Raw genomic sequence first — 72089 nt, 5'->3', positions numbered from 1 at the left:
GAAATGAGAAAAATGGCGATCTGATCCAGTTTTGACGTTATCCGATCAGCGTGACTTGACTTTTCAAAAAAGTTGGCAACACTGCTCCCAAGAGACAATGTTGTCCAGCAATTCCGCACAACACGTCGATTCCTCAAATCCGCTCGGTACGCTCAGAACCATTCCGGATAATCCGGGAAACAGGTTTGACCAGCTCGCTCGCGGTAACCCCCCTGCTACGAACTCGACTTTGTTCTACAAACCCGGAACCGTGCACAGACTTCGTCGTCGTCGTGCCCCCATCATCCGAGTTTGATCTGCGGGCAAACCCCCGTCGGCTCAGGTGGCTGGCAGGCAAAAAAAATCTAGATATTTAATTCATGAGGTGGGCATTAGTTTCGATTTTTTATCGCCGACGCGAATCGCCATTAATCGGACACAATAAAATAAAACATATCTATATAGATCCTCGCGCGCGCGCCCCTCTCGATCTCGCACCGTTGTTGATCGATCGAAGGAGTCTGCGGTCATCTTCTTCCTGATCGCGGGAACCTGCTTGGACTGACACGGAGGGAAATTAGTTACCAAGATCGTTAAAAACATCATGTATCATGAAATTTTAACAGATTGTTCGAGATTCCCATTTTCATGAATGCTTGTTCACGATTTTCTGAACATTCTTTCCTCCGTGGACAACAACAACAGTCAGCAAAGTTCGGTTCGATTCCTGAGTTATTAAATTCGCGTTTTTTGTTCTTGATGCTGTAAATATTATAGTCCGATAGCAGGATCCGCGTCTGGCGAATCCGGCAGTGCTTTTTTAGACATACACGTGCCTCCTTTTTTCTTGGAGTTGTCTAGACATGAAACAGCAGATAACGAACTTTCTGTCTACAAAGAGTACTTTTGCATTTCTTAGTTCCATTTAAAAATCAGTAAAAACGGCAACAATGCCATTTCTGAAAACTAAATGACGGTTGTATTGTCATTCGCTGATTAGAATCGTTTGCCATTTTTGCATTTTCTGCAAATTTGTCAGCATTGTGGTCCCAAAGCGTGACGTTTGATGTCAGAGCTTCTGTCAAAGTTTTTTATGATGTAGAAAAGTTTAATTAACGGAATAAGATAAGGGTGTAAGATGTCACTAATACAAGCTTATTTGCGACGCAACGTTGTTGACAAAACAAGCACAGTAAAACCCTGCTAATTCGACAGTGGTCAATTTCTTAGGTTTCTCAGGCCGAGTCCAATCATTAGTTCTAAAAAAAGTTGATGTAATTTCCAATCCCATTAGTTCGACTTCTGTTGTCTTTACAAACACTCAGAGAAAAAACGGCTTCTGGAGCCTCTGACTTGCCAATTTTGCGACTGCTTCAGACTCCCGCCCGCCGCGGAGAGCAATTTTCTTCGCAGACAAACACAGTTTACCGGAAAACTCTATCCACCCAAAACCATTATTATATAGGCCATAATAACGAAGGCGAAACTCGGCGCGCCAGCAATTGAAACGAAATCGAAATTTTGTAAACGCATTGGTGGAAGAGCCTCATGGAACACCGAGAAATGATGAAAAAACAAGAATCCCGAACCAACAAAGAGAAATCTGCCCGATCATCGTTTTTAGTTCTGGTGGTTCTTGAGATGCTTTTTGCCCGGCAGATATACACCCCAAATAACCTTCAAATCCGCCTAATCCCACCCGCTGATTGATACTCATTTAGCGATAACCACTTTTGTGGCGAAAAAATTCCAAACTTGGATGTAAAGAGGGAAGGCACAGCAAAAAAACTATCTTTTTTAATCAAATTTAAGTGAATTTCACAGTAAATAAGCTTGAAAGTTAGATTTAGCATAAGCTTAAGCATTAGCTTTAGCATTAGCTTTAGCATTAGCTTTAGCATTAGCTTTAGCATTAGCTTTAGCATTAGCTTTAGTATTAGCTTTAGCATTAGCATTAGCTTTAGCATTAGCTTTAGCATTAGCTTTAGCATTAGCTTTAGCATTAGCTTTAGCATTAGCTTTAGCATTAGCTTTAGCATTAGCTTTAGCATTAGCTTTAGCATTAGCTTTAGCATTAGCTTTAGCATTAGCTTTAGCATTAGCTTTAGCATTAGCTTTAGCATTAGCTTTAGCATTAGCTTTAGCATTAGCTTTAGCATTAGCTTTAGCATTAGCTTTAGCATTAGCTTTAGCATTAGCTTTAGCATTAGCTTTAGCATTAGCTTTAGCATTAGCTTTAGCATTAGCTTTAGCATTAGCTTTAGCATTAGCTTTAGCATTAGCTTTAGCATTAGCTTTAGCATTAGCTTTAGCATTAGCTTTAGCATTAGCTTTAGCATTAGCTTTAGCATTAGCTTTAGCATTAGCTTTAGCATTAGCTTTAGCATTAATGCATTGATTCTAACACAATTTCTTAGAAAAAAAAAATGCTTAAAAACTCATAATCTTTTTCGTGAAAAAAACAAAAATTAAATTTTTACTTAAAAAAACATTAATTTATCTCAAATTGTTTTGTGTGTAGTAAAACCTTTTAAACAAAAAAAAACTGAAGATGATGATTCCGGCAAGGCTTTGGTTTGGGGAGGGGGCTGGGATTCCACCTTGGAGCAAAAACAGCGCGAGGTTCCACTCCGAGATCAGATGAGATCGGCCAAATCGATGCGATTCACTTTTTAGAATAGCGGGTTTGGGCGAGGGAAAGAAGGAGGGGGATTGAGATTGAATCTTTGACGAATGAAAACAAAAAGATGAAGGGACGTTCATGAACTACATGTTTTTTTTATCAAATTAATTTGAAGTTAGTTTTTTTCTGTCATTCTCATTTACAAGCTATTTTTTAAGACCAACGATTAAATAGCTGGCTGAAATTTTTGACCAAAGGTAAGTTTTGTATAATTTGTTCGCCCTAACAAATCTTTATAACATTTTTATTTTCGCTTCGCTTGGAGACGGTGATTTTAGCGGACTGGATTTCGCCATGTATATTATATAAATGATGATTTTCCAGAGTAGTTTGGCTAGCAATTGATAATTGGGCTTTTGAAAGATGGGAAGTGTTAATGTTCCACTTTTTTAAGAGGGCAATGGATAATCTCCACGGTATCCCAAAATAAAATCTCCTGGAGTTGGATGAAGATGAAGACAGTGTAAGGTTAAGGATTAATGTTATTTTAAAAATTCACTTTCGTAATTCATGGTCATCCCCCAATCACCAAGAAAAGTGAAGCCCCAGCCTCTCAAAGACCCTCTCCAAACCAACGAAAAAGAATCGTTCTTCCCCTGATTGCAATTCACCTTACTCACCTTCCCAAATTGAGCGGAATTCTCTCCATTTGGCCTCGCTCGTCCCGAGAGTGGCCATCATCTTCTCGCCAGGGCCTCCATTCCTGGAAACTGCGTACTTTGGCAGCAACAAAAAAAAAGCTTTGACCTTCAAAAAGGCAACACTGCCCCATTCGATAAAGTGACGCAGCAGCAGCAGCCTCCCGAAAGCATCATCATTATCATCGTCTTACCGAATATTTATGACTATCATTTCGCGAGATCATTAAGATATTGTTTGAAATTGAAGGTGTTTTTGGGGAAGGGGATGGCAGCACTGCTTTCAAGAAGCTTTCCGTTAGAATTCTTTTCTTACATTTTGGTAGTGTTGCCAGTATTTGTGATAGGTTTATTTTGTAATTAAAACGATTATTAAAATTTCTAGTTTAGAAATGTTTCTTCAATTTTATTCAAATGAATTTTACTAAATTTGTCGAAATAACAAAATACACAACTAAGCATTACTTTACACCAAAAACACATGGCCTAATTCTACAAAAGAGAAAAAAAAACACTTTTGAGAAAAATACGATTTCTGCGTTCTGTCACCGCGCCTTTTGGGCAAAATTTTAAGGGAAGAGAATGTTGCAAAAGATGGTTTGTGGTTCTTCGAGCATCGTCATGTGTCCGGATGGTGATGCATACATAAATTAACGATAATGAACCTTAAATAGCACTTGGGACGGGGACTTTGCTGGGTCACACTTGTTTTTGCTTGGGTTTGCAGGGTGATGATGGTGGCATTTTTTCTGTTGCTTCTGGCAATGTTTGTTCATCCTTTTCTCGGGAAAGAAAATATGTCATTTAGAGATGGTGGCAAGTAGGGGAACTATACCCTTTCTCAGCCTATTTCTATTATCGGCCTATCAACACATTGATCATGAATTACAGCTTTCATAAAGTGTTTTCGACTGTTCCAAAGTTATAAATAGCTCAAATAAAAGTGAGCAAGCAACTCTCCATTGATGAAACATCTGAAAATGTTGATTTAATAGCGAAAAACGACAAAAGTGATGAGAATTGGTCGAACGGCTTAGAGTGATTAAAATGGGTATATTTCCCCTAGTTTGGAAAAATTGAACTTCCTCTCGCAACGGAATGTGGTTTAATGAATGAAAGGTTCAAACACATTTTGCAGAATTTGATGACAAAAATCCAAAATTAGACAGCAATCAGTTTTAAGTCGCCAACTTTAAAATATTGAATTCCCTAAAAGAACACCCAGTTAGCAAAATCTAAAAGTAGAAATATGTATCCTCCCTGCAAAGGCTTATGAATTGATCTCAGTTGAAAGGTTCTCAAATCTCTGAATTGGAAATGTAATATCCTGGAGCAGAACTGTTAAATTCTAATAAAAACACAATTGAATTGAATTGAAAATATTGAACTTTAAATCAGAATACAGCAAAAATATAAATAAAAAATTAAAAACACTACAGTGTTTGTAACTTTTAACTTTTTATTATTACAGTTTTTAAACAAATAAGACACTTTTAAGCACTTTTTTTTTAACATAATTAAAATATTTAATAAATATGTTATTTAAAATTTAGTTAAATTTTTTAACTGCTTATGCTTATTGCAAATGTGCAGAATGCGCTCATTTTTTCAACATGTATTTTTCAAGACGTTAATATTTGAAAAAAATATACAAAAATGATAGAAATTAATCTTAACATTTCCGTTTTTTAAACATTAAGTAAAAAAACTAACTTAATCCACCTATGTGGTTGGTGCCTTCCTCACTCTTTTCCAACAATGGGTGATATGTTGGGTTTGGACACAATTTTCGTCTGATTTCGTTAAGTTCCGGAACACAAAAAACACACATATCACTCAAGGGCTCATAAGTCGCATCTTAAGTGGTCATAGCTTGAGACAGGGTTGCTGGATCTTCAATGTTTTAGACACGTTGGAAAGGTCTTTCGATTACCTTACCAACGATGGGTCGGATGATGGATCCGGACGTTGTTTACATACATTTAAGTGAGATCCGGCTACGAAAAAGTACATTAATATCACTTAAGTGGTCAGAACTCGAGACAGGGTTGCCAGATATTCAATGTTTTAGACTCATTGGAAAGGTATTTCGATTACCTTACCAACGATGGGTCGGATGATGGATCCGGACGTTGTTTACATACATTTAAGTGAGATCCGGCTACGAAAAAGTACATTAATATCACTTAAGTGGTCAGAACTCGAGACAGGGTTGCCAGATATTCAATGTTTTAGACTCATTGGAAAGGTATTTCGATTACCTTACTAACGATGGGTCGGATGATGGATCCGGACATTGTTTACATACATTTAAGTGAGATCCGGCTACAAAAAAGTACATAAATATCACTTAAGTGGTTAAAACTCGAGTCAGGGTTGCCAGATCTTCAATGTTTTAGACTCGTTGGAAAGGTCTTTTGATTACCTAACTAACGATGGGTCGGATGATGGATCCGGACGTTGTTTACATACATTTAAGTGAGATCCGGCTACAAAAAAGTACATAAATATCACTTAAGTGGTTAAAACTCGAGTCAGGGTTGCCAGATCTTCAATGTTTTAGACTCGTTGGAAAGGTCTTTTGATTACCTAACTAACGATGGGTCGGATGATGGATCCGGACGTTGTTTACATACATTTAAGTGAGATCCGGCTACAAAAAAAGTACATAAATATCACTTAAGTGGTTATAACTCGAGTCAGGGTTGCCAGATCTTCAATGTTTTAGACTCATTGGAAAGGTCTTTCGATTACCTTACCAACGATGGGTCGGATGATGGATCCGGACGTTGTTTACATACATTTAAGTGAGATCCGGCTACGAAAAAGTACATTAATATCACTTAAGTGGTCAGAACTCGAGACAGGGTTGCCAGATATTCAATGTTTTAGACTCATTGGAAAGGTATTTCGATTACCTTACTAACGATGGGTCGGATGATGGATCCGGACATTGTTTACATACATTTAAGTGAGATCCGGCTACAAAAAAGTAAATAAATGACACTTGAGTGGTCATAGCTTGAGACAGGTGTGATATCTTCGAGTTCATTATTATCGTAAAACAATACTTATTTGCACTTATTGAACGGGAGACGAGCTCCATCTTTATTGTTCGGCTACCTCGCCTAGACTGACTCCCAATCCACGCTCACTTTCCACTCACACATACAAAGCTCTACACGCTTATCGCTGACTGCCTAATTTAGGATAATGTTCAGCATGCCACATCCTCCCCTTGCCAAATTGAAAGTTATAATAAGTACACTAACAAAACAATAAAGTTAATGTTTATCTAGAATCCTTTCTGCTGCTTCTCATCTCAAGTTTTGCAACGCCTTGTGAAGTGTCCGTTCCATAACGTGAAGGCTACCGGCTTAGGCTGCCGCTATCAACGTTGCCAGTCGTCGTGTTGATCGTCCAATCATCCTGTCTTCCTCTGGGACAACTAAAGTAACGAAAAAATGAAGAGAAAAAACAAAAAAATCAGCAGTATATCAAGCTCTGAAACGTAAAATATAAAGTAAACACCACGTATATCATGCATAAGAAATCATAAATCTCTTTGTAACATATTTAACCGTATCATCATTTTGAATGAAAACTGTATAAGGCTTTCTCTCCTAACTAAAATTATTGTTTTCATTGACAGACCTGAGCCATGTGGTTAATGTATAATCTTCAGTGAACTTCAATCAATTATTTAAAACTGTGATATAAGAAATACTCCTTTCATCGAACTATTCCCTTCTATTGGCTATTCGCATGTTTCTTTTTCCTGCGATTGATTTACGCGATATCGGTCCTCAACTTTGAATTTATTAACTGTTGAAGATAGTCTATATCACAGCTAAGAATAGTTATTGTACACAAATAATGCTAAAACAACGCAATAAATTGAATGAAAATTATTTCCGCAAGGCTTGAATGACATTAATTAATAGCAACATGAATTTCAGAACAATACTTCTACATATGTTAGTTGGTTCAGAACTCGTTCCTATTTCCATCCACTGATTTAAAAAATTATATTCTACTTATATTCGAATCATATTATATACATCCTTTACATAACCTTGATTGCTCTTCGCCTATTGAGCTTTTTATCACTTGGTTTCAGAATGAAATCTAAGATCGCTGGAATCTTTCAATTGGGTTATATATTTATTTATTTATATTTATAAATTGATTAGAGAGCATAGTGTGATGAGAACTCTTTTTCTGAGAGAGTGATTCACGGCTTTACCTTATTAAGAACTATTTCACGAAGAACTACACTCAACTATGTCGTGGTCGTTATACTATAGTATATATATAGTATATAGTTAGAAAATAACAATTCATACCGCGGTTGGCTTTTTGTATTTATTCCGTATATACAAGATTCCTCGATTTAGAGGTGAACATACTTTGCTATGTCAACTGGCGTGCGTAAGTAATGGTATTTATATTCAATTTGTTTGATAACAATTTTAATTTCCGTGACCTGCTATCTCTAATTTCGTATCTTGTACATTCTCTCCTTATATTTTTATATGTGTGTTTAACTGTAGTAATATATTATACTTGTTCTTTTTTTTTATGAATTCGTCAAACATACGTTGACTACATAGATCCCTGCTTAAAATCTAAATACAATTGAACTTTGTTTGGATAATATATTTGGTTGAAGGGCCGTTTTTCCTATTGTGGAACTTATCATTGTATAATTCATTGTTGCCATAATTGTTATGAGCTTCCATTATTCTTTTGGTGAGTTATGTACAGGCAATAGTGCTCCATCCTTCCTTCACTGTAAATTCTGTGAAATGTGAACTGTTCAGAGAATCTTTTCTGTGGTAAACATTACGCAGTAAGCTGGCCATTTACATTTTTGCTGTATCCATTAATCATGACTGACTATATTCGAGCATTTTCCTAAAACTTATCAGCAACTATCCTTGGACAGAACGCGTCTATTTTTAATTTGCATTGTCAAATATTCAAGTATTTTATTGTATTCTTTTTTAAAAAATATCTTTCTTTACAGTAGTTATGTCCTTCTCATTTAAAATAACTCAACTCGATTCCTTCGGTAACTGCAACTAGCTTCGGACCAAATTCGACTCTAATTCTCAGCAACTCTTTTTGCAGCAGTTGGTCTTAGGCTAACTTCGATTCAATTTTTCAGGAACTGTTATGCTGCACTTGGCCTTGGGCTAAACCCGACACAACTTTTTAGGGCGATTGGCCTTGGGCTAAACCCGACTCAATCTTTTGCAGCAGTTGGCCTTGGGCTAAACCCGACTCAACTTCTCAGTAACTGTTTTGCTGCAGTTGGCCTTGGGCTAAACCCGACTCAACTTTTAGGGCGATTGGCCTTGGGCTAAACCCGACTCAATCTTTTGCAGCAGTTGGCCTTGGGCTAAACCCGACTCAACTTCTCAGTAACTGTTTTGCTGCAGTTGGCCTTGGGCTAAACCCGACTCAACTTTTAGGGCGATTGGCCTTGGGCTAAACCCGACTCAATCTTTTGCAGCAGTTGGCCTTGGGCTAAACCCGACTCAACTTCTCAGTAACTGTTTTGCTGCAGTTGGCCTTGGGCTAAACCCGACTCAACTTTTAGGGCGATTGGCCTTGGGCTAAACCCGACTCAATCTTTGCAGCAGTTGGCCTTGGGCTAAACCCGACTCAACTTTTCAGGAACTCTTTTGCAGCAGTTGGCCTTGGGCTAAACCCGACTCAACTTTTCAGGAACTCTTTTGCTGCAGTTGGCCTTGGGCTGAACCCGACTCAACTTTTCAGGAACTCTTTTGCTGCAGTTGGCCTTGGGCTGAACCCGACTCAACTTTTCAGGAACTCTTTTGCTGCAGTTGGCCTTGGGCTAAACCCGACTCAACTTTCAGGAACTGTTCGTGCTTGACGTTGGGCTGAACTTGACTTAATCTTTTCGTGGTAATAAATATACGGTCCTTGCACTAAACCAACGCAATCAATTTTTGGGTGACCTGACGCCTATTACAACAACACAACACTTTGCCTGATAGTCGTCCTCAGACTAAAATACTCTTTTTACAAAAACGCTCGCAATTTATTTTTTTTTAAATTTCATTGTAAACTTTGCACTTTCCATCTCTTTTCTCTTTATTTTTTTTTTAATATCTAGTATTTTACAGTCCCACAGTATTCTTTACCGTGTCTTTATAATTAATTCCTCAAAGTGATGTTTAATAATTGGCTTCCTTAATATAACTTAGGAATTTTCCTAACGCAATTGCACTTATTAAAAGGTACGAACAGTTTATTTCATTTTGAAAATTTGTATCTCGATTAACGAACAATTGTTTATCAACTGCTAAACATTATATATAACAAGCCTTACCCGAAAAACTTCGTTCTGCCTTTTTTTTTTTTTTCGTTTGCTGACGTTTTCAATTTTTTTTTTGCTTATTCAGCCTCTTGTGATCAAAATTTGATTTTACGTAACTTTTCTCATACAATCTGCAGACTTTCCGGAATCGGTTCCAGAGTGGCCAAAGTTGTAACTTTTGGCGTAAGAACCTTCCTTGGACTTATACGAACCTCGATCCGACGTTCCGTGTTGAATTGATTCGCGTTCGAACAAAACCGTCGAATTTTTTATATGTATATAGATTTTGGCATCTTCGTGCATATATCCCTTTCTATTGTGTAAGTAGATTCAATCCGAATCAATAAAAACTACGCGAATTATAATTATTTGCTCTAATATTCGATGTTCTCGATCGAAGTTTTGGACAGAAGACGCAATCATCTCGTTTTTTTTTAGATACTTATAGTAATTAAACAATCAATAAGCACGATATCTTCCAAGTCCAAGAAATTTACATTTTTTTTGACTTACCATTACCATTCCTTAACTTAAAACTTGTATACATGTTTAAACTTGTTATATGTATATTATCCTCCCCATCTCCTGAGCTAACGATGAAATGGACTGAGTATTTCACTCATAAACAATGTAATCTCTACGGTGTACTAAACAAAAGTGAATACTGTATTTTGTCACTGCTTATGAAAAATGCATCAAAAACAGTTAATCAATTCTAATGCATTCACAAAAATCATAACTTTTGTACAACAACCCAGAAAACCCAATAATAATATGTGTAAATGTATAACAACAACTCATTTATCTACCTTATCGCGTGCAATTTATTAATTTCATTCGATCAAATTATCGAAATAGAAAATCATAATAATTTGATTGTTGTTTTTAAAATAGTATTTGATACAATTATTAAGCAATTATTCAAATTCTTAAATCGTTACCTAATATTCAACAACTTTTAATGACCGTTTAGAATGTTAGTGTCGAATTTCCAACGATTCTTATTCTGCCGAAAATCAAAATCGACGAGCAAGAAAAGAAAACAAATTCCCAGTCACGGCGTTTTAGCACAATTCTATCAGAGTTCCAACAGAAGTAGATATTCTAACCGTTTTCTATCAGAAATCCTGAACGCTTCCAGCAGCTCAGCTAAAATATTTCGTGACTGGGTTCCTGGGCAATGGAAAGAGTGAGACAACTCGTGCACCTGTTGCCTTTGGTCGTGTGATGGCTGCGCAACGCGAAGTAAAATAGAGAGAAAGAGTGAAATCGATGATTGCTGCGATCATTGCATGACGTGACGAATGCAGGGGATGGACGCGGATTGGACGCAAGATGCTGAGCGGGGGAGATGGAAGAGGAGAACCCCGTCGTTTCAGCGCCCCTACTTTGGCCAAGTTTTTTTTTTTTTTGTAGAGGGAAGAAGACGCACCCCAGTCCCCCCAGAGCCAAATCGAGCAGCTAACTCTCAACCTCCAGCAGGCCGTTCATGCAGTCATCACGCATAACACTCACACACGCACAAGCGCCCTCTGCTCCGCTCGCTTCCCACAAACAAAAATAAAATAATCGGAACATGCTCACCGAACTTCAGCATCTCGGCCACCAGGCCCGCTGTCACATTATGGCAATTCCAGCTCTGCTGCCCACTGCCATCGTCGCTACGATGCTGTCCTGCTGCGCGGAAAATGCCACCGCATATTTTAAATACATATTTTTCCACACACAAGAACTCAAGTTTTTCCATCTTCTAACTTCCAGATTTTCACAAAATCACAATTTATCAACATGGCAGGATCGCCAATGTGATATCTTCGAGTTCATTATTATCGTAAAACAATACTTATTTGCACTTATTGAACGGGAGACGAGCTCCATCTTTATTGTTCGGCTACCTCGCCTAGACTGACTCCCAATCCACGCTCACTTTCCACTCACACATACAAAGCTCTACACGCTTATCGCTGACTGCCTAATTTAGGATAATGTTCAGCATGCCACAACAGGGTTGCCAGATCGTCAATGTTTTAGATTCGTTGGAAAGGTATTTCGATTACCTTACCAACGATGGGTCGGATGATGGATCCGGACGTTGTTTACATACATTTAAGTGAGATCCGGCTACAAAAAAGTACATAAATATCACTTAAGTGGTTATAACTCGAGTCAGGGTTGCCAGATCATCAATGTTTTAGACTCATTGGAAAGGTATTTCGATTACCTTACTAACGATGGGTCAGATGATGGATCCGGACATTGTTTACATACAATTAAGTGAGATCCGGCTACAAAAAAGTACATAAATATCACTTAAGTGGTTAAAACTCGAGTCAGGGTTGCCAGATCATCAATGTTTTAGACTCATTGGAAAGGTCTTTCGATTACCTTACCAACGATGGGTCGGATGATGGATCCGGACGTTGTTTACATACATTTAAGTGAGATCCGGCTACGAAAAAGTACATTAATATCACTTAAGTGGTCAGAACTCGAGACAGGGTTGCCAGATATTCAATGTTTTAGACTCATTGGAAAGGTATTTCGATTACCTTACTAACGATGGGTCGGATGATGGATCCGGACATTGTTTACATACATTTAAGTGAGATCCGGCTACAAAAAAGTAAATAAATGACACTTGAGTGGTCATAGCTTGAGACAGGGTTGCCAGATCGTCAATGTTTTAGATTCGTTGGAAAGGTATTTCGATTACCTTACCAACGATGGGTCGGATGATGGATCCGGACGTTGTTTACATACATTTAAGTGAGATCCGGCTACAAAAAAGTACATAAATATCACTTAAGTGGTTATAACTCGAGTCAGGGTTGCCAGATCATCAATGTTTTAGACTCATTGGAAAGGTATTTCAATTACCTTACTAACGATGGGTCGGATGATGGATCCGGACATTGTTTACATACATTTAAGTGAGATCCGGCTACAAAAAAGTACATAAATATCACTTAAGTGGTTATAACTCGAGTCAGGGTTGCCAGATCATCAATGTTTTAGACTCATTGGAAAGGTCTTTCGATTACCTTACCAACGATGGGTCGGATGATGGATCCGGACGTTGTTTACATACATTTAAGTGAGATCCGGCTACAAAAAAGTACATAAATATCACTTAAGTGGTTATAACTCGAGTCAGGGTTGCCAGATCATCAATGTTTTAGACTCATTGGAAAGGTATTTCAATTACCTTACTAACGATGGGTCGGATGATGGATCCGGACATTGTTTACATACATTTAAGTGAGATCCGGCTACAAAAAAGTAAATAAATGACACTTGAGTGGTCATAGCTTGAGACAGGGTTGCCAGATCGTCAATGTTTTAGATTCGTTGGAAAGGTATTTCGATTACCTTACCAACGATGGGTCGGATGATGGATCCGGACGTTGTTTACATACATTTAAGTGAGATCCGGCTACAAAAAAGTACATTAATATCACTTAAGTGGTCAGAACTCGAGACAGGGTTGCCAGATATTCAATGTTTTAGACTCATTGGAAAGGTATTTCAATTACCTTACTAACGATGGGTCGGATGATGGATCCGGACATTGTTTACATACATTTAAGTGAGATCCGGCTACAAAAAAGTACATAAATATCACTTAAGTGGTTATAACTCGAGTCAGGGTTGCCAGATCATCAATGTTTTAGACTCATTGGAAAGGTCTTTCGATTACCTTACCAACGATGGGTCGGATGATGGATCCGGACGTTGTTTACATACATTTAAGTGAGATCCGGCTACGAAAAAGTACACGCAGAAAAATCTGATTGTGAACTTGGCAAAATGTTGGGTACAGCTGCTAAACACGATTGTCACCTCGAGGCCGGCAAACATGTTTGCCAAATTCAACCTAACATGTTTGTGGTTTCAACAAACATGTTTATCATTGCCATGGCCTGACATGTTTGTAAATATAATAATCATTTGGGATGATATAACAAACATGATTGTTGATTCAAAGATCAGTTTTATGACAATGACAAAATCTGGATAGGTTTTTCTTCTTCTTTTTTTATCTTAATAAACAAATGTTAGGTTTTTTGTAATGATTTATTCCACTATTTTTCACTAATAATTGCAACACATAATGGATCATTCCGGTCACGCTTATTTCACAATCATTTTCCCTGGACGCCGACAAGAAACATCAGCTGCTGGAGACATGGTGAAAGTTACCTAAAAAAGGAACTTCTGAAAAAATCAAACCCCTTGGAAAGACAAAATTACATGGCTTTTACCTCATTATACCCGGACATAGTTTCCTCCAGCCTAGATGTATGACACGAACAATGACTGGAACAGAACAATATAAGGTTCATTCATTAATTAAATACCTGATACAATACACACTTACCTATTTCGTAAACATCCCCAAATTTCCACATTTTTCACTTCGGCCATCTTGTTGGATTGAAAACATACACTGTTAATTTTACTAACACGTTAAAATGAGATTAGCTTCAAACAACAAACGTGTTTATCAAAACGGCAAAATGTTGGTCGAACCGAAAAACGATGATTATCGAAATGATAAAATGTGTGTGACACCTAAAAACCGTGATAGTTGTTTTTGATAAACTGTTTTGTTCATTCAAACTTACACAATTTTTGTGCGTGTACATTAATATCACTTAAGTGGTCAGAACTCGAGACAGGGTTGCCAGATATTCAATGTTTTAGACTCATTGGAAAGGTATTTCGATTACCTTACTAACGATGGGTCGGATGATGGATCCGGACATTGTTTACATACATTTAAGTGAGTTCCGGCTACAAAAAAGTACATAAATATCACTTAAGTGGTTAAAACTCGAGTCAGGGTTGCCAGATATTCAATGTTTTAGACTCATTGGAAAGGTCTTTCGATTACCTTACCAACGATGGGTCGGATGATGGATCCGGACGTTGTTTACATACATTTAAGTGAGATCCGGCTACGAAAAAGTACATTAATATCACTTAAGTGGTCAGAACTCGAGACAGGGTTGCCAGATATTCAATGTTTTAGACTCATTGGAAAGGTATTTCAATTACCTTACTAACGATGGGTCGGATGATGGATCCGGACATTGTTTACATACAATTAAGTGAGATCCGGCTACAAAAAAGTACATAAATATCACTTAAGTGGTTAAAACTCGAGTCAGGGTTGCCAGATCTTCAATGTTTTAGACTCGTTGGAAAGGTCTTTTGATTACCTAACTAACGATGGGTCGGATGATGGATCCGGACATTGTTTACATGCATTTAAGTGAGATCCGGCTACAAAAAAGTACATAAATATCACTTAAGTGGTTATAACTCGAGTCAGGGTTGCCAGATCATCAATGTTTTAGACTCATTGGAAAGGTATTTCGATTACCTTACTAACGATGGGTCGGATGATGGATCCGGACATTGTTTACATACATTTAAGTGAGATCCGGCTACGAAAAAGTAAATAAATGACACTTGAGTGGTCATAGCTTGAGACAGGGTTGCCAGATCGTCAATGTTTTAGATTCGTTGGAAAGGTATTTCGATTACCTTACCAAAGATGGGTCGGATGATGGATCCGGACGTTGTTTACATACATTTAAATGAGATCCGGCTACAAAAAAGTACATAAATATCACTTAAGTGGTTATAACTCGAGTCAGGGTTGCCAGATCATCAATGTTTTAGACTCATTTGAAAGGTATTTCGATTACCTTACTAACGATGGGTCAGATGATGGATCCGGACATTGTTTACATACAATTAAGTGAGATCCGGCTACAAAAAAGTACATAAATATCACTTAAGTGGTTGCCTCGAGTCAGGGTTGCCAGATCTTCAATGTTTTAGACTCATTGGAAAGGTCTTTCGATTACCTTACCAACGATGGGTCGGATGATGGATCCGGACGTTGTTTACATACATTTAAGTGAGATCCGGCTACGAAAAAGTACATTAATATCACTTAAGTGGTCAGAACTCGAGACAGGGTTGCCAGATATTCAATGTTTTAGACTCATTGGAACGGTATTTCGATTACCTTACTAACGATGGGTCGGATGATGGATCCGGACATTGTTTACATACAATTAAGTGAGATCCGGCTACAAAAAAGTACATAAATATCACTTAAGTGGTTATAACTCGAGTCAGGGTTGCCAGATCATCAATGTTTTAGACTCATTGGAAAGGTATTTCGATTACCTTACCAACGATGGGTCAGATGATGGATCCGGACATTGTTTACATACAATTAAGTGAGATCCGGCTACAAAAAAGTACATAAATATCACTTAAGTGGTTATAACTCGAGTCAGGGTTGCCAGATCATCAATGTTTTAGACTCATTGGAAAGGTATTTCGATTACCTTACCAACGATGGGTCGTGTGATGGATCCGGACGTTGTTTACATACATTTAAGTGAGATCCGGCTACAAAAAAGTACATAAATATCACTTAAGTGGTTATAACTCGAGTCAGGGTTGCCAGATCATCAATGTTTTAGACTCGTTGGAAAGGTCTTTTGATTACCTAACTAACGATGGGTCGAATGATGGATCCGGACATTGTTTACATGCATTTAAGTGAGATCCGGCTACAAAAAAGAACATAAATATCACTTAAGTGGTTATAACTCGAGAGAGGGTTGCCAGATATTCAATGTTTTAGACTCGTTGGAAAGGTCTTTTGATTACCTAACTAACGATGGGACGGATGATGGATCCGGACATTGTTTACATGCATTTAAGTGAGTTCCGGCTACAAAAAAGTACATAAATATCACTTAAGTGGTTATAACTCGAGACAGGGTTGCCAGATCTTCAATGTTTTAGACTCGTTGGAAAGGTCTTTCGATTACCTAACTAACGATGGGTCGGATGATGGATCCGGACATTGTTTACATGCATTTAAGTGAGATCTGGCTACAAAAAAGTACATAAATATCACTTAAGTGGGTATAACTCGAGACAGGGTTGCCAGATTACCAATGTTTTGTACTCGTTGGAAAGGTCTTTCAATTACCTAACTAACGATGTATAACATGATGATGTTTGGTTCAGTTTACTGCCATTTATTCAACTTCCGAAAATATGCGAAAACACATTTTTATACATAACTTTTGAACTACTTATCGAAACTTCAAACAATTCAATAGCACCGTATGGGACCCTAAACCAAGTCGAATGCGACTGGTTTGGTCAAAATCGGTTCAGCCAGTGCTGAGAAAACTGCGTGACATTATTGGTCACATACACACACACATACACACACACATACACACACACATACACACACACATACACACAGACATTTGTTCAGTTTTCGATTCTGAGTCGATATGTATACATCAAGGTGGGTTTTCGGGCTTTAAATAAAAAGTTCAATTTTAGAGCAGGATTATAGCCTTACCTCAGTGAGGAAGGCAAAATGACATGATTGAAAGAACGTGAAAAAAATATTTAAATAATGATTTTGTTTTGTGAGAAAAAGTTCGGAAACTCCCAGGATATATTCAAAATATTCTTTTAAAAATAAATATAATTATTATTTATGTTTGCAAGAATGCAAAAAATAAACAAACAGAAATCAATGTATGAAAACCATGTTATTGTTTGAAGAACTTTATTGATTTAGAAGATTTTTAAGTATGTAATGATAATAACTTTTTTCGTATTGTTTAATACTTATCATCATATTTTCTCCTTTTGTCAGAACTGCAAAAACATCAACAAAAACTTTTTGGGAACTGTTTATATTTGGAAGCTTGCAAAAACTCTTAGAAATTATGATTCAAGAATCAATAATTTCAACAATTATAACAAAATTAATCCTAAAAAATGCATTTATTAGAAATTGTTTCAGAAGAACTGTTAGGAAAAAATTAAAGAAAACTGCCTTAAACATATTTCAAAAGCCATCTTTTAAAGGCAACACTTGATTTTTTTAAAATCAAATTAGGTTGTTGAAAATATTTTTCAGTTTTTGTAAAAAACGGTTCAAAAAATCAAGGGATGTTCTTTTTTTCTAAATAAACCTTCAAAATTTCTATTAAATTTCAAGTGCAATCAGTTCAAAACTATTTAAAATGCATTCCCTTTGAGTTTGAGTTAATTGAAAGATATTTTGAGTTTGAGTGAATTTTTGATGTTTTTCTCTGCAAAAAAAAAATATGTTCGTTGATGCTTATATTTTTTTTAAACTAATGATTGCAAACCAAATGTATTGCTGTATGATGCATTTTCCATAGCTTTTTGCATTGAAATGTTGAAATTCTGATGACAAATGACAAACATATCTAGGTTCAGCGATTTTTGCGATTTTGCGTAACGCTGGAAACCCTTGAAATTGAGTACTTCCCCTTGAAACGTGCGATTTTTTACAGTTTTCTGTATCTACGTTTTTGACATAACAAAAATAACAAATTTATTCAAAATGTCTAATTGTTAGCCTGATTTGCAAAATAATAATTTCAAAAAATGCTGAAACAATCATTACTGTTGTGTTTCTGCAAATGTCATTTTTCATCATTTTCTTGTTTTACAATTTTTAAATTTCTCATAATTACGAAACATTGCAAAACACACTTAAATCAGTGAATAAGCGATCGTTGGAGTTTTGTCATATAAGACCATTGCTAATTTTATTTACTTTTAACATGCGATTTTCTAGGTTATTTTAATATTCCCATGTCCGTGAAATTTTCATGTAATTGGGTATTTTTGAATTATTGTCATTGTCATATTTATCTAATTTTTGAGCGAAGCAATAATATTGATAAGAAATCTTAAGCCGATTTATAGATAATTTTTTTCTGTTGAAATTATGTTTAATTTTTGAAATTTAAATGTCTTGTCAAAAGAAAGTCATTGTCATTGCAATAAAATAAAATTTTTGTTTTGAATTTAAAAGAAATGTTTTTTTTGTCATCGACCCTACAATTATGCTTCCTCGAAAAGAAAAACCCCCCTCGAAGAAAATTAAACCATTACCGACTCGGCTGAATGGCTCTGTTTTGCGGTTGTCATTCCTATCCCGAACACGTCACTTGTCACTTGTGGTGCGTTTGTACCGCATAAACATGTTACTCCAGATGACAGCACTCTTAGTGGAGAGAAGTGGTTTTGAAATGAATTGAACGTGTAAAAAAGGGGCGCGAGAAATGTGGTCGTCGAGGTGGTCTTTCTGGAATAGTTGGGTTATTTATGTAAGTTCCATAATTGAGTGGGTCATTTTACAAAAAAAAAGTCTTTAATGGTGATCGATGAATTAATCTGTGTTTAATTGCTAAATGATCAAACAAGTCTGAGCTTTCTGACAAACTTCATTGCCTTCTTTGTCAAATACCTTTTTTCAACAAATTTAATTCATGTATGAATTTATAATGAATGTTGGTGTAAATCTTGATAATCTAGAATTAATTTAGTCAAAAATGGAACGATCTGTAATTCATCGTCTTTTAAGGAAAGCGTTTAGTATCCGTGATAGTTCTAATTGATTTTGTAGAACTGCTAAAGGCGCCAACCGATTAGTACTTGCAAACATGCATTCCAGGAAACTCAATCCCATTAATCAAACGGCATGTAAATACTCGAACTTCTACAACACTGCAACACACACTTGTGTGTTAACAATGTCGCCTAGCCGTACGCCACTCCGCAGCGCGGAAAATGTTGATTTTGCTGACGTAAATGCAAAACACTGCGCTAAGCGTTAAGATTAGTTAGAGTTAGTTAGCAGCTCACGAGTGACTTGGACTAACATTTCAAGCTTCAAGTTAATCGCTTTGCCGCATGAGCGCTGCTTTGCTTAATTTTCCCCCCTAATCGGGTTTTATTTTAAGTTTGTGCAACACCCTGGTGCAGATTAAATTTATTTATAAACTTCACAGCCTACTTACCTGATCAGCAGCAGCAACAGCAACATTTTACCCCCCTGAAACGATAACTGAACTGAACAGGAAAGCGTTGCATAAGTTGAGTTGCTCAGCTGGAAAGGATCAGGTTAACCCTGTGCGTTTAAGTCAAAATGCAAAATAGTTATAAAATAAAAACAAATGAAGTCAGATGAGGGTTAAGTGACCCATGCAAGGAATTTCATTAAAAACGACATTTCATTTAATCAGCAAATAAAACAGTTTGAGCAAAAAACTTAAAAGTTTCAGCAAACAAAGCAAAACCATACACACAACCACCAGTTTTGCAGCAGCAACTAGAATTTCTGGTTTGTTGCATATGTGATTGGAATAATTGGCGTCGAAGTCGTTGAAGTCGTCGTGGCGTTCAATATCTGGCGCAAGCTTAAACGAGAAGCGGGGCCGGGCAGTGTGTCAGGATGCATGTTTTCCTGGCCTGGTAATTATCCCGAGTGATTTAAGTGATAGAAAATGAAAGTTGTATTTAAAACAGCACCAATTAGCAGTAGGGAGTTTGGGAAGGAAATTGTATTGATTAGATTGTTATGACTAACAAACACCTTATGATTATTTATTTTTCTATGTTTAATGTTTTTAATTAAGATGCTTGTAGAAATGCCTTCTGAGAGAGATTGCATCTTAACTTGGTTTGCTAAAAAATTGCTTACTATCATAATAATCATATGAAACTCTTTTTTTAATACTGTTGAAATTTTTCATAATAACATAATACGTATATTCACCGTTAATAAAATATTAAATGTCTAAACAATTAGGTTTCTTATCGAATTCAATGAACTTTACTCAACATTTTACTGAAGACATCGTCATATAAAATTTACCGCCCCGGGCAAGACGGTAATAACAAAATTTGTGCCATTATCATAACAAAATTTGACATTGGTCTGATATTGGTTGACTGAAAAAACAACTTTTGAACAACATTTTTTGTTATGGAAGAATACCTCCAACTGTTATTGGGATGATCGGATTTGTTGTTAAAATAACAAAAAAATAATAACAAAGATTTGTTAGAAGAATAACTAAAAATGTTATTATTCTGTTATAATAACAATCCAATAACAAAAAAAAAAATCATAACGACGAATAACAAATCTTGTTATAAATTACATAAAAAGTTATTGGTTAGTATTTTCAAATATCAAAAATTGTTATTCCCAAGTTATTTCCGTCTGATCGGGGATCTCAGTTTTATTGAATCAAAATTCAGGCAGAAAAAAATCATTACAGTTCATTTTGGAACCGATTAAAAACTGTTAAAATAACAGAAAGTATTATGGAATCTTCTTGAAAAATCCATTTTTGCATAAGATTTTAATAACAGTTTTGTTATTATAACAAAATTTGTTATTGGTCTGATTTTGGTTGAAAGTCAAAACAACTCAGGAATAACATTTTGGGTTATGGAAGAATACCGCCAACTGTTATTGGGATGATCAAAATAGTTGTTAAAATAACAAAAAATAATAACAAAGATTTGTTCGAAGAAAACCTAAAAATCTCATTAGTCTGTTATTACAATAACAATCCAATAACACAAAAATCATAACGACGAATAACAAAACTTGTTATTCTTATTATAAAATGTTATAGGCCTAGTATTTTCAAATATCAAAAAATGTTATTTCCACGTTATTTTTGTCTGCTCGGGTTTGGAAAACTTGTGATTTTTTTCATGTTAACTGTTGAACATTAAAATTAACATGATTAAAAAAAAAATACAAAAATTGCGACTTTTTTCATGTTTACTGTTGTACATTAAAATAAACATGATTTAAAAAAAAATGAGCATTTCTGTGACATTTCAGCCATCCGTGTGTTTTTTTGCATTTTCCAGTCTGACTGAAACTATTTGGATACTCAAAGAGGCCATTCAACATAATCATTTTGCCCATATATTTTTCCATACAAATTTGGCATTTGTCCATAAAAAAATGTATGTGAAAATTAAAAAATCTGTATCTTTTGAAGTTGTTTTTTTTAACGATCAGGTGTATATTTGGGCAAAGTTGTAGGTGTACATTGTACACAGAAATTTTTAAAATAATTTTTGTCAATAAAAAAAAATTTCCTCAGAAACACTTATCTTATTTTTTTAAATTTTTTTTATGTTTTAGGGAGCATAAAATGTCATCTTTTCAGAAAATTCCTGAAAGAGCAAAAAATCTTTGACAAAGTAATGATTCATTGAAAAAAAATAAATAAAAATAAAACACAAAACTTAAGTTTTGATTAAATGCAACGATTTCAAATTATAGCAATTTTGAAGTTATTTTATTGATAAATATTGTCTTGTTTTTCGCCTCCGTTTTTTTGATCACCGCTATCTCGGAAAAAAATTTCAATGTCAAAAAAAAAAACAATTTTGTGAAATTCAGTGCTTTTTCAATAACAAATATTTTGTAATTTTAGATTGCAAATTTGATTTCACATTTAAAAAAATTACATATATTTTTTTAGATTGTTTTTCAGAGAATTATAACTTGGTCATAGATTTTTGCCCTATCTGGAATTTTCTGAAAAGATGGCACATGATGTTCCCTTAAACATCATAATGTTTCAAGTGTGAACAAAAAAAGTTTTTATATTAAAAATTAAATTAAATTAAAAATAAATCTGTGTTTTTTTCCGGTTTAGTCTTCATTTATCCCTACAATTTTGCCTAAGACACAACTAATTTAAAATCAATGTTTTAACGATGAACTTTATAATGAAAGCAATACACATATTTTTCCGATTTTAAGATGAAAAAAACTTGAAATCTTTCAAAAACGTATTTTATTCATTTAAAAAACTTTTAGAAAGATACTCATTAGAAATATGTCAAATGATTAAATTATCTCCAAACACAGGAAAACTTAGTTTTTTTAACACTTATTTTACAAAAAAATGTTTACAATAATTGATGTCGTTAAGAAGAAATCATTAAATGCAATGATTTTCTAAAACAAATATCTTTATAATGAATAATAAACTAGGAACATAAGCCTTAAATTGATTGCAAAACTTTTTGAAAATACTTTGATCAGAGAAAAATAGTGTACCAAGCTTGAAATCAATAAATTTCTTTTTATTTCAGAACCTGAGAAACTTCATTTTGTGTTTCTTATGTGAATTTCTTATTTAGTTTCCTTCATTAACGTTTATTTTCAATGCTGTGCTTCCTTCTTTCAAGTATGTTTTATTGCACTTCTCATAATAACCTCGGGCTGGCGCTAACACACATTTTAGTTTTTGCTCAACCAGACTTCTCAAGCGTGAATTTTGCTTTCATTTCGCTTTCCACGCTGTCACTTTTGGCAATGATTCGCATCGACTCTATTATCTCATAACAAGACAAAGTCAGTGGCAGCAACAGCAAAAAAAAAGAGTCGACCACCATACAAAAGCAGTCCACTGTGAACTGGTGGGCAAAAAAAAAAATAAGAAAAAAGAACTAGGACCAGTTATAAAAATGCACGCACCAAAGCATGTCATGCTTGTGAACACCTTTTTTTTATTTCTTTCTTTCTCTATCTCTGCACGTGTCTACCCGCCTGCTTGGATGCGTTTTTTCGTGGTTTGTTTTGGCTCCACAGCAATAACAACAAAAAAAATACCCCCAAACGCGGCCACCAAGCCAGGGGCGGCACACAGCTAAAAAAGTAGTAATCCAGCTGCGTGTAAAAGGCCTGGGTGTAAAATAAATATTGCATTATTTTATGCAATTTTATGTGATTTTACAACCTAAAATATGTAGCCCATCAGTATGAGAAACCTACATGACCGAAATGTCAAGCTCATATATGCGTTTATCCTTACAGCTTTTCATCGGTCTGATGGCCGAGTGGGCTAAGGCGCCAGTCCTTACTGTTGGTGCTGGGTTTGAATCCCGTCGGTTGCAACTTTTTTTTGTGTTTGCAAAAATTGTACATGCAGTGTGTAATTTTAAATGTTTATTTTGACGAAGGTGATGTGCATGCTTTTGCATGCGATTTTACCATCGGATTTTTTGCTGTGCACTTTCATGGCCCCAATGAGGTAATATCGATTTCAAACTCGACCGTAAAAAAGAGGTCAAACTTTTATTTCGACCTCCTGGCGCGCTCAAATGACACACTGTTTGCGCTTTCGTTACACGTTTTTCACTCGTTGAAGTCATTTTAAATGCACTTTTTCGGGGTGCGGCCTTTTTGAAAAAGTTGCATCCGCAAATAAAAAAAAACCACGCGCACGTGATTCGGCGCAAACTGATTATGCTCTCACTCTCTTTGGCGGGGTGGGGAAATTTGAATGCCACGCGGGCGGCGACGTCCGATGGCCAAATGCTGTCAAGGCCAACGGATTGGGCACAACAGGATGGCCGCGGCGGCGGCGGTTGGATCGCGCGTCGTCTTCAAGGTGAGGCGTGAGCTGTTTAATGACGTGTGTCGCCATTATCGATGCATGCATTTTTTTTAGGATTTTAGAGGTCAACTTGGTTGTAGCTATCACGGTGCGACTCACGATGGAATTTGAATGAAAATGCAGACTTAATTAGTTTAGTTTATTGGCCTTCTAGTCAAAATTCGACTAGTTTAGGGTATGTGATCCAATGACAATGCAAAAATATAGGATAGTCTTGGAAATTTTGATTTTTGGGTCATTATGACATCAGACATGAAAAGGTAAACATATTTTTGAAGCAAGAAAAAAATGTTCTGAAAGATTGGAAAACTTGCAGAAACATTACAGTACATGTAATTAATTTTATTTTAAATGGCTTTAAAAAACATGCTTAAACTTAACATGTTTGAAAAAATAATTATTATTTTTTATAAAATAATTATGAAACTAGAATTAAATGAATTGAAATAATGAACTTACAAAACAAGCCAAAACTTTAAAATAAGTTCAATTGAGACATTTTTTCATAAATGCTGTTAAAAAGAACTTCAAAGAATTGTTTGAGAAAATGGAATAACCCACAAAAATATTATTGAAACAAGAATAAAATTATCCGAAAACAATAATAAAATATACTGAAATAATATAAAATACTTTGAATCCAGAATATTTTTTTCGTATTTTTTTTAAATAGATCAAAAGTGTATGTTTGTAAGAATGTTAGAATCCACAGAAATATTACAGAAAAAATAATAAATATTTTGATAAAATTGAATACTTAAAGAAATAATACATAAACAAGAAAAAAACATATTTTGCAAGAGTATACAGTTGTTTAAAATAAGTTAGTTAGATATTTTTTCTCATAAAGGTTTGTAAAGTACTGTTATTTTTGAAGTCACAAATATGTCACAGTTATTGATGAAAAGTAATAGATCGATGCTTGAAAATTAAATTTCCGTACATTATTTTGTTCAATTATTTCTCGAAGAAAAAAAAATGTATGTATTCTGAAACTTAGGGTACGTGAGTATATTTAAATCTACCTTGGTAGATATCATTCTGCAGATTTTTTGGGAGCAAGAATCATAAAAATAAAAAAATTGACAGAGATTCAACATTTTCATCAAATTTTATTTATCAATCTAAAACATGCTAATTTTAAGTAAAATCACAAAATGTCAGTGTTTTGTTCTAGAAAACTCGATAATACCTAACATTTTCAAACAATTGTACTCGTGACATTGCGATTTCCTGAGTTTGTTGTTTTCTAATATGAGTCATTTATGCAAACAAAAGCAGTGTAGATGTTTGAAAATGTCGTTTTTTTAAACATTGGCAGGGCCACATGGAATTTTTACAGCAACAAAGTGATCATATTCTAAATAGTAAAAGTTCATCTTTCCATTGCCAAACATTAACAGTGGGTTAATAAAAATAGATTGAAGAGAGTCAACTTAAGGATATTGATTTGCAAAAAATTAAACAACTATCACCAAACTGTTTGAAACCCACATGTAAACAGCAACAATTTCTAAATCCTGTTCAATTACATCAACCGACCACAGTGGCCACTAAAAATTCCCCAGCACTCAATTACGACACTCTTCTAGCCGCAGCAGTCATCGCCAGCTAGCTAGCTAGAAACCCACGTAAAATTACGACAGCAAGTGTAGAGTAATCGCTCGGGCGCGCGCTGCTTGCCTTTCCACCCTGGCTCAACCCCGTCAGCTCAAAGTCGTTGAAGTTGGCCAAAAATGACTTTGGCTGAGCAGCGCGCATAACTCCTCAGCAGCAGCAGCAGCGTTATACAATTTTTAGTTCATGTGCTTACCAGCCAGCCGAGCGATCTAAGCTGGCCAGATAGCTTAAACTCCCACTTCGACCGCGCGACTTAACGCGACTTAGTCTGGAGGTCTGACCATAAAGAAGGTAACTAAACTAAGTAAATCGAAAGAGAAGGAGAGAACGAAAAAAAAAAACAGAAAAATTAGCGTTGATGTAATTGAAATCATTTCTGGTATAGAAGCACAGAAAACGAGTTTTCCTCACTGCCTTGCTCGATTTTCCAGTTTTCACTCGCAAACGAAAACACGCGAGAGAGCCTCACCGAGTAGGCTGCCCTACCTCTCTCGCGCCTAACCTAAAGGTGCATGCAAAGCCTACTTCTGGTTTGCGTGACTCGCTCGAAACTTGATTCGCTCACCGTTGAAAGCGAAATTTTCACTCACTCACTCTCGCCGCTGATTTTTCCTCCGCCACGGCCTGGTTTCTATTTCGCGTGTGCAATTTCTTCCTACTTTTTGGCGCACAGTGGATTACACACACACACACACACTCACTCACCACAGACAGTTATGCAGTTTGCGCGGCAAGGTGATCGAAAGCGAAAGTGAGAGGAGGTTTGTTTTCGATGTTTTTTTTTGTTGCAATTTAAGGTGGATACATTTGATGAGGTTTTTATTGATTTCAAGGATGTTTGTGGATTGATGGATGATGATTTTTAATTAATATTTAATATTTAAATGCTAAATAATAATAAAAAAAAAATAGGTAATTTGTTACAGATTCTAGGAAATGTAATCTTTTCACAGAATCTTCTCAGCGATGGTCACAACGAGGTAGGGCTGGCCGCTATAATTTTTTGTGATACGTTATCGGGTGTTCGTGTGCTTGGGTGATTTATATAATTTTCATTTTTTGTTAGAAGAACGGAAATTACATCTTTTACGAATGGTGCAAAATTTGGTACCCGAGCTTTGGAAATTATTGAAGATACGGTGAAATAGTTATACATTTGTATTATGATGGTAAAACGATTTTTTTCATGATTAAATATTTCGAAAAATACTGATTTATTAAAAACTTTTGATTAGACAACTGTTTTTTTGTGATACATGATTAATTTGAGGAGAAATAAGTATATATCCTCTGATTACCTCTAATTTTTCATAAACGTTTTGTGATTTTATTCTTATTCATTGTAATTTTTTTATTTGTTCTTATTCGAAGCCTGATATTACCCTATAATTATTAAATATTATTGTTGTTTGTTAGTTTATTAAAGGCAATTTTAACTGTTTTAGTCTCAAAAAAAAAAAAATGTTTTTTATTAAATTTATACAATTTTGAATAAAATTATAATGTGTTTAATCCATTCTTTATTGATCTTGATACGTTGAACGAAAATTTAAAAATATGTACTAGAAATATTAATTGTTTAATAACTTTTACAGTCCTGTCTCGATTATTGGAAGTCTTGATTATTCTGGCTTCAGATAATTGAATTATGAACCATTTTTTGTATTTTTCTATTTTCTTGCTGAGTAGTTCTTACAATCTTGAGAAGGGATTTGGTGTCTTAGGCAAAGTTTTATGTTACGATTAGGACTTTTGAGAAAAATAAGGTACACGGAAAATATTTTTCCCATTTTTTATTTAACTTTTTATGACTTATTTTTGATTTTTTTTATATGTTTTAAGGGACTGAAAATCCAGAGTTTTTTTTGAAAAGGACCAATAAACCATTGTCTTTCATATGTTTATAGGACCTAATCAAAAAAAAACTCTAGAAATCATCTTTGAGCCATAGTGAGTGATGTTTTTTTAAATATTAATGTTTTTTTGTCGGAAATATCAAAAATCGAGACAAACAAAATATTGAAAATCATTTTTAAAAGCAAAAATTATTTCGAAATCGAAAAATAACTCATTTTTTTGACAAAACTTACCAATTCAAAGGAATTGCTAATTTTAGTTATACATGTTGATTCAGGTTTTAAGTTTTTTGAGTATAAAAAAATAATAGTTGAAGGAAAAGCTATCCTATTTTTTTTTCAAGCTCAAAAAACCTAAAATAAATCGATAATTCAAACCGAAAAGTAGCTATAACTTCAAAACGGTACATTTTCCAAAAACAAAAAACTGTGAAATGCTTTCCGATAGCAGTTTTTTTTATATGTTTTTTTTTGTTAATGTTTTCGATATTTTCTATCACAAACTTAAAACATGATGTTTTAGTCCCCTAAAACATATAAAACAAAAATCGTAAATTAAAAAAAAACACCACACAAAGTTTAACAAAAAAAATATTTTTTAAGTTGCTTATTTTTTTCTGAACCTTGGACGGTTCAATTTTAAATGACAATCAAAATCCATTATCAAGATACAGAATTTCATGAAATAGGAGAGAACCACGCTGCTTTTGACATCAAATTTGAGCTCTTTGATCCAATTTTAGTCAAATTTGATAGGTTGATTGCCTATTAAATTACCAAATGCATTTTTTCAATATTTCATCTCCGCCATATTAGCCACCATCTTGGATTTAAACATTCTTAATAATGTATCTAAAACAACTAATAATTATCTGAAATATTTATGTCTGCAATTATTGATTTAAAAAAAATAGCCTGGGACATGAAATGCATTTCAATCGTTTATATTTTAAAAATTGAAATGTTTTTCGAATCTACAAAAACCTCACACGATGCCAAGCACCGCAAAAAACCACATCACTTTCCATAAATTACGTCACACCCCAGAGAAGAAGATGTCTCGACCCAACCAACCGACGACCCACACCGCGAGGTTGGCCGCAAATGCAACGAATGCAGCAACCTCGTTGTTTGGGGCTCGTTTTTCGTGCGCTTTGGCCCCCCATCAGTTGTTGTTTGGGGTTGCAGAAGTGCTGTAACAGTTGTAATGGCACGTGCTCGCACGGTTTGCTGGTGTTGTGTGCCACTGCGCTAGTTTTTCCAAAATGTGGGCAAATGGGGTGAAAAATTCGAGCAATGTTGACAGGTGTTGTTGGCCGGCGGCCATGTTTTCCGCCATTTTTGTGCGAATATTTTTGTTTCATTTTTTTTTCCTCAAGTGAGTGCGTGCATCATATAACCAAGTAGGCTTGGGGCCAACATAGTTGAGCAGTGCCTGCTTAGAGTAGGTACTTGTTCCATTAGTACACAACGAGTTTACAAAAGAAGGAAAGCAAAAGTGTATGCTGCCGCTCGTATACGTAGTAGGCCCTGCCAAGTGCTGTTGTTGTTGATGTACGCTTCTCTGATTACTATGATGATGGGATTCGCTGCGCAGATATAATAGAAAGGGCAAAGTAGGTTAGGCGTTTATGTCATTTTGCGATGGTGTTTTTGTTGTTGTTGTTGTTGTTGCTGCGGTTGAAGTGGCAGTTGTTGATGGCGTAATGCAGATAACAACAAAAGGTACCATGTGCTGATTACATCTGCCTTTGATGGTGCGATTATGTGCGACCTATTCAGGAAGTATTCCGCCAATTGCTTTATTTGCCAAGACAACTTGATTTCGCTTTATTTATGTTCATTCTTTCTGCAAACGTCATCCAGAATAACGTTAATTCAGACGTTGCTCGTGTTTTGCATTTAATTAAACCAGCTAACAAGGAACCAACTCCCGACTACATGAATAATTATGATTAATCTGTTTCAAACACTTTATGCTTCCAGTTCGCCAACAGTAAGCACGACTTGAAAGAACCTTTTTGTAACAACCAGAGTTGGTGTTTTTGTTGTTTGGTGGTAACAAGTTTGTTGTGTTGTTATTATTACCCTTCTGGACGCTGGGCCGCGCCGAGGAGTCGCCACGATCCGCTCAATTGACGAATTAATCAAGCGAATTAAAGCAAACGAATCTTGGCAATAACTGGGAGGCTGACGAACGGCTGGATCAATTAATCGAAGCAGGCCGGCGTGGTAATCCTGGAAACACAGCCTACTACGTGGATTTGTTCACTCAACCCCGTTAAGCTTGCTGCATTTGACAAGTGCGACCGGAGTGAGTGAGTTCTCGGGAGGATATATATTTTTAAATTAGCTTCAAATTCAGAGACGTTTATTTATTTGCTTCTTTCGTCAATTTAAACTAATTTAACGATATGAAATAATGCTGCTGATGTGGAAGTCGAGAGGGAGTGCATCGTGTGTGAAACAGGGATGGTTAAAAGAATTTTGATCATTTAATTTTCTATTGGAAAATTCATTTTATTTTTTTTCAGGTCTGGTAAAAAAATTACCCATGAAAAAAATAATTAAACATTTAATAATTGAAATAACAAGCCATAGTCTCAACATTTGAATGCAAAAAGTGTTTTCAAATGCATTTTGCACTAGTTCAGTTGTTTTGCAAACATTAGTTTTTTAAAAAATGTAAGTTTTGACGAAAACAAAAGAACAATTCTCTCAGATTTTGCTCTGAAATTTCGTTCATTCGATTTTTTTGTATTGTTTAATCAGGCTGAAACTTTTTTGGTGCCTTTGGTATGCCCAAAGAAGCCATTTTGCATCATTAACTATCCATATAATTTTCCATACAAATTTGGCAGCTGTCCATACAAAAATGATGTATGAAAATTCAAAAATCTGTATCTTTTGAAGGAATTTTTTGATCGATTTTGTGTCTTCGGCAAAGTTGTAGCTATGGATAAGGACTACATTGAAAAATTTGATACAAGGTAAAATTTTTTTGGTGATTTTTAATTTCACTTTTTGTCACTAAAACTTGATTTGCAAAAAACACTATTTTTAATTTTTAAATCAAAAAATATGTTTTAGGGGACAAAAAATGCCAACTTTTCAGAAATTTTCAGATTGTGCAAAAAATCTTTGACCGAGTTATGAATTTTTGAATTAATACTAGTTTTTTCAAAAAATCCAAATATTGGTCGCTAAAATTTTTCAAATTCAATCAAAAAGTACTTTAGTGAAATTTGGATAAAGTGCAAGTTAAAGTTAAAGTCATTTTTAGTTAACTTTTTTGAAAACAGTAGCAGTTTTTATTTTTTTAAATTAGTGCTCATGTTTTCCCATTTTTGAGAAAAATATTTTGGAAAAGCTGAGAAAATTCTCTATATTTTGCTTTTTTGAGGTTTGTTGATACAACCCTTAGTTGCTGAGATATTGCCATTCAAAGGTTTAAATACAGGAAAATTACCCAAATATAAAAAAAACTAAATCTTTTAATAAAATTTAAAATTAAATTTTATTTTTATTTTAAAACTTTTTCAATGTTTTAGTAAATGTTAACTTTGATAAACCTATCTTTTGACTATTTTGCAGTGTTGCCGATCTTTTATCTATATATATAAAAAATTTCGACGGTTTTGTTCGAACGCGAATCAATTCAAAACGGAACGTCGGATCGAGGTGCTCTTTGTTGCGTTGGGTTCGTAAAAGTCTAAGGAAGGTTCTTACGCCTAAAAGTAACAACTTTGGCCACTCTGGAACCGATTCCGGAAAATCTACAGATTGTATGGGAAAAGCTGCGTAAAATCAAATTTTGGAGGCTGAATTAGTAAACAAGCAAGAAATGTCAGGAAACCAAAAAAGGGCAGAACGAAGTTTGCCGGGAAGAGCTTGTTTTAAATAGAATATGAAATAACTTTATGACGAATAATGATAATGATGATTTTCACAGCAAAATCAATCGACAAAAGTTTCAATAAATATTGAAATATGAATTTTACGCTGACAAAAATAATGTTTAATCAAATTTTATTACTGAATATTGTCTTTAAAATTTTGTATTTTTTGCTTTTCAATAATATTTTTTTAAATATTTTTTTAATGTTTAGATGGCAAAAAAACTGATGTTTTTTTCATGTCAATAACTTTAAAAAGATTTACTTTATCAACAAATTTGTAAAGTCATTATCAATTTCATATTTTATTTTAAATTTAAACTACTTCAAATTTGATTGACTATATTTTAGATCACAAACATCTTATTTTTCAAATCTCTGGTTCCTAATTTTATACCATCCTAATTTCTTTTGGAACTGATGCCTCTTTATGTCCTTTAAATTATTTTTTTTAAATAATGATTAAAAATTAGTTTTTTGGGGAGTTCAATTTTTAGTGAAAAATTATAGAAAATCTGGTTTTTTTTCCCGTGAACCAGTTTTTCCTTAAAAGTTCTAATCACAGCCTACAACTTTGCCGAAGACTTTGAATCAATCAAAAAATCTCATCTTAAAAAATAGATTTTCGAATATACTCAGACTTGTTTTGTATAACTGAGCCTCAAAATTGTATCGAACACCGCTCATAAGGCGAAAAAGTTATGACCATAAAAAATCATTGTTTTTTGTGATTTAAATATTAAAATTCAAAAATTAATTTCATCGTTTTCCTACAAGGTTGAACACCATAACAATCCTAAACCGAAGGATTATACTTAGTTTACGGGTCCTTCAAGAATCGAGTAAATCTACTGAAGGAAGTTACAAAATAACCTTCGAAATGAAATCAAATTTGAGCCTCAAAATAAATAGTATGGAAAAAATCGAAACCTTTATAAAAAGAAAGAATACCTGAACAGATCAAGTCTAAACTCTCTTACACCATACAGTAAAAAAATCGACTCATAGATTTTGCTTTGATTGATACATTTTCTAACAAAACATCAGAAAATTTCGTTCACTCGTTGATCTACTTTTGAGATTTCAGACTTCTTTAGTGAAAATATTTGCCAGTGAAATGTGTTTTTGATCTACGAATTCAATGTTATCTTTCAATCTTGTTTTCCCAAAAGTATAATATTTTGAAATTGTATTTTTTGAAATTTATGAACTTTATATAATCATTTCTTATTCTGCTTATTCAAAGTCAAAAATTACAGCAGTTGAAGCTTTCCTTATGAATGGAACGCATCCTTCAAATTTAATTAACGATCATCTTTCACTCTGCCTTTAGAACCATCAACATTTTCTTAACTTCTCCCACTCCTAATCCGCCGCTAATGAATCAATCCTCCGGAGCACGGTTTAACGCTTGACTGATGCCCGTGCCATAGAGGCGGAACCGTTGAAAATTTAAACTTTTTCTTGTCCGACAGCTTTCAAAAGTCAGCCGGGGGAGGACCGACCCTAAATCCTGGATACAAGTGCGATATTCTAGAAAACTGTCTAATTCTTTTCTAAAAAAAATGAAAAGAAACGGACGAAACAGGATAACCCGAAGAGGGCAAGTAAATAAATTAGAAAATATTCCCTTCTCGCTCTGACTTGTGTCTCGATCAGGGTAATAGGAGATGCCCCGAAGGCCGCAAAAGGAAACCAGAAGAAACACTTGATGGACGAGGATCGTCTGTCCCCGGAGGGGTAGGGTGGTTCTTGACGATCAGTTGGAATGTTTGAACGTGGTTAAATTTTGGCTTTTGGAACCACCCTAGCTGAACAAATCACACAAGTGTAAGGATATTTACTCTTCAAATACGAATAAATTAAGGGAGAAACCGGTCAAAAGGAGGGAAAAGTGAGTGAGATTCATAAAAAAATACAGGCTGTGAAACTGAATAGGGGTCCGTGCAAGGAGATCCCCAGGGGCCTTAACCGATCTGCCCTTTTGCTTCACGCAACGAAGCACACTTGGATCAGATAAGAAATTGTGGGTAGTCAGGATATCTTTATGGCTTGGAAGCGGACTAGATTTTGGAACGACTCGATTTTATTTGAAAATTTGGAATAAATTTCAATTTATGATAGAAGTTATGGCCTTCTAATCAAAGATGGCGCTGACAGCGTCAGTCATCCCATGGCCATCCTAGATGGCATTCAAAGCTAATCAAAACTTCCAAGAATAATTGAGCCAAACAAAAACCCAGCATCTCAATTAATATTGATGATTTTTTCACTGCAGTTCCCGCATCACGAAGCAGAAATCAAATGTCTCAAAATTTGCGCGGACTTTGGAGGGGTGCAATTGTCTCGCGCCAGTTGTCTGGTCCGCCAGTTAAATCTTTAATGGGTACGATTCCGGGGTCCAACTCCCAGGGCGTTCTCGCTCTTGGTTGGGTTCTATTGTTGCAATCATTAGCCAGCATCGTGATGCTTTTTACAGATGATCGAATAAATGGCTTGACTATCTCAAATTTGAAATTCTTGGGACATTCATGCGGTTAAAACCCAAAGTCTGACGGTTGATTCCCGCGCGCGGACCACTATGCCAATAACAGTAATAATACTACACAAATCGTATAAATGTTCTACATTTTGAAGTGGGCTTTAGCGCAGTTGGTTCTGACAGAGAGCGAGATATGGTGGTGTGACTGCTAGCAGCAGTGTTGATCTCATCATAAAAATTGCCATCATTTTCCGTCACGCGAAGACATCTTCCAGAGAGAGAGAGAGGAGGGTGCTTTGGGATTTACAGTGAGGGTCGGACTTGTTTGGATATGTCAGATGTTGAATTTTTTTCAAAAGTTTGTAATTTTTAAATCTGCCCGATTTGTAAGGAGCCTTGTAAGACGAAACTAATTAAAAAAGCAAAGCAATCCACTTTAACGACCCCCGGGTCTTTAGTGGGCTCTGTTGCAAGTTTCTGCTCATTTCTAGGCGTCCGAAGGTTATGTGTGGTGAGTCACTCAAAAACTTTTTTACGCTAATGGACCGACGTTTTACTTCCCCATCCGATAGAAGGCGTGATCAGGCAAATCTCGTTTCGAAAAATGCCACCGGGTCCGTCTGGGATTGAATCCAGGCCATACTGGGGTGAGAAGCTACCACGCTAACCACTGCGCCACCGGACCCGGCAACACCGCAACACCGGACACGAAACTAATTATTTTTTGTAAAATATTCAAAATTTAACATAACACCATTTCTTTCGAAACTGTTTTTTCATAATTTGCAATATGGGTATCTAACGAAAGAAATTTTGAGTATGCATTTTTACTTTTTTCGAGTTTTTTTTAAATATTAAATCTTTCACTGTGTTTTTTGGAAATACTCGAATTTTCAAAATCTGCAACATGGGGATTAAACGCAGCAAAATTTTGTAAGCATTTTCATAGTATTGGAGTCTTTATCTGTGAAATTTTTTTTACGAAATATCATATTTTATTAAAATACAAAAAAATATAATTCACAGTATAAGTATCAAACAAAGCGAAATTTTTGTTTGCATTTGCACTTTATTAGAGTTGATTTTGTGATATATAGTTAAAAAACGTTACTTAATCCACCCTTAGGTGGTTGGTGCCTTCCTCACATTTAGAGAGTAATGCTATCCAAAATAGATACAAAAGGACGGACCTTTCAGTGTTCTAACAACTTGATTCATACCATCAGATTGGGTAGTAAGATCATCATAATTCAGGGCTTTTATGTGCCTATAACTTTTGATAGGGTTGTCAGATCTGCAATCTATTGAACTCGTTGGAAAGGTCTTTCGATTACCTATCCAACGATCAGTCGCATGATAGATCCGGACAACGTTTTCATCAAAATATATGAGATCCGGCCTCCAAAGGGTTCATAAATAACACTTAAATGCTTATAACTTTTGATAGGGTTGTCAGATCTTCAATGTCTTGAACGCGTTGGAAAGGTCTTTTGATTACCTATCCAACGATAGGTCGAATGAGAGATCCGGACAACGTTTTTATCAAAATATCTGAGATCCGGCGTCCAAAAAGTGCATAAATAACACTTAAGTGCTTATAACTTTTGATAGGGTTGTCAGATCTCAGATGTTTTTGACGCGTTGGAAAGGTCTCTTTATTACCTTTCTAAAAATGTATAGCATGGCGGGTTTTCTTACAAAAACCACCCTTTTTACAATCTTCCGGACTTTTGTCAAAATCGTTTTTTTAGCATAACTTTTGAAGTACTTAACTAAATTTTATAATTTTCAATAGCGACTTATGGGACCCCAAGACGGATCGAATGAGACCAAAACGGTCCAAATCGGTTCAGCCAGCGCCGAGATAATCGAGTGCATATTTTTTGGTGCACAGACCCACATCCCTACACACACACACACACACACACACACACACACACACACACACACACACACACACACACACACACACACACACACACACACACACACACACACACAATTTGATTCTGAGTCGATATGTATACGTGAAGGTGGGTCTAGGAGGTCAAATTAAGAAGTTCGTTTTTCGAGTGATTTTATAGCCTTTCCTCAGTAAAGTGAGGAAGGCAAAAACGTATTTTTTGCGAAAACACTCATTTTTTTTCATTTCGATACAAGTTTTTCGTAAAACAAAAGCTGTTGAAAATTTACAACATATCGATTTTCGACAAGCAATTTTGTATGGAAAGCCCCCGAATTTGTATGGAGTCTTGTAAGACGAATCCAATAATGCAACATGGCTTATTTATAAGTGTGGAATCAATGGGCCAAGGTTCCTAATCGATAAAATTATCGTCGATAATATTAGCCTCTAACAATAACAATAATGGTTATCGTTATTGTCAGAACGATAACGATAATTATTTTTTGTAAAATACTCACATTTTCACAAGACACTGTTTTTATCGGAACTGATTTTTTTTTCATTATTTGCAATATATGTATCAAACGAAGCAAAATTTTGAATGTTTTTCACTTTGTTAGAGTCTTTTTTTATTGTAAAATACTATTTATTTAGCAAAATATCGTATTTTTTCGGAAATTTGTTAGATCGACAACGATTATATTTTTTTTGTAAATTACTGAAATTTTCACAAAATGCCGTTTTTTCGAAATTGATTTTCTTCCAAGATTTGCCAAATATTTTTCTAGAGTTTTTTAATATAAAAATTTACTAAAAACACTGTGTTTTTTAAAATACTGATTTTTTTTATAAAATTTTGAAGATTTACAAATTTTTGTAATATAAGTTTTAAACGAACCAAAATTTTAAATGATTTTTACAGAAAAGAATGATAGTAATATGCATCAGGAAATGGTGACAGATTTTGTGTTGAAAAAATGGGTCATATTACATCAAGAATTGGTGAATATTCATAAGATTTTGATGAATATTCAGCAGGTTCACATTTTTACACATTTTTATGTAATATTACTAAAAAAGAGGTAATATTCAACCTACCAAATTTTCATCCTTCCAAAATTCAACTTTTTTTTTCAGTGTTGCACTTTGAAAAAGTTTTTTGTTTTTGTGTAAAATACTTTTTTTATACATAATACGGTATTTTTTTAGAAAATATGTCAGAGCGATAAGAATAATTATTTTTCTTGTAAAAATCTAAATTTTTCACAAAATACCGTATTTTTCGGAATTTTTTTATTTTTATTTAATTAAAAATAAGAAGGTTACAAAATTTAAATTACATGCCACGGTGTAAACATTTGAATAAAAAAGTGTTTAAAAATGCATTATACACCTGTCCAGATGTTTTGCAATCATCAATTTCCAAAATTTCCTAAAAGTATTGAGAAAAAAGGTTTTTACGGTACTCAAGAAATCAAACCATCCGACCGACATAAACTTTAAAATATATTTGCAACGGCCTTAATGTTTTTGAAAAAACGATAATTTGTGAAAATTAGGGTGTTTTACAAAATTCAAATGAATCGAAAATGCATTCTAAATTTTGCATTGTTTGATACTCATGTCATGTTGGTTATGATTTTTTTTGTAGTTTCTAAAACATACGGTTTTTTGTGAAAATTTTATTTACTGTACACAGAAAAAAAATGATGGTAATATTCATCAGGAAATGGTGACAGATTTTGTGGCAAAATAAATGATAAATTTTACCCCAGAAAATGATGAATTTTCATCAGTTTTTGATGAATATTCATCAGGTTCACATTTTTACACATTTTTTATGTAATATTACACAAATAAAGAGGTAATATTCAACCTACCAAATTTTCAACATTCCAAAATTCAACTTTTTTTTCTGTGTAGACTGTAGTAAAGTGAAAATGCATACAAAATTTCGCTATTTTCAATACCCATATTGCAAGTTATAATATTTTTTGCATTTTCAAAAAATACGATATTTTGTGAAAATTTTAACATTTTACAAAAAAATATTTGATAATGTTAAAATTTATGCAAAATTTTGCTTCGTTTAATACCTATACTGCGTATTATGGAAATTTTAGTACATTCGAAATATGGATTTTTGTGAAAATTTCAGTGTTTAAAAAAAACTCTTATAAAGTAAAATACCTGCGCAATTTTATTCCATTTGATACCCTTGTTGCAAATTAGTTAAATTTCAGTTGTTTCCTACAATTTGTTATTTTGTGAAAATTTAAGTATTGAAAATAAGTTATCGTCCGGTATCGTCGATAAGATTAGATTAGATAGAATTATTGAAATAACAACAGCAATAACGTTAGATTACACTACTCGACAAAACAAAACTTGTGTCAAGGGATTGACGATATCTCATCGGTTCCTCAGAGAAAAGGCATCCCCGAATCCGATGCAATCGACAGAATTTGATTTTATGTCCACGCGGACTGACGAGAAGCTGGTAAATTTGTTAACATAAAAATCGAACAATTTAAAAAAACTTGCGTCTCCTCCCAACTATATGAGCCATCTACAAAAATATGGAGGCGCCTGGTGCATAGCCATTTCCTTTAAGCACAACGGAAACAACCAATACAAATGTATAAAAAGTTGTCAAGTTCGGGGGTCCACAGCTAGCATTTTTGTACGATTATAAAAATAAATATTAAAAGTTTAAAATTAAAATATTTGAAAAACATTTTTTTTAAATATATTTGTTTACTAAAATTTTATGTTTCTCAAAGGTCTATGGGTACTTCGGGATGTCCATGGTAATCCAAGGACTCCCTAGAGTTAAGATCTATGAGTCTACCGCCGTAACAAGCAAGAGGTCGTCGGATTTTGACCCCGGATTATGTGCGTATAGCATCAGTGGATATGGTAGACTACTATATGAATGTAATGGGATGTACATGGTCATCCAAGGACTCCTGGAGTTAAGATCTACGAGTCTACCGCCGTAACAAGCAAGAGGTCGTCGGATTTTGACCCCGGATTATGTGCGTATAGCATCAGTGGATATGGTAGACTACTATATGAATGTAATGGGATGTCCATGGTCATCCAAGGACTCCCTGGAGTTAAGATCTACGAGTCTACCGCCGTAACAAGCAAGAGGTCGTCGGATTTTGACCCCGGATCATGTGCGTATAGCACCAGTGGATATGGTAGACTACTATATGAATGTAATGGGATGTCCATGGTCATCCAAGGACTCCTGGAGTTAAGATCTACGAGTCTACCGCCGTAACAAGCAAGAGGTCGTCGGATTTTGACCCCGGATCATGTGAGTATAGCATCAGTGGATATGGTAGACTACTATATGAATGTAATGGGATGTATATGGTCATCCAAGGACTCCCTGGAGTTAAGATCTACGAGTCTACCGCCGTAACAAGCAAGAGGTCGTCGGATTTTGACCCCGGATCATGTGAGTATAGCATCAGTGGATATGGTAGACTACTATATGAATGTAATGGGATGTATATGGTCATCCAAGGACTCCCTGGAGTTAAGATCTACGAGTCTACCGCCGTAACAAAAAAGAGGTCGCCGTTTGGCTAAAGTGGTAAACAAGGACTTTTGTTCATCGTTCAAACTTAAATATTTCGATAACTTTACATCGATTGTAGATCTTAACTCCAGAGAGTCCTTGGATGACCATGTACATCCCATTACATTCATATAGTAGTCTACCATATCCACTGATGCTATACTCACATGATCCGGGGTCAAAATCCGACGACCTCTTGCTTGTTACGGCGGTAGACTCATAGATCTTAACTCTAGGGAGTCCTTGGATTACCATGGACATCCCGAAGTACCCATAGACCTTTGAGAAACATAAAATTTTAGTAAACAAATATATTTAAAAAAAATTTTTTTCAAATATTTTAATTTTAAACTTTTAATATTTATTTTTATAATCGTACAAAAAATGCTAGCTGTGGACCCCGAACTTGACAACTTTTTTATACATTTGTATTGGTTGTTTCCGTTGTGCTTAAAGGAAATGGCTATGCACCAGGCGCCTCCATATTTTTGTAGATGGCTCATATAGTTGGGAGGAGACGCAAGTTTTTTTTTAAATTGTTCGATTTTTTTATGTTAAAAAATTTACCAGCTTCTCGTCAGTCCGCGTGGACATAAAATCAAATTCTGTCGATTGCATCGGATTCGGGGATGCCTTTTCTCTGAGGAACCGATGAGATATCGTCAATCCCTTGACACAAGTTTTGTTTTGTCGAGTAGTGTTATCGTTATCGAACCTCGATAAAGTCTCGTAAACAACCTTGCAATGGACAAAGTTTACCATATTTTTACTGTGAAAACTAACACCGTTGAAATAAAATTTGAAATAATAGTTGTATCAAGTGCTATCGACCTTCGACCATGAACACCATACCGAGTGTTCTCCCATCTTATTAAGAAAACAGCTCTTGAGGGCTCACATCTAGCGTCAATAGTTTTATTTTCCAACGAAACTATAAAAGTATCGATTTTCAAGTGCAGCCCAGAACCCTTTTCAGTCGAAGGGTTAAGTACCAAGTTGAATATGTTTCTCGAATATTTAGATGATTTCAAAGAAGTCGAAGTTGAAAATATTCCACTAATAATATTTATGAGAATTTATAGAAGTTAGCATTCAAAAAATTGGTAAACGATACCCCATTTTCAAACACTCTCCTTGAAATCCACACTCATTATGATTCGACGTGGCATCCACCGCCGCACTCGTTGACGACTTTAAACATTATTCAAACAGTCGCTGTTTATGCTCCACCAAAGACCCAAGTGCGACGCGTCGAGAGATCTTCAGCTCAGCTGACCGCGTTGAAGGCCACTGATTAGCATAACATTACACTCTACACACCACATATGCTCGCGCTCCGTAACACGTGGTGAGCAATTGAAAAATTTGTTTTAGTTTTTAGATTAAGAGTGCCTACTTTTAGGCGTTACGAAATTCCGCCACTAGATGGCGGTAATCGAGGTGGCTAAGAAATTCAAGAGAATTACGTCGATCTTTACGGAAGAAGCGTCTCGAGATACGACTCGCGCTGTGCCAACAGCGTCGAGGGGTCAATATTTGCTTAGGTGTTTTTTTTTCGTTTTGTAACGTCCAGGTCTTCGGCATATCGGGGGAAAAAGGGATGATGGCAAGAATCGGTTTGTTTGTCCCCGTCTGAGCGCTTTTTTGAGCGAGCTCTTCGAGCTGCTATCAAAATAGTAAATATTGCTTACTCATTTACATGCGAGAGTCCGTGGTGAAGAAAGGTTCTGTACGCCCTGAACCTGAAACCAGATATCGGAAAGCCAGGTAGTAATTTAGCTGGAAGGGAGGGATCGAAGGGGTCTGTGTTTGCACAATTGGTACTTCGGGGAGAGGGATATTGATTTAGTCGGTTTATCTACGAGAGTAAATTTGTTCGTTCGGACTTTCAGCAAATACTGGTGAGGGAATAATAAAAAAAAACGTTTGATTGATTACAACAAGAGTTCTATTTTAAGGTTTGTGGGGACGGTTTCTTGGCGTCAGTTGTACAGTTCTTTATTGGTGCCATAAAGGGCGTCAACGCGAGCAAATGCGGCTCGAGACTTTCTCAGAGTTAGTTTTGCGGTTTCTGGAAGGAATACATGCAGTAGAATAGCGATCACCATCAGGGGAATCCCGCAAAAAAGCAGAATTGCGCCGTAGATGTCGGGGTTGGCAAAGTTCCACGTGAAGGTCACGGACACGATGGCGATGTGCGCTGCGTGTTCAGCCAACTGGATAACAGCTATCGAAAGGGCTTTCTTCTTGGTTGAGAAGGCTTCCGAGAGATGAACGTCCGGAACTAGGTGGACACCGGTTGATGCTACCAGCTCGTATACCAGGAAGACCCCGGAAGCTACGGGGATGCTGACACAGCTCAGCTGCATGTAGATACCGCCCATGGTGGTCAACATGAAGCCACTGAAGAAAGCGGACAAGGTTTGGGTAGGTTTCCGACCGCAGCGATCAATGGTGAACAGAAACGCAACTCCGAGCACTACCCTTATGGAGATGATCACGACTCCGGAAACGCTGAACGTATCCAGCCCAAGCAACTCGTCAACCACAACCATCCGAACCTGATTGACCGCGGCGTTAAACGACAGTACAGCAGCGATCTTCCCCAAACTGATCAACACCAGTGGTCTCCAATTACCATCACTGAAGATCGACCACGAGCTCACCTCATCTTCCTCGACCATCCTCCGCAGGTCGATGTACTCCTGCTGGACCGTCATCGTCTCCGACGACTTCAGTCGCAGCTTGATCAGCGATCGCACTGCTTCCGCGTCACGACCCTTCCTGATCAAAAACACCGGCGACTCGTAACTCATAAACTGCCCAATCAGGGCCGCCATCAGCGAGAACATGATTCCGGCGATGCCGAGTATTCGGCTTGGCTCCCCGGTGTAGTCCGATATGGCGACCGGACTGACGGCCGCGTGCACCAGGATTCCCAAGAATACGACGTAGTTGACGAACGCAATCGTCGTGCCGCGCAGCTCTTTGACGACCACTTCTCCGCCGTGAATGAGCACCACGAGGTAGGCTAACCCGTACGCAAACCCAGCGATGATCCGCGAAAACATGATCCCATACATGCTGGTCGGCACGATCACCTTCAGGATGCTGGCGACGCCCATCAGGAATAGGTAGATTCGCTGAAAGATCGCGATCATTAGACACTTCAAAACCGTATAGTTCAACAGCCTACCGAAAGTATCAGCTTCTCGATGCGTTCCACCAGGATGACCCCCAAGAACGACCCCAGCACGGCAGCCACGTGAAACAAGCAGATCACGGTCAACACCATCGAGCTGGAGTAGTTCAGCGTCCACGTCTGGTTGCACAGGTGGATGTTGAAGATGCTCGATCCGACGAAGGTTCCACCCAGCAGGAGTGTCATGATATCTCCCAGCAGCGTGTTGGTCTGCATCTTGTTCTTCTGACTCATCTCGCACCACGTCCTGCACCCGGCCATGGCTCCAAACGACCTGGTCTGCGACGCACTTGCTTCCAGACTAAACTATTCCGACCGTGTGAACCCGACCTGACTTGCCAAATTATTTCCTAATTGTTTGCGTGTCCCCGCCGGTGTCGTTATCGAACGCTGATAAAATTTGATCCAAACCCCCCCGATATTAGCTTTGAGATGCGCTGATTTATTACGTGCTTCCGCGTGGTAGTGATATACATGGTAAGGGAGACACTTTGACCTTTTTGCGTGCGTAAAAAAACCCAGACTTTATTGAGCGTTAGTCATTGAGGAAGTTCTGCGGTCGCTTCGTTCCGCCGAAAACGATTTCGCCCCGCTTGGAGAACTCTGTTCGGGCCTGCCGGATGGTCATCTTGGTCGTTTCCGGTAGGTACTTGTAGAAGATTGCCGCCATGGCGAGCAGGGGAACTCCGCAGCATAGCATGATCCCGCCGTAGTACGCGTCGTCGGTGAAGTCCCAGTTGAACACGATGGCTGTGATCCCGATCTGGAGCACGTTCTCGACGATTTGCGTGGTAGCGATCGAGAAGGCCTTCTTCTTGGTGGAGAACGCTTCGGAACAGTAGGCGTCCGGGACCATGGTGACTCCGGCGGAGGCGACCACCTCGTAGGTGAGCATGATCGCGATCAGAACGTCGCGGGTTACGTGATCGGCAACCATGAAGATCATTCCCAGCACGGTGAGGATGAAGCCGCTGGTGAAGGTCGACAGGGTCATCGGCGCTCGACGGCCGAACTTGTCGATGACGAAGAGGAACACGGTTCCGACGAGCAGGCGGATGGTGAGGACTACGATCGCGGAGAAGCTGTAGTTGTCGACTCCGAACAGCTTGTCCAGGATGTTCAACCGGACGAGGTTGATGGCGAAGTTGAAGGATACTACGGAAGCAATGCGGCATAAGATGAGTAGGAGTAAAGGTCGGGTGTTTCCGTCTTGTAGGATTGACGGAGACGTTTCCTCGTCCTCTTGTAGCATAGTTTTGAACTCGGTGTAATCGTTACGGATTTCCCAAGATTCCGTGGACTCGTTGCGTAGCTTTATCATAGACTGGATTGCTTCAGCGTCTCGACCTCGTTGAATCAGGTAAACAGGGGACTCATACGTTAGAAACATGGCCAATCCACCACCGAATACCACGTAGACTAATCCAAGAATCCCGACCAATCGATTCGTTCCAATATCCTGTCCGTACGTCGAGGTAGGACTGATTGACCCGTGAGTCATCACACCGATCATGATACACAAGTTAACAGCGGCCATGTTCAGCCCGCGAAGTTCCTTGATACAGACTTCACCACCGTGAATCAGTACGACAAGGTAGGCCATGCCGTGCGCCAGCCCAAGCAGGATCCGGGCAAACGCAACGCTTGCTATGTGATCGGGGAGGGCGATCAGCAGCACGCTTGCTACGATTGACAGTACGAGGTACACTTTTGAGATCGGTTTCTTTTCGTAGCGTTCCACCAGGAAGTATCCGGCTAGGGAGCCGACGATGGCGGCCATATAGAACGAGATGGAAACTAGCAGCACTTCCGTGCTGGAGTGTTCAAACGTCCAGGGTTGGTGCTGGAGGTCCATGTTGAAGATCGTTGACCCAACGATCATTCCGGTTAGAAGAAGCGTCATGATGCCTAAAATTTCGTCATTGTTATGAGGTTTCTTATCAAGATAAGACCTTAACTAACCTGCAGCAAGCGTATTTGACTGCGGCTTGTTCTTCTGGTTCATCTCCAGCCATGCTCCACAGCTCATTATGTCTGCTTTTCTTATACTAAACTCTCAAAATCTAAACAAAACCCGTCAACAAACTACCCTTCGCGTGCAATTTCCCGTGACCAACTGAGCGGAAATGATAAAAATTGAGCGCTCTTTATTTTAGTCACCTGCAATTGAATCGTTATCGCGCGCGTTTGGACGGCTTTTGTCGAGGTGGGTCATGGCGGGAGACGCTCCAACGCTGATATGATTGTGGAAAAAACAATCGCGCGAACGCGATATCAGTCTCCGATTGGTCAATTGGAGCAGTATCGCTTGCAGGAGATTCGCACACCTAATATTTTGAAGCAACTTCACCAATCAAAGCAACCCGTCTAATCAATCCCGAGGTTCCGGTGAGTCAGCCGTCAAAATCCATGACGTATCGGCGACGACATCGTCGCTGATAAGTGCCGTGGCGTCACGGCAATCTAGATCGTTGGGCCTACTGCGACGACATCGGGAAAGGGGGGAGGGTACACCACTTAAGTACCACCAATCACAGAAGAAGGGGCGCGGGCTCTTAACCGGCCCGGCAAATATTGACCGTTTCAATCGAAAGGGAGCAAAATAGAACTTATGAGGTAGCATGAGGTTTTGATGTAACAAGCAACTCACGATTTGAAGCTCGAGGTAGAATTTGAGCAGTGATTCAATTCTGGAGGTCTAATTGGTTCGGTATACAGAACGGGATGTTTGCGGCCCCGTGGAACGGTATTAATTGGTTCGATGGGTGCTGTTACACACAGAAGGTTGCTAAAATCGTGTACTGGAATTTTCCTAAGCATTTCAAATATACCTAGTTTACCAAGAGTCATTCCACGATAAGCATGACTCTTACAAAATAACGTTCATAACTCATAAAACCCGCCGCGAAACAGGAAGAGATTATGAATAAAACTATATTTATGGCTGTAGACAGCAACTTTGCCACAGAGGAGGTTCATTCATACCCGCTCTCAAAATGGCCATTGTTCGGAACAATTATGGTCGGTTCTCTGCCCTCCCTCAGCCGCCGCGGACACAATTGCCAAATTAGCAGTCAAATCAGCCCCTCTCCGGCTGTGTGATGACCACACGGTGGAGATCCGCGCGCTGCCCAAGAGTCTCAGGAATTGAGCATTCCGGTCGGTCGGTGGATGGGCTAGGAATCTGCAGAACAATATGTTAAACAACATTATTTATCGACTCATAGAGTTCTAGCCAACCGGGATGACATAACTGGCTTAAATCACGTCTCAAATTATCTTTTAGGACAGTTATGCGATCACGATCGATGTTAAGCCGTCTGGCTAATGGATTGACCAACACGCACGATTTGGCCAAACGGACGTTCGGCGAGTAGTGAGATTCTAATGTGTTCTGATGTCTGTTGGAGTTCTGGGCTGAGCCACGAGCTTTGCATACCTCATCACCGTGGTCAACATGGTGCTTGAATAATGATGAGCGGGTTCAGACGCAGCATAAGTTGAAGAAAGAATTACATTCTTGGAATCGCAGTATCGCTGATGAATGATTCAATTTAATTTTATTCCTAAAATAAATATCTAAACAATTTTATTTAACTTTATTTGTTTGAAAAACTTATTTTTTTCAATTCCGCCGTGAAACTACTAACTTTTCCTGACACGACGACGACGAAACGACGAAACACCCTACTTTTTTCTACCAAAAACAGCAGAGTACAGCAAAAAGAAACACCTTTCAAAATAAATGCTGAAAATTTCTACTTTTCAGCACTAAAATGGATGCTGAAAAGTTTAACTTTTCAGCACATGTTTGGAAAAGTAATACTTTTCAACATTGTTTTGATTTAAACGGTGGATTGACTAAATACGTGGACATTTGATTTACAATTTCATTCAAATGTTGTTTTTCGGATTTGCAAAAAATGTTGTATGGAACATGTTGAAAAACTTGATTTTTTCAGCACTCGTCGTATTGATCCAACTCGGTGAACCTCGTTGGATAAATGCATAAATTACTATTTTATCATAAATTTTTCAGAGGTTTATAATTTTCGTACTCTAACTGCTACCAGCTTACTTTGATCGATCGGTTCACCCCACCCCATTCACGATCTTCGTTTTCTGAGACAAGGTATAAATCCGAAGGAACAAGTTTTTCTTTCATCAAAAATTGCGTAGGCTTTTCGACCTGAAAACAGGGGGAAAATCAAAATTAAAAGGAAGCCCTCCGGGACCCAATTTATATTGGTGGTGGTGGTGTTGGTGGTGTTGGTGGTTCAATAAAAAGAATACTTCGTTTTGTTGTATAATGAAAAGAAGGACGAGAGGATAATAGATTTTCCCTTGATTCTTTTTTCCTGTATGAACGGTTTAAAATATAAATCAATCTTTTTCACTTTGGTTTGGGGGAGATATATTGGTGAGGTACAGTTGTCCCATTATTATGGTGGCTTGTTCAATCAGTTCGAGTTTAGTATTTTTGGTTCGACAAAATCAACAAATTACAAATGATTCTAGTTAAGAACAAGGGGTTTCCAGCATCGTGTCAGGATGGTCACTAATCCGGAATTACTTTTAGTTTTTAGAAGTTATTCAGTAATTCTATGATTCTTTTTTTGAGAAATCACAAAAATAATAAATGATAAAATTTAAAAAAAATCAAAAACTATTCAAAATAATTATCTCGATAGCCTTTTTTATAAATCCATATTTTGTTTATTTATTTTTTGTAAGAAGTTTTCAGCACTGTGCCAGAATAGTAATCTAGGATCGCTCGAATTGTTAGCAAAGAATTCAATAATTCCGGAATAACTCAGTAATTCTATAGTGATGTGTGTAATTCTAGAAATACTCAGTATTTTCGCAGTAATTCAAATAATTCCCTGAAATTCTAGTAATTATTTATAATTCTTTGTGAGCATCATATGAATTAAAAAAAAGAAAAGGAAAAAAACAAACTAAGAAAATGGAATACTAGGCAATGAAAAAAGGATGAAATAAGTTAACATTCATGCATTTTAAGGCTGTAACATGTATCATTTACTGGTCGGCCATTTTTGTTTTGAGGTAATTCCATGTAATTCTGAGAAATTTTAGTAATTCGTGGCATATTTCCAGAAAAACTGGTATTTCCATCACGGACGAACGGACATGACACCAGGAACAAATTTTCTTCAAATTTTTGAAGCAAACTATCATTTGCGCCATCTACTCTCAAGTTGTCAAATTAGCATCGCGCGATTACGCATGATTTCTCAAAATGTCTTATGCAATAATTAATTAAAAAATTTAGCTTTAGTATGGTGCTAGAAACAGTTTGAGACTCTATGTAATTTATCATGGATACTAAAATTGCCGAAAAATTGATAGAAATGGTATATAAATTCATACGACCATTTCAAAAAGTGCCCATGAATTTGCATCATCAGCTGGCTTTGTTTACGTTTTAAACCACGTGGCGCGAAGATTTTGACATAAGCGATCTCGCTTGCGCAGGTTTTCGCCAAGAAGAAGTGAAAGAAACCTTACTTCACTTTTTGAAGCCTCCGTTCGTCCGTGGTTTCATTTAGACTGGTCAGTAATCCTTGATGCTGGAATCCCCTTGGTTGAGAATTTGATAATTTAGTACATTTAAACATAAATAATCAGATTTGACAACCTTTTGATGAGTTATCTCTACTAAAGCTGATTTATCATCTTATATTTGAATATAACTTTCTTGGTCGTAGAATCGAAACTAGTTATTGAAAAATGCTAAATTTAAACATTTCTTTACACCACAAATATCCAACGATTCTAAATCCCAGGATCACTGTAATGCACTGCATAACCAGAGCCCAAAAAGGAGATGACGAAGGGATGCGATGATGACGATCCTTGTCTGAACACCTGCAGGAATAACCTGAGCCGTTGCGGAGTTCAGGTGAGCCCATTCAAATCAAATATACCGGAGGGGAGGACAGTGTGAGTGAAGGAATTGTCAAAAGATTTTTAAAAGGGGGTTGAAAGGTTGCCCGTAACTTTTTATTTTTGGATAGATCAGATATTGAACCAATTCCGGGGTTTTTGGTCGAGTTCGATTATTATAATTTTGCTGTTCCTTGAAGCTTGTAGAATCAAAATCAGAGCTATAATTTAATTGTGAACGTGTACGAAACCGTCAGCATGTTGCAACTCGATCTGGTATGGACGTTGAGGCATGCAGTTTTTTTCCCTTTCCTCTACCCAGGTGGCTATTTCTAGAGCTGTATCAGCAAATGTCCATTAGTACGCCGAACTATGGACAAGTCGCAGTTATGCTGGTCTGGTCAGTGGTGGCGGCAGTCGGCACACATTAATTTATTGAAATGCTCAATTACATAGTTAATGATTTCACAAGGGAATTCTATTTATCATTGTAGCCGCAGCCACACTGGGAGAACAAAATGTACAGGAAAAAAACCAGTTGAAGTCAGTTCAACTCTACAATGCGTGCGGGGTTTCAGCTATAATTTTAGAACCATTTCCTGGCCAGACCAGTCAGCACGTGTCCAATTTATAAGAGTTGAGCTGGAACTGGTGGTGAGGCCGCCATCGGAAAATTACCACACCTTTCGCAAGCCGATCGACTTTGAGCGAGCTCGCGGAGATCAATATTTGACCGAACAACCTGGCGGACTTGAGCTTATTTTAAGATCAACCAATTGTACAATCGTTAGCACCTCTGATTTAAGGAGCCTGTGTTAGAGAGCAGACACTTGATGACTGCGATTCAAAAGAACCTTAAATTTATATCAACGTAGTTAAAACGCAGTTTTAATATTGAATAAAGATTATAATTTTCATTTATTTAAATAAAAACTTTTTGAAGATTCTTAATTTCTCGAGTATTTTTTAAAGGTCTTACAAACATATGATACACAATAGCTTGAAGGACCATTTCAAAACAAAAATTCTAGATTTCTATGATCTTTTATCAATGTTTTGCTTACAAATTTCATCATTTGTATTTTTTAAACTTTACACTGAACTGAGGCCTCCGAGGGGGTGTCTGACAAAGATGGTCCCCACTCTGCACTGGTCGCTAAATCATCGCCAACGAAAGGCCATCCAACTGTTTGCTGGACAATGGGACGACACTGACACTTTACAATAAGACGATTTAACTGTTCAGATGAGGTAAATAAAACTAAAAATAATAAAATTAGTTTTTCTTAGAATTTCAAAGTTAAAATTAATTAAAACATTTTTTCATCTAACGACAAATTTTTAAATAATAATTCAAGTAAAACCTTCAAGCTTCAGCAACTTCCAACCATCCCCCACGTTACAGTACCACGTGTGTACTCCTCCGAGTGATGTCCGTTAATATTTATTTCGTTGTCAAACAGGGCCCGTTCGTTGTTGACCACGGCATCGTGCGTCGTTGGCCATTCAAATTTGCATAATTCAATTAACACCCCAGTGACGAGACGGGCGTGTGATGAACTTGCCTTGGGGAGCATTTTCGGGATTTTGGTGGGGGAAGCAACTGTGCGAAATTTTGTGATATATTTTGAAAAATGTTCAAAATTTAATTTTCTTTTTTTTTTAAATCAAAAAATCTGTGATTGACTTTCTTGTTAAATTTACATCAAATTTATTACTAATTATTATTTAAATCAGCCAACAGTGCACGGTAGTTGTTTGATAAGTTTTACTTGCGTAAACTCAGATCTAGTTATCCGGGCCGGGGGGAGGTCACACCTTATTGCATGAGCTACATCCAAGTAGTCATCGAGGCTGATGCGTATTTCAGGTGGGTTCAATGTGACTCGTTTAACTTTTTTTTTGTGAAATATCTGCCACTGCTGCGAATTTGCACGATCTCGTGATTTGGTGCTAATTGTTTATTTGGTGCGAATTTGAATATATTAATAGGAATGATTCCAAATCGTATGCCGAATAGTGGTGACAGCAGATGAATCGAATGCCTCCAAGGTCAAACGTGTTCAAAACGGATGTGGCAAAAATGTGAACAAAAAACATATTTTTTTTCATCAAAATATCCTAAAATATTGATCGAAATAACACTTGCTCTGATCTTTTTTTATACAAAAACAAACGGTTCCTTTTTGCTTACATTTTCAGTGTTTTTTTTAACCCAAAAAAAGTAGAAGGTCGAAGGTTTCCAACGGAGAAAAAAGCAACAAAAACATACAATTAACTCAGAGTACTCCCCCTCTTGTGTCCTGCAGCCATCATCTCGCACACATGGGCCACCAAAACAGGATCTGCTCGAAAAGTTGTCCTGCTTTCCGAGGGATGCACTTAAACGTCCATGGAGGCATGAACTATTCAAGAATTTTCTTGGAAATACATCTATCGTAATGTTTAAGTTATTATATATTTTGTAATATTATATTTTTTCGATGTTAAATTAAAAATCTTTTTTATTCCAAAAAGTCTGAGTACAAAAACTGAAAATAAATAGAGCATTTGCAAAAATCTTAATTTTGGGACCATAGATCTTAGCTTAAAAGGTGTACAACGTTAGTTATTTGAGATGTTTTAGTAATAATAGTATTAATACTGCCCATAAATGCAAAGTTGACCCATGGGACTTTTTTTAGTTTCTTAAATCGTAAATCTTTGAACCCGATGATAAATGACCACTTTTCAGTTAAAGTCACCTTAATTCAATAAAAAGACAAACAAACTTCTTTGAACACCTTTTCATTCTTAATCGATCACGCTAAAATTATTATGATTTATGGTTTTTCAGTTACAGTGTCAACGTGGTTTATGGATGGCCCATACATAAATAAGCACTATACAATGTTTTCGGAATAGTTTACAATCGATTTTTTTTTGGTTTGTTTCAATAAAAAAAATCAGCGGCCTAAATTGTTAACTTCAAAAATTCAAAAATAAAATAATATAACAAAATTAAAAGCTTTTCGAATACCATTAAGAAACAATCATAACCAATTTAAAATAGCTATTTCATTACAGTCCAGACTCGATTATAAAATACTTTGAATAATCGAATCACGAACAAATAACATGTTTTTGTATAATTCTGCACGCAAAAAAATGATTTCGCGTAAACGTGAACAGAGTTCATGCCAATGGGAATCAGGAAAAAAACTGTTCAACTGCAAAATTCAAAATTGCACCATGAAAGTTGAACAGTTTTCTTCCTGGTTCTCGTTGGCATGAACTTTGTTCACGTTTACGCGGACTCATTTTTTGAGTGTGCTTTAAACATCAAATTGGAGTTATGCGACCTTATTTTAGTCAAATTTGAATGGTTGCTTGCCTATTAAAAAAATGCATTCTCCAATATTTCAACACCGCCATCTTGGATTTGAAAATTCTAATAGTAGTTTATGCAACAAGTTGCAAAAAGAGGATTTTTTCAGCACGAGTCGTACATTTATCCAACGAGGTTCACCGAGTTGGATAAATACGACGAGTGCTGAAAAAATCAAGTTTTGCAACGAGTTCCATACAACATTTTTTGCAATTTCGAAAAACACCCATTTAGTGAAATTTTAAGTCGAATTTTCATGTATTTTGTCAATAAATCGTTTAAATCAAAAAAATGTTGAAAAGTGTTACTTTTCGAAACAAGTGCTGAAGAGTTCTACTTTTCAGCACCCATTTCAGTGCTGAAAAGTGTTACTTTTCAGCATTTATTTTGAAAAGTGTTGCTATTCGATTCTGTTATTTTTGGTACAGAAAAGTAGGCTATTTCGTCGTTCAAGAATGACAGGAAAAGTAAGTAGTTTCAGGACGGAATTGCAAAAATAATTTTAGAGTAGTTTATAGTTCATTCTTAAGCTTAACAATCAAAAATCGGACAACGAAAAAAAAATTCTTGATTCGATTATCGAAACTGAAATTTTTCCGGGGCCTTCGGATAATCGAGTCTGAACAGTATCACATCAAAAATTATTCAAATAATCAGGTTTGGACGGGACCGAATGACCCATACGGTTAAAGTTCCCCTAATAAAATCAACAACAACAACAATCAGGTTTGAATTATGATCCTTCAAATTAAAAATGTTAAATGAAAAAATAAACACGCGAACAAACGTTTGATTAATTCAAAACATCTTCTAAATCTTATAGAACACTTTTTATGGATTTTGAAGGGCTTTTAGAATCACAAATTTGAAATTATATTAAAACTTCAGAGAGAAAAATATACCCAAGAAATCTTAAAGAATGCCTTTCCCACTTTGTGATACTTTTTGCTTCAATATGAGAGTTGAACTTTTTATTTCTTGTTTTTATGTCAAAATTAAATGCGATATTATAAAAAAAACACGCACATACATAAACAAATCAGTGTTTTCAAACTATTATGTTGTTTAAAATGCACTCAAAATTTCACATGTATTTTGGAAACATGGCATTCCTAGCATTTTTTTTTATATTAGAAATATAAAAAAACTAGGAATAAACATTTCAATGAAAAATTCAATTGAATTCAATAAAAATACGTTCTAATAACCAATTGAATAAGTATATTATATTTCAGGCAAAAATTTATGTTCCGGAAAAAGATATTTTTTTTTTATTTCGAGGGATTATTTTATTTTATCAATTGTGCAAATTTCTATTTTTTGTTTTGATAAACATTGTGTAATTTCCACAACAAAAATAATTCAGTCAGGACGTTCAAGTGCCCAAACATCATTCCAGGGCACTCACACACAAACACACACACAGAGATCCTCCACAGATCGCATCTTTTCGCGCCCTGGTTCCTCCCGTGGCAAGATCCTGGCCGGGGCCATTCTTTCGGGGCCAAACAACTGGTTTTTCTTCCTCTCTTCGGTGTTCGTGCCTCATTTTTCCTCCTCCTGCTCCTCATCTTTTTTTGTTCAGCTGCGTGGTGTTTTTCCAAAAACGACCAGAAAAAGCTGCTGCTGCCGGTGGCAAAAAGCGATCCCAAAGCGAGAGAGAGATGCGTGGGAAATTGAACATGTGCAAGATATTACGGTTTCAGAATTTCTCGACGACACAGGAGAGGCAAAAAAAAAAAGCTGAAAAAGAGTGTGCATTCATTTTGGGCCTGAATTGGGCCGAAAAGAATAGTAATTTTCTGAAAGCACCAGCAGCACTTCCTTCACGATGATGACGAGGAGTTGTGCCCTTTGTGCTCGGCACTTTTTTTTTCGGGGTCTTGGGATGATGATTCTTCCCTAATTTAGTTTTTCGAAAAACACATTTGGCTTCTCGTTTTGCCATTCTCGTTTTTTTGTTGTTGTTTTGCTTGTGATTCGATGCCCTAGTCTCTTGCAATTAATTCAGGAGCGTCACACTTGTTTGGAATGAGATCCTCTTATTTTATCGTCTTCTGGGAAGGTATTTTTGTTATTTTAATGAGTTGTTTTCGCATAACTTTTGCTTTTTTCACAATGCGGTATTTTGAGAGATGTTTAGCTCAAGAACGTCTTATCTCAAGAAGCTCATAAATTCCTTCTCCAAAAAAATGACACCAAAAACATAACCTCGTTCCCACCGCACACACATGTGCGCCAACCTAATCCCACGATCGTCACTTAACGCACTCCGGCTTAAACGCGATTACTAATTAACTTGTGCAACTCTCGGTCGGTCGGTTGCTCAACCAATCGCTCTTCATGTTTTATTTTTTCGCCCTCACCCTCACGTAACGATCGACCTGCTGGCAGTTACTCATCTTCCCATGACCGATATCTCCGGCCGGGGTTAAAACTTCGAGAGGGGAAAATTCGAGTAAAGACATGCAACGGATTTTCTTCTTGTTTCAGGTCCTTGGTCTGATGAGCTGCTGCTGCCGCCACCGCATCTTCTACTCGTGCTCCGCGCACGACTTAGAGAACTCGAAGGAGGTAATTGAGGCAAGCATGCGATTAGGGTGGGTGGAGGTAGCTTTGATCTTTTGAAAACTAACATCATTTAACTTCAAAAATATTCCATTTTCATGGTTTTAGAAAGTCAGACAACTTACACAAAATTAAAAATTGCATTTTTTGCAATTTTGTTGAAAAACTACTTACAATATTGGCAATGGAAAATGAATCGCAGCAACCAGAGGTCCAATCTTCGATGTTCCTTGGACAAGTTTATAAGAAATTTTCTGAACCTTTCGACAAAAATATTTTCAGAAATAGATACTTATGGACACTATTTGTGTCAAAATCAAACTTTATGTGGCTATATCTCGAATTACATTTCGATTGCAAATTTGATATCACATTATCTGGAGTAAAAAAATTAGTAAAAATTATTTTTATTGAGTAAAAACACATTTTTTGATAACTTTATTATAAAAGTTACTTTTTTGAAAAAAACAAATTTGTTTTAAAAGTTACTTAAGAGCGAGTTTTTCACCGATGTGAAACAGGTCGTATCGAGGTGCTCCGATTTGGATGAAACTTTCAGGGTTTGTTTGTCTATACATGAGATGCACTCATGCCAAACATGAGCCCTCTACGACAAAGGGAAGTGGGTTAAAACGAGCTTTGAAGTTTGAGGTCCAAAAAACATTAAAAATCTTAAAATTGCTCGCATTTCCGTAAAACTTCATCAATTCCAACTCTCTTAGATGCATTCGAATGGTCTTTTGAAGCCCTTCAAAGTGTGCTATAGACATCCAGGATTGGTTTGACTTTTCTCATAGCATGAGCATGAGCATGAGCATGAGCATGAGCATGAGCATGAGCATGAGAGGATTGGTTTGACTTTTCTCATAGCTTTTGCAAATTACTGTTAAAAATGGATTTTTTTAAAACCTTAATAACTTTTGTCAACAGCCTCCAACACCCATATTCCCATAGGTCAAAAGTTAGGGAATTTCTTGGACTGTAAGCCTACGGTATTAACTTTTTGGCCAATCGCAGTTTTTCTCATAGTTTTACGATTTTTCTAGAACAAACATTTTACAACGTTAGTTTTTGCCCTGTAGGCCAAGAAGACGGCATTTTTTGGTCTCAATTTTGTCATATTCGGAATCCTCAGAAAATTTTACATTAGATTGAGGTGTTGGAATTTTGAATTTGATTGGAAAAAATGCCATTTAGAATTAATTAAAATATTATTTAGAATTTTGTCGGATTAGGGGTAAAACAAGTTTTCGCCTACTTGATACAGCATTTGACGTATTGATCATAGGGTAAATAAGATCTATTTCTTTTTTCAAAAATGTTTTATTTAATTATTTTTTAAATCAAAATTACAACTCCAATACTTCTAACTTACGTGAAATTGTCCAAGGATTCCGAATATGACAAAATTGAGACCAAAAGTGCCGTCTCTTGGCCTACAGGGCAAAAACTAAGGTTGTAAAATGTTTGTTCTAGAAAAATCGTAAAACTATGAGAAAAACTGCGATTGGCCAAAAAGTTATTACCGTAGGCTTATAGTCCATGAAATTCCCTAACTTTTGACCTATGGGAGTATGGGTGTTGGAGGCTGTTGACAAAAGTTATTAAGGTTTTAAAAAAATCCATTTTTAACAGTAATTTGCAAAAGGGTAATTCTCTACCAACTCACACAAAATCGGGAAAAGTTGCCCCGACCCCTCTTCGATTTGCGTGAAACTTTGTCCTAAGGGGTAACTTTTGTCCCTGATCACGAATCCGAGGTCCGTTTTTTGATATCTCGTGACGGAGGGGCGGTACGACCCCTTCCAATTTTGAACATGCGAAAAAAGAGGTGTTTTTCAATAATTTGCAGTATGAAACGGTGATGAGATAGAAATTTGGTGTCAAAGAGACTTTTATGTAAAATTAGACGCCCGATTTGATGGCGTACTCAGAATTCCGAAAAAAACGTATTTTTCATCGAAAAAAAACACTGAAAAAGTTTTAAAAATTCTCCCATTTTCCGTTACTCGACTGTAAATTTTTTTGGAACATGTCATTTTATGGGAAATTTAATGTTCTTTTCGAATCTATATTGTCCCAGAAGGGTCATTTTTTCATTTAGAACAAAATTTTTCATTTTAAAATTTCGTGTTTTTTCTAACTTTGCAGGGTTATTTTTTAGAGTGTAACAATGTTCTACAAAGTTGTAGAGCAGACAATTACAAAAATTGTAATATATAGACATAAGGGGTTTGCTTAAAAACATCACAAGTTATCGCGATTTTACGAAAAAAAGTTTTGAAAAAGTTACTTTTTGCGTTTCTCTTTGTTTCGTCGTCCGTGTCTGTCGCGGGTAACCATGAACGGCCATGATCGATGTCGACCAACTTTTTCAAAACTTTTTTTTCGTAAAATCGCGATAACTCGTGATGCTTATAATATTTGGTCCAGACACCGTCAAAACGGCATTATATAGTTACATACGGCCTTTTCATATGTTAGGCTATATTTTTGAAACTTTTTGCTATTTATCTTTGAAAGGCCAACTTATCACCTTTCTTTTGCGTATAAGATAGGTAAACTCGGTTGAAATGGCGGGGAGTTATGATTTTTTTTTAAAGTGGTTTTTGCACCCTAATGGCCAAACAAAAAAATACGGAACCCCTAGACGAATTTTGAGCTCTACACAGAAAAAAATCAATTCTCGAAACCGTGAAGTCAGTTCACGATTATGAGAACCACGAAGGAATATATTCACGTTTATGGTGCAAATGCACCATACTCATGAATAAATTCCTTCGTGGATCTCACATTCGTGAACTTAATTCACGATTACGGGAATTGATTTTTTTCTGTGTATCCGAGCACTTTTGTTTTTTTCAATGCTGTTTTCGTGGGGAATTGCTGTATGTAGATATGATTATATAGTGTTTTTTGCATTAAACATTTGATAGAAAAAACTTCAATCGAAAAATAATTCATAAATCTTTCTTTTTCATGAATTCTTTTCATGAAATTTAAAAAATGTTTTAAATTTTGTTTTGGAAATGCATGAAACTTGTTATGTAAACTAAGTGTGTCTGATCTTAGTAAAATGTTTATTGTAAGACAGAAAAGAAATTTAATGGATGTTATATAACGTCAACCAAAATGTTGCTCATACATCATTTTCAAACATGGCTGCACCTCCCCTAAATCCTTGCCTTCTCCTCACATACCGGGCACGCATGCTCACTAATCGCTGGCACCTCGTAATTCTACCCCCTACTGACTGGTGCTTCTGCGCCATCGTCGTCACCGCGTCGACGTTCCTCCATACTTCCTTCAAACTTCTTCGTCCAGCCATCCATCTATCCGTCCTGATGCGCATCCACTCTCGGCAGGAGATCCTTTCCCTCTTTACATACACGATTTCTTTTCGAAATCTTTTTTTTTTCCTGCCCTTATTTACTCTTACCCTAAGATTGTACAATCTTTTGAAAAGGAGTTTTTTTTCTCCTTTTTCGAAGCGATGAAGCAACAAAAAATCCAAATAAATAAACACGTGTGAGGGGTTAGGCCAAAGATTGCGTCCCCTCGGAATTTCCTCAACGTATTTTTTTTTATTTTTTGAGGGGATGGAAATTTTCTCCGTTGATTGGTTGGCTGTTGGAAAGCCTGAATCCGCTGCGGGATCTAAGGAGGCCATTAAAATGATAGAACGATGGGGAGAAATTCACAGGTTGCTGCTTCTGCGCGTTGTCGGCTAGGATATTTTTATAAAGAATTAATTGAATGAAAGTTTCATGAAATGGTGGGAGCGATTGTTAAGTTTATTACCTTGAATTTTAATTCATGAAACATTCTGGACTCACAACTTTCAACTTCTAGATGTAATCGAACTGCTTGATTGGAAGTGGAGACAACTCTCAGCTCAACCCAGCAGACAACAACAACCGGCCGTATTTAGCATGCATGATGGCAACCACTTATCGTCGTCGTCGTAACCTCGACCACCTCAAGAAAGACCATCATCCCAAGTGGAAAAAAGGCACCATCACCGGAGACCAGCGACCCAAACCCAGACCCGGGCTATTGGCAAACAGTCATTCTGTGCCATGAATTATGGATGACATTCCTGGGCGGTTGGTCGTCGAAAACCGCCGCGGCCACACATAGCAGCATGCCATGAGTGTGTTCTGTGTGCGCTCGCAGAGAGAGAGAACTCATCAACCGGCAGACAACTCGAAGAATATGGGCAAAAAATGAAAGATTTTACGCAAACAGCCATTTTTGAACGAGGGCTTGGAATCGCGGCATGCGGTGACTTTACTCTCTTTTGGAACACCACCAGAACCGGCTGGCTTGCTAGGCTGAGGAAGCTAATTGATTTCACTCTGCAGCAATTTGCAGGGCACTGGAAGCTAAAGATTAAAGAAAATTCATTTCTGAATTAATAATGTCATTCACAATATTCTTTCTTGAATTGATTGATTGCTCAAATTACATGTTATTTGATACAAAACAAATAAAATTATAAGTGAGCAATTCTCTTAGATTTCGGTCATTCGATTTTTTTGTATTTTTTAATCAGGCTGAAACTTTTTTGGTGCCTTTGGTATGCCCAAAGAACCCATTTTGCATCATTAGTTTGTCCATATAATTTTCCATACAAAATTCAAAAATCTGTATCTTTTGAAGGCCAAACATTCAATATTACGTCCTTTTAGAATGTAAGTCTTGATTTAATTTTTTTGAAAATATTGTTTTCGAAAAGATCGATTTCACGAATGTTTCATATTTTAACATTGTAAATCGGACCATTAGTTGCTGAGATATCGACGTTAGAAAATAGTGGGTTGTTTGGGTAAGACTTAGAAAACATCAATTATCCTGTTTTTAAACCTTTGCATGGCAATATCTCAGCAACTAAGGGTCGTATCAATAAAGTTCAAAAAAGCAAAATATAGAGAATTTTCTCAGCTATTCAAAAATATTTTTTTTCAAATGTGTGCAAACATGTGCACTTATTGTAAAAAATGAAAAACTGCGACTATTTTCAAAAAAGTTACTAAAAAATGGCTTTGAATTGAAAACGGTGCACTTTATCAAAATTTCACTAAAGTACTTTTTGATTGCAAATTTGATTTAACATCTAAAAATGGAAAATTTTTGCGACCAATATTTCGATTTATTGTAACAAAATAGTATTGATTCAAAAATTCATAACTCGGTCAAAGATTTTTTGCACAATCTGGAAATTTCTGAAAAGTTCGCATTTTCTGTCCATTAAAACTTATAAAAAAATAAAAATAATATTTTTTTGCAAATCAAGTTTTAGTGACAAAAGTGAAATTAAAAATCACCAAAAAAAATTTACCGTGTATCATTTTTCTCAGTGTAGTCCATATCCATACCTACATCTTTGCCGAAGACACCAAATCGATCAAAAAAATCCTTCAAAAGATATAGATTTTTGAATTATCATTAATCATTTTTGTGGACAGCTGCCAAATTTGTATGGAAAATTATATGGGCAAACTTATGATGCAAAATGGCTTCTTTGGGCTTAACGAAGGCACCAAAAATGGTTCAGCTTGTTTAAAAACTACAAAAAATAAAATTAAAAAAAGACCGATTTCGTAGAGAATTGTGCAAGTACGTAATTTAGATTTTTTTCAAAATTCAAATCATTTTGAAAATGCAGCAAAAGTCAAAAATATTCAAGACAAAAACTACAACTATAACATTTTAATTTTCTAACATATGTAATTTTTTAATCACATGTCTACCGAAGTTTCGATTATCCGAAGGATAGTATGAGACTTCGGATAATCAAATCATGAACAACATTTTTTTTAATTTTTTTTTTATTTTCTTGCTTATAACATCAGATTCGAGCTCTGCGACCCCAATTCAGTAAAATTTGACAGGTTGATTGAATATCAATTAATAAAATAAAATTGTAAAACAATAATGCAATTTTGAGTATTTCATCACCGCCATTTTGCCCTCCATCTTTGATATTTTTTTTTTAATCATTTTAGATCAGTTCAAAAGTCACACTTGAGCTCGAAAAGTTTCAATTATTCGAAGTGAAATTTGCCAAGGCCTTCGGACAATCGAGTCTGGACTGTGATTAAAAACCATTTATTTTTGTACAACAACCACTTGGTTGTTTAACGTCTTTCAAAAGGATATAATTTCAATTTGGTAATTTTAGCATTATTTTTCGTATAAGCTAAATTAGTTAATATTCAACTTATTTAAGTTAAAAATTATAATCTAGCTTAAAGAAACTACAATATGCTGCATTTGTTTTGACGACTTAAATTTCTCCGTGTTGTGGCTTCACGTCAGTGGTTCAGAAAGAGACCTTAAAATCGATTTACGGCCACTTTCGACCCCAATGACACTTCTTCTTATTTTCGTTTTTCGAAGAAAACCCCCTTTTTAAAAACGTTAAAGGGTATATTTCGCCTGCACTGGTTGTGGTGGCCCAGGGAACGTCAATAAATCTACAATGTTTCTACGAAACCACCACCAGCGTTCACTTTCTCGCCGAAGTGAGGCTCTGCCCAACCGCAAAAATGGCTACGAGGACCTTGAAATTGATCTTCTCCGTGCACCTCGGGGCGGTCATCCGACACCGCGGCCCAATTCAGAAGAGGAGTTTCTTTAACCTCACCTTAAACTTTGCACCACCCGACAGAATAATAGACTGAGTGGTGTGGTGTAAGTGTTTGATGGTGGTCAATTATTGACCACCTCCTCCTATTTGTCTTAATCACCATAACAAGTCAACATTAAACTTTTGATAAAATATGACACTTTTTCTTAGCTTTATAATATTTAAAAAACAACTTTTTCAAGAAAACTTATCATATTTTTACCGTGCAATTGCGATCGAAATAAATGCCTTTTTCTTCTTCTCAAATGACTTGTTTGGCGGTTGGGGGCAGGGAAGTGGGGGAAGCGCAGCGGAGATCAATTAGACAATTACATCCGACAAACAAATCGGTTTCTTCTGACGGCCCGAGACCCGGCGACTAATGAGTTCAATTGCTTCCCCGCCACGATGGCCACGATTTGTGGTTAAGGCGCCTACTACCTTCAGCTGTTCAAAGCGTTTAATCAGCCAACTGAGCGCGCGGTTTGATTGAGAAGTGGTTTTGAAAATTGAAAGTCGTTACCATAAGTGTGGCCTGTGTGTGTGTGCGCGTTTGTTTGTTGGACAGATCATGCCACATTAGAAGTCTCGGAGCGATGAGGTTGATGAGGGTACTGATTTGGAAAATTATGTGTGCAGTCCGCGGTGATCAGGTATTTAAAATGAATGATACTTTGATGAAGTTAAATGGAGGAATTGTATGTGATTAATTTGTAATTTGCAATTTGAATTGCCTGTTTTATTTTGACTTGAATAAAAATCAAATTGAACGGTGTATCAAACATAAAAACTGAACTTCCAAGTTATTGCAAACTCAAAAAAGAGTTAAATGCTTTAAAAATTAAATGCTTCATGATTTTTTACGGTTGAAAAGCAAGAAATTTCATAGACCTGAAAATTTTTGATGTAAAATACGTTTTTAATTTTGTTAAAAAACGTAGAATTTTTCGTAAAAGTATAAGAAAATGTTGACACCAAATATTAAAACTTTTTATTGAAATAAATTTATAGGGTTTTCCTTCGTCTCAAAATTTCGGAAATTTATCTTAGATTACATAAACTTAAATTAAACAAATTTTTACTAAAATCGATGATGGATCGGAACATCTTTTTTCATAAAGACACAGATAGTCAAACTAGCAAGTTATGTTTTTACTTTTCTATTCTAAGAAAGCAACTCATTATAAGTGAAATAATTTTCGTTTTAATGTTTTATTCATGTTTTTCCTCGAATCAGTTTTGAATAAAAAAGCACTTACATCACATTAAAAACCAAAACGCTAGAATACTGATTCTATATACAAAAGCTGTTATAAGCTACAAATAAAAGTTTTATATATTTTTTTAATCCTCGACTGCCCAATTTTTGTGGCTGTTTTTTCATCAGTGTTAATCCTCGACGGTTTTTTTCAAAAACTTTATTTCCTTTTAAAATAATTTCTTAAATATATCTGATATATTTATAATATCTGACTGTTGAGCCAAAAAACAACCTAATTGTGTAATACAGTCGAGAACAACGTTTCATAATGTATGGCTTTATTTTTAAATTTTATCTCTTAATAGAGCAATTCCAGCTCAAATCAGGAATTTTTCTGGTACTTTTGTACCCGACCCTCTCCGATTTCAATGAAACTTTTTAGACATGTTATCCTAGGCCTATATAAGCCATTTTTGTGTATATGGAGCCAATAGTACTCGAAAATAACATTTGAGAAGGGCGTAAGGTATTTAAATATTTTTGTATTTTGCAATTTAAAAATTACTGTATCTCGAAGCCATTGCATCGTATCAAAAAGTGATCTAAGACAAACTTGTAGGAAATTGGACGGGCTTTCTGAAAAAAAATACACTGAAACAAAAATACACGCCACTTCTATGAGATTTTTTGATTTTTAAGTCTAAAACATAAATTTAAAGGTGTTGTCACGATTTTTTTTCGTTCAAAATTTTTGAGGAAATAGCCTAAGATGTTACCAAGAGACTGACGAAAAATGCAGGATGGTATGTCTCTCCTAAAAAAATACAAAAATCATTTACTAAAACTTTTTTTTTGAAAAGTGGTCTAAACGTCAAAATTTTCAAAAACCCATAGTGGGAATCGATTCTCCAGACAATTTTACATAAAAGTCTCCATATTGACCATTGTCCTAAGTCCAACCCTTGTGAAGATACAGCGGTTTTAAAAATAAAAATGATGAAAAAATCGTTTTTTTGGTAGTTTTTGGCAATTTCTATATGACAGACTTGATTTTTCAGTCTCGAAAATATTTTTACCGGAAAGCTCGTCCAATTTCCCATAAGTTTGCTTTTGACAGCTTTTTGATTTGACTCGTTTTGATATTTACGTAAGCTAATTTACTATCCAGGTGTCTACCACACTGAAAAAAATATTCCCTTTTCAGTTATTAATAATGTAATTAAGCTTATATCTGTAAGCCCTTACATCCAATTGAAATGCTGTCAAAGGCAAACTTATGGGAAATTAGACGAGCTTTCCGGTAAAAATAATAACGAGACTGAAAAACCAAGTCTGTCATATAGAAATTGCCAAAAACCACAAAAAAACTCATTTTTCATCGTTTTTATTTTTAAAACCGCTGTACCTTCCCAAGGATTGGACATAGGACAATGGTCAATATGGAGACTTTTATGTAAAATTGTCTGGGGAATCGATTCCCACTACCGGTTTTTGAAAATTTTGACGTTTAGACCACTTTTCAAAAAAACAGTTTTAGTAAATGATTTTTGTATTTTTTTAGGAGAGACATACCATCCTACATTTTTCGTCAGTCTTTTGGTTACATCTTAGGCTATTTCCTCAAAAATTTTGAACAAAAAAAAATCGTGACAACACCTTTAAATTTATGTTTTAGACTTAAAAATCAAAAAATCTCATAGAAGTGGCGTGTATTTTTGTTTCAGTGTATTTTTTTCAGAAAGCCCGTCCAATTTCCTACAAGTTTGTCTTAGACCACTTTTTGATACGACGCAATGGCTTCGAGATACAGTAATTTTTAAATTGATTTTGCAAAAATATTTAAATACCTTACGCCCTTCTCAAATGTTATTTTCGAGTACTATTGGCTCCATATACACAAAAATGGCTTATATAGGCCTAGGATAACATGTCTAAAAAGTTTCATTGAAATCGGAGAGGGTCGGGTACAAAAGTACCAGAAAAATTCCTGATTTGAGCTGGAATTGCTCAATACAATCCAGAAGGCCTTGGAAAAATTTCACTTCGGATAATTGAGTCTGGACTGTAACAAGTTTTTTTTTTTATTATTTTTTGTACTCATTAAAATTTGACAATTTCTTTTCTCTTGAAAACTATTGAGCAATTCTATACGAAATCGGCCGATTTTGTCCATTTTTATTTTTTGTATTTTTTGATTCGGATCAAACTTTGTGGAGGCCTTCCCTATGACCAAAGAAGATATTTTATATCATTGGTTTACCCATACAAGTCTCCATACAATTTTGGCAGCTATCCATACAAAAATTGTACCTAAATATTCAAAAATCTGTAATTTTTGAGTGAATTTTCTAGTTTGGTGTCTTGGGCAAAGTTGCAGGTATTGTTGAGGACTATTGAGAAAAAAATGGGTACACGGAAAAAAATTGCCGAATTTTTGCTCCACAAAAACTCAATTTCTCAAAATACGTATTTTTTATTTTCGAGATTTTTTGATAAATTACACTACTCGACAAAACAAAACTTGTGTCAACGGATTCACGATATCTCATCCGTTCCTGAGAGAAAAGGCATCCCCGAATCCGATGCAATCGACAGAATTTGATTTTATGTCCACGCGGACTGATGAAAAATTGGTACATTTTTTAACATAAAAAATCGAACAATTTAAAAAAAACCATGCGTCTCCTCCCAATTATATGAGCCATCTACAAGAATATGGAAGCGCCTGGTGCATAGCCATTTCCTTTAAGCACAACGGAAACAACCAATACAAATGTATAAAAAGTTGTCAAGTTCTCGGGGGTCCACAGCTAGCATTTTTGTACGATTATAAAAATAAATATTAAAAGTTTAAAATTAATTTATTTAAAAACATATTTTTGATTTATTTGTTTACTAAAATTTTATGTATCTCAAAGATCTATGGGTACTTCGGGATGTCCATGGTCATCCAAGGACTGCCTGGAGTTAAGATCTACGAGTCTACCGCCGTAACAAGCAAGAGGTCGTCGGATTTTGACCCCGGATCATGTGCGTATAGCATCAGTGCATATGGTAGACTACTGTATGAATGTGTTGGGATGTTCATGGTCATCCAAGGACTCCCTGGAGTTAAGATCTACGAGTCTACCGCCGTAACAAGCAAGAGGTCGTCGGATTTTGACCTCGGATCATGTGCGTATAGCATCAGTGCATATGGTAGACTACTATATGAATGTGTTGGGATGTTCATGGTCATCCAAGGACTCCTGGAGTTAAGATCTACGAGTCTACCGCCGTAACAAGCAAGAGGTCGTCGGATTTTGACCCCGGATCATGTGCGTATAGCATCAGTGCATATGGTAGACTACTGTATGAATGTGTTGGGATGTTCATGGTCATCCAAGGACTCCCTGGAGTTAAGATCTACGAGTCTACCGCCGTAACAAGCAAGAGGTCGTCGGATTTTGACCCCGGATCATGTGCGTATAGCATCAGTGCATATGGTAGACTACTGTATGAGTGTGTTGGGATGTTCATGGTCATCCAAGGACTCCCTGGAGTTAAGATCTACGAGTCTACCGCCGTAACAAGCAAGAGGTCGTCGGATTTTGACCTCGGATCATGTGCGTATAGCATCAGTGCATATGGTAGACTACTATATGAATGTGTTGGGATGTTCATGGTCATCCAAGGACTCCCTGGAGTTAAGATCTACGAGTCTACCGCCGTAACAAGCAAGAGGTCGTCGGATTTTGACCTCGGATCATGTGCGTATAGCATCAGTGCATATGGTAGACTACTATATGAATGTGTTGGGATGTTCATGGTCATCCAAGGACTCCCTGGAGTTAAGATCTACGAGTCTACCGCCGTAACAAGCAAGAGGTCGTCGGATTTTGACCCCGGATCATGTGCGTATAGCATCAGTGCATATGGTAGACTACTGTATGAGTGTGTTGGGATGTTCATGGTCATCCAAGGACTCCCTGGAGTTAAGATCTACGAGTCTACCGCCGTAACAAGCAAGAGGTCGTCGGATTTTGACCTCGGATCATGTGCGTATAGCATCAGTGCATATGGTAGACTACTATATGAATGTGTTGGGATGTTCATGGTCATCCAAGGACTCCCTGGAGTTAAGATCTACGAGTCTACCGCCGTAACAAGCAAGAGGTCGTCGGATTTTGACCCCGGATCATATGCGTATAGCATCAGTGCATATGGTAGACTACTGTATGAATGTGTTGGGATGTTCATGGTCATCCAAGGACTCCCTGGAGTTAAGATCTACGAGTCTACCGCCGTAACAAGCAAGAGGTCGTCGGATTTTGACCCCGGATCATGTGCGTATAGCATCAGTGCATATGGTAGACTACTGTATGAATGTGTTGGGATGTTCATGGTCATCCAAGGACTCCCTGGAGTTAAGATCTACGAGTCTACCGCCGTAACAAGCAAGAGGTCGTCGGATTTTGACCCCGGATCATGTGCGTATAGCATCAGTGCATATGGTAGACTACTGTATGAATGTGTTGGGATGTTCATGGTCATCCAAGGACTCCCTGGAGTTAAGATCTACGAGTCTACCGCCGTAACAAGCAAGAGGTCGTTGGATTTTGACCCCGGATCATATGCGTATAGCATCAGTGCATATGGTAGACTACTATATGAATGTGTTGGGATGTTCATGGTCATCCAAGGACTCCCTGGAGTTAAGATCTACGAGTCTACCGCCGTAACAAGCAAGAGGTCGTCGGATTTTGACCCCGGATCATGTGCGTATAGCATCAGTGCATATGGTAGACTACTGTATGAATGTGTTGGGATGTTCATGGTCATCCAAGGACTCCCTGGAGTTAAGATCTACGAGTCTACCGCCGTAACAAGCAAAGGTCGTCGGATTTTGACCTCGGATCATGTGCGTATAGCATCAGTGCATATGGTGGACTACTATATGAATGTGTTGGGATGTTCATGGTCATCCAAGGACTCCCTGGAGTTAAGATCTACGAGTCTACCGCCGTAACAAGCAAGAGGTCGTCGGATTTTGACCCTTATTCTTCAAAAAAACCACGACTTTCGGAAACACCAAACAAAGAAAAAAACAATGAAATAAAGAAGTCTTTATCAAAGGATGACTTATGTAATCTTCCTGGATGTAGTTCAGTAAAAGTTTTTACAAGTGATACAGAAAATAAAACGTCAACAAGCGACATTTCCTCTAATGACGAAGAGGTTTTGCAAGTATGTGAAGAAACAGAAGATGTTACACCAGAAAGCAGCATTGCATCATCAGATGAAGATATATTGCAAATAATTTCTTTATCCAATAACCAAACGCAAGACGTAAGTTTTTCGTTGAGTAAAGCCGTTGTAAATATTTTTCATAGTTTATGTCACTTCACCTTGCCCTTGTATAGTAGTCTACCATATGCACTGATGCTAAACACACAAGATTCGGGGTCAAAATCCGACGACCTCTTGCTTGTTACGGCGGTAGACTCGTAGATCTTAACTCCAGGGAGTCCTTGGATGACCATGAACATCCCAACACATTCATATAGTAGTCTACCATATGCACTGATGCTATACGCATATGATCCGGGGTCAAAATCCAACGACCTCTTGCTTGTTACGGCGGTAGACTCGTAGATCTTAACTCCAGGGAGTCCTTGGATGACCATGAACATCCCAACACATTCATATAGTAGTCCACCATATGCACTGATGCTATACGCACATGATCCGAGGTCAAAATCCGACGACCTTTGCTTGTTACGGCGGTAGACTCGTAGATCTTAACTCCAGGGAGTCCTTGGATGACCATGAACATCCCAACACATTCATACAGTAGTCTACCATATGCACTGATGCTATACGCACATGATCCGGGGTCAAAATCCGACGACCTCTTGCTTGTTACGGCGGTAGACTCGTAGATCTTAACTCCAGGGAGTCCTTGGATGACCATGAACATCCCAACACATTCATATAGTAGTGTACCATATGCACTGATGCTATACGCACATGATTCGGGGTCAAAATCCGACGACCTCTTGCTTGTTACGGCGGTAGACTCGTAGATCTTAACTCCAGGGAGTCCTTGGATGACCATGAACATCCCAACACATTCATACAGTAGTCTACCATATGCACTGATGCTATACGCACATGATCCGGGGTCAAAATCCGACGACCTCTTGCTTGTTACGGCGGTAGACTCGTAGATCTTAACTCCAGGCAGTCCTTGGATGACCATGGACATCCCGAAGTACCCATAGATCTTTGAGATACATAAAATTTTAGTAAACAAATAAATCAAAAATATGTTTTTAAATAAATTAATTTTAAACTTTTAATATTTATTTTTATAATCGTACAAAAATGCTAGCTGTGGACCCCCGAGAACTTGACAACTTTTTATACATTTGTATTGGTTGTTTCCGTTGTGCTTAAAGGAAATGGCTATGCACCAGGCGCTTCCATATTCTTGTAGATGGCTCATATAATTGGGAGGAGACGCATGGTTTTTTTTAAATTGTTCGATTTTTTATGTTAAAAAATGTACCAATTTTTCATCAGTCCGCGTGGACATAAAATCAAATTCTGTCGATTGCATCGGATTCGGGGATGCCTTTTCTCTCAGGAACGGATGAGATATCGTGAATCCGTTGACACAAGTTTTGTTTTGTCGAGTAGTGTTATAGGGCAACTTTTGAGCCATAGAGAAAAATTGTCAAAAAATCTGTCGCCAATTTATGATTTTTTGAAAAAAAAATGTAAATTTCGGTAAAAATCTAAATTTTAGGCAAACACAAATTTAACTCAATTTTTAAAGTAAAATTGAATTTTCAATCGGAAAGTACTATAGAGATTTTTTGATAAAAAGCTCCGTTTTCAAGATATAGCCAACGAAAGTTTGATTTTAGCGAAATATTTGCAGTTTTTTCGATTTGGAAATTGGAGATTGTTTTCATAAGGATGCTTATATTTTCTATTTTCTAAGAGTTGAAGGTATCAAAAATGCTTTTTTTACTCTTATTTGTTTTTTTTTTTGCGTAATTAAAATACAATGCTCACAAATGAATAAGCCAAACTACTTTCAATTTATGCTCAAATGAAATTTCATTTCATGCTTCAACAAAATTGAAAATTAAATGATACTGGTAAAGTTTCTCTTTTAACAATAAATCGTTGAGAGAAAATTATCCAACATAAATTTAAAACAATCAAATTTGGCTTGCTTTGATTATTTTTTTTTGCTAATATCCATTTATTTTGTGTGTTCTTATGTGAATTTGCTGATTGTATTTTGCTATCAACGTTAAAAAATGATTTTGACCTTTAAGATATTTCAAGAATTGCTGCTAAAATTTTAAAAATCGGTTAAAAAACCTGTTTAAAAAAATGTTATTGCCTTACATGATAGAAGTTTGTGCAACAAATTGCAAAAAGAATATTTTTTCAGCACGAGTCCTTGATTTATAGAATGAGGCTCACAGAGCTTTATAAATACGACGAGTGCTGACAGTTTCAAGATTTGGAAAGAATTGCACAAAACATTTGTTGTGCAGTTCCAAACAACACCTCATGAATGGAATTTTAAGTAAATGTTCATTGGTTTTAGTCTATTCTTACCGTTCAAATCAAAACAATATTGAAGGGGATTACTATTTGATTCAAGTGTTGAAAAGCACCCATTTTAGTGCCAAAAAGTATTACATTTTGATTCTGTTATTTTTGGCCGTAAATAGTTTCACGACGGAATCGCAAAAAAAAAATATTGGGGTCTTAAATTACCTTATGAATCTCTATCGAATGTTGCCAAATTTGATTTGATTTCCGATAATTCCGTTACAACAAAAAAAAAAACTCCAACCTCAGCACGAGCCTGACGCCAGGAAATTGCAAATTACGATTATTTACGGCTCCCACTGCTGGTGGTTGCTTCTCTCGGTGTAAAATATGACCATAAATTTAAAAATAACAAAAACAGACTCCAGAAAAAAGTCCATTATTCTGTCTGGTCCGAACTCTCGCCAGTCGTTTTCACTGGTCGAGATTTGTTAGATAAAAACAAAAAGACGAAGGAAAAAAAACGACCCAAAGCCCTAAAACACATTTATGACCCCGTTGGGTTTCCTTCCTTTTTCACGCTCGTTCCGGCTCAGCTTGATCCTTTGGCCTTCTTGGACCTTATCTCGAAATCCTTATCTAGATTTTTTTCCTTTTCTTGATTTTATGCCCTTCTTCTCGAACGTGCCCCTTGGGGTCAAACAGTTATGACCGTCTCAGCTTGATTTCAGTTCTCCTTCTTGCTCGACTTCGTCAAGGACTTTAATTCAAAAGTCAAATTCTCGAGGCCGGAAGTTGCTTGTTCATTTTTTTCCCGGTGTTTGCAAAAACGCAAAACTCACAGATGTGGAAAATGTGCAATGTTTTTCACGTCACTCGAAATGTGCTTAATTTTTTGTGACGGGTTTTTTGTTTTATTTTCCCATGATGAGAGCAGTCGGGGTCGTCGCCGAAATGAACATTAACCAGCAAAGTGCCATATATTTGTGTTAATACAGCATTCGTACCCCCGTTAATCTGCCGTACTATTAGGGCTGAGGTCGCGCCCCCCTACTGCTTTTGATGCAAGGTTTTCCTCAACCGATGATGTCAGATGTGAGCACTTTTCTTTGAGATGAGAACCAAGAACAAGGCACTTTTCTCAAGGAGCTATTTTTAACCCGTTCCAGGCAGGGTTAAGGGTGGTATGGACCATATTTTATAAATAAATTTTATTTGTTTTCAAATTTTGTAAAATTTCAGTAACCTTTTAAGATATTTTGAAATTGAAAATTAATGGTTATTTTTTAATTATTTTACAAATACGCATGAGAGATTTTTCCATTCTTTATTAAATTCGTTAAATTTATTATTGATCAAGAAATTATCTTATTTTTTACTGGAAAACCTAAAATTTCGTCAACAACAAATAAAATAATGAATATCTTCCTTACAAACCAGAGGAATTATCCCTTCCTGTAAACATTGAGCCGGTACAATTCCCACTTCACCAGCATAGTTATTTTCCGGGGAAAACACATATCACATCACTAAAACGAAGTTAATTTATCACCAAACTTGTAAGTGCATCACCACCAACCATTCAAGCCCCAGCCCTGAATGACGATTGCGGGTTTTGGGTTCCTGTGAGTGTGTAATAATTAGAAGGAAATAAACACTTGGCTCCGAACCCTAACTGAAAGCCAGCTAAACGTGGTCCTTAACGATCGGTGTGTTTATGAGTGCATATTGCGCGCGCATTGAGTTAAGGGGAAAAGCCCCCTGCGTGGAATTTGCTTCTTATGAATGAAGGATCTTGAGGATTGCTTACAAATGAGCAAATATGTGTGAGAGGGGGGAAATTGGACGATTTGTTTTCTCAAGAATTTTTCAATTGATCATTGAAAGGTATACGACAAACAGGAGGGAAAATGATAAATTAATGAGAAAAGGAGCCATCTACAAATTGCGAAGACATTTTTTCCATTTTAGAGACCTCCTTCCCCTGTTCTGTTTTTCTTGAGCGTGGAATGCCGCTGACCTAATGTAAACATATTATGAAGTTGTCATCTTTTCAATGAAAAAAATATATCTACATGGATGAGAATTCAGAATATCAACATTTTATTGTTTCTGAATTACAATTTATGTGCATCAATATGATTTATTTGCGCCTTGAAGAGAATAATTTGGTTAAATAACAAACTGACACTAATACGACGACCACTAACACCGTCACGGCAATCAAAACTGATGCCAAAGGAGTGCACGCAAACATGCAAGTACCGCCAAGTGTCTCCAATCCGATCATGGTTAAGTTGTAGGGTTCACCTGTAATCACAGAAGATAAATATT

The 72089-nt window shown here is 36.4% G+C and overlaps 2 protein-coding genes and 1 long non-coding RNA gene across 3 annotated transcripts in view; all 3 read right to left on the bottom strand.

Moving 5' to 3' along the window:
• Positions 1 to 41303: 41303 nt before the first annotated feature.
• Positions 41304 to 43021, bottom strand: LOC6049232 (galactose-proton symporter). Its single transcript, XM_001865989.2, has 2 exons — positions 42519 to 43021; positions 41304 to 42465 (listed from the first exon to the last, which is right to left on the bottom strand). The coding sequence occupies exons 1-2, from the start codon at positions 42783 to 42785 to the stop codon at positions 41305 to 41307; spliced, it is 1428 nt and encodes a 475-aa protein (XP_001866024.2). The 5' UTR covers positions 42786 to 43021; the 3' UTR covers position 41304.
• An 8-nt stretch (positions 43022 to 43029) lies between these two features.
• On the bottom strand, positions 43030 to 44732 carry LOC6049229 (high-affinity glucose transporter ght5). The gene is made up of 2 exons (XM_038257616.1): positions 44487 to 44732; positions 43030 to 44432 (listed from the first exon to the last, which is right to left on the bottom strand). Exons 1-2 carry the CDS (start codon positions 44551 to 44553, stop codon positions 43060 to 43062), a joined length of 1440 nt encoding a protein of 479 aa, XP_038113544.1. The 5' UTR covers positions 44554 to 44732; the 3' UTR covers positions 43030 to 43059.
• Positions 44733 to 71835: 27103 nt separating this feature from the next.
• LOC119767593 overlaps positions 71836 to 72089 on the bottom strand; it is a 1438-nt gene continuing 1184 nt past the window's right edge. Inside the window, exon 2 of the long non-coding RNA XR_005277605.1 lies at positions 71836 to 72065. This is a non-coding gene — a long non-coding RNA (uncharacterized LOC119767593). The remainder of the gene's footprint in view (positions 72066 to 72089) is intronic.

This window comes from Culex quinquefasciatus, chromosome 2 (genome assembly GCF_015732765.1).
Source record: "Culex quinquefasciatus strain JHB chromosome 2, VPISU_Cqui_1.0_pri_paternal, whole genome shotgun sequence".
Lineage (NCBI taxonomy): Eukaryota > Metazoa > Arthropoda > Insecta > Diptera > Culicidae > Culex > Culex quinquefasciatus.
This window is presented reverse-complemented; position numbering and strand designations above follow the sequence as displayed.

Coding starts and splice junctions, on each gene's coding strand:
- LOC6049232 (XM_001865989.2), bottom strand. CDS start 42,785: ATGGCCGGGTGCAGGACGTGGTGCGAGATGAGTCAGAAGAACAAGATG. Junction 42,466..42,518: donor TCGAGAAGCTGATACTTTCG/GTAGGCTGTTGA, acceptor GCGATCTTTCAG/CGAATCTACCTATTCCTGAT.
- LOC6049229 (XM_038257616.1), bottom strand. CDS start 44,553: ATGAGCTGTGGAGCATGGCTGGAGATGAACCAGAAGAACAAGCCGCAG. Junction 44,433..44,486: donor GTCAAATACGCTTGCTGCAG/GTTAGTTAAGGT, acceptor ACGAAATTTTAG/GCATCATGACGCTTCTTCTA.